The sequence below is a fragment of the Brachyhypopomus gauderio genome, chromosome 2, assembly GCF_052324685.1.
Source record: "Brachyhypopomus gauderio isolate BG-103 chromosome 2, BGAUD_0.2, whole genome shotgun sequence".
Classification (NCBI taxonomy): Eukaryota; Metazoa; Chordata; class Actinopteri; order Gymnotiformes; family Hypopomidae; genus Brachyhypopomus; species Brachyhypopomus gauderio.
The window spans coordinates 45335895-45407457 of NC_135212.1; the positions used below are offsets into that span (position 1 = coordinate 45335895).

Here is a 71563-nt window from a genome sequence, read left to right on the forward strand (position 1 = left end):
CACTGTTCACTGTTACAATGCATTATGTTAACACATTGTATTCTAAATTGAGAGAGATTCAGTAGTATTTAATGATAAAAAACCTTTTTATTGACATAAAACCTGCATGGGCATGTTCACATAATTTGTTGCATAAACATTTAAAAAATCTAACAACAATTTTTGTGTTTAAAACCTTTAAATGACATTAAATAAATGATATTTTTTACTCCTGATGGCAAGAAAAAAAATTATAACAAGCAACTAAGAAGACATACAACTTTCATGGACAAACAAATAAGTAAAACAATGAAAGCATCAAATGCATATTGTTTAAATGCAGTTGCTCCATCTTCTTGTACAAATGTCACAAATATATGATGTATGTAAACCTGCAATTAGATACAACATCAAAACTAACAAAGTTGAAACAGAACATAAGTTAAACTTTAAAGAATTACAATTACCTACATAAAATATTCAGCAAATAAATGGTAGAAATATTTGATACTTCCTAATAGAACATTAGACAGGCTTCAAACTCAAGAAATGGATCAAAATGAATACATAAACATAATTAAATATGCTAACAAAATATTTTTAAATGTTAAATAATTCGGATTATTTTGACAAGCAGAAAGAAAGAAAGACAGACAGAAAGAAACATAATTATTTGCAGAGATGATGTAGCTGTACATACTGATGATACTTGGATATTGTAGACTAATTCCTCTGGTACCTTAATTAAGTTAGGTGAAGGTCTGTATCCCTTAATGAAGCGAACGAAGTTTTCCGACGGTCAACTTCAAAACATTACTATCTACAATTTACTCTCCACAAAATGGAGAGGGATGGGGGGATGGGCTCTCCAATCAGAACAACGCCTCGCCTGAAACCCCGTGACGTAGTTAACACACCCCCGTGCGCACAGTTGTTCTCCCTTTCATTTAAACGCTGCTTTCCTATTGCCGTCCAACAAATATCATTAAAGCATACCTTAACTTTGAACAGAATGTTTCACAATGCAGGTTTTAAGAGCTCGTAGTTTTTCGGTGTAAACAGAAAGCTGGGGCAAATGTGTCAATAAAAATGAACTCGACATTATTTTTGAGGAGTTTGGGTCGTTGAGATTGCTTCCGATTTTAAATCGATTTGTCTTTGCTAACAATAAAATCAAGACTGCCATGCAAGTATGTAGACATCCACCGATAATCTGCCGTTTATCTAAACAAAATATCATTTACTCTTTGTGGTTTGTACATCGTATTACATAAGACACCAAATGAACGAATTGCACGTAACTGCTCCCACCAAGCGGACATTTTGGGGTAATGCAAGCTTTCGGTACGGAGTGGGGAGCATAAAAACTTCGTTAAGACTACAATACATTTCCAAACAAAGTTTCACACGATGCTGTCTCTTCCTCAAAATTATTATGTCTGTAGTTCAAAAGGAGCTCGTTTATAATCAAATGGCTAAAACACCAGGATAGTTTAGGGATCGGACGCCTGGTAAAGTTATGTTTCTTCTTCATTATAAACATATATTTTAAACTCTATTAAGCCACGTGTTTCTGTATCTTCTCGTTTTGAATTTCGTTTGTGTTTGCCGTTACTTCTTTTATGAATCGAAGACTATGTCAGAAACCACAAAAATTACTATATTTTGTTCTTCATCTCAACATTCGCATATTACACTGACAACAAAGGATTTGTTCAAACGTACTTCACATTATAATGTTTCCTTGATGAAGATAATGCTGTTGACATATTTACAGTGAGATGCTGGCAGTTATTTAGAGATAATTTTGTGTCTATTAAAACGGCAAGGAACCGCACGCGCCTTAAACTTTACATGATCTTTGCTTTGTTGCTGACGAAATTCCTGTCTTAAAGAGTTCATGGGTATGTTTCGAATGTTTCTTCCATCATTAATAATTGCATTAAGGTAGTTTCAAATGTAAATAAAAGGTGGGTGCGCGACACATAAAAGGTATTATTTTCGTTTGTTAAAATGCTTTGTATAAAAAGTTGGTGTTTCATGTTTAGAGGCTGATATAATGAAACATGCAACATTATTGTAATGATTCAATGAAACAAGTTACAATTTGAAGCAATAAGGCTTCAGGTGAAATTAATAAAAATTCAACAAGCCAGGTGAAATTAATAAAACAACCACAATGAAGAGGAATGTGTCTGTACACCAATTATACATTTATTCGTTTATATATCGAGGATAGAGAGTAACTAAACTGTTCAGAGAATGATTTCTTGACAAAAACAGTAGTGACTTAAAATACGTAAACACCTCTTAAGCAAAGCGAAAAATACACAAGTGAACCATCTAGAAATCTTTATCAGGTTATGAATAACTTTCTTCATATAAACTATATCTATACATCTGAACAGAACGGTTAGCGAGCAAAACTTTAACTGGTTTGCAAATCATTTTTGATCTGACGTTTTGTTGAAAAGTTGTTTATAATGTGTCGCATTAAAAATAGTTTCCTACCTCAAGATTAAAGTCTTAAACGAAATATCGTGGTGTCGTACTTTCTTTCCTTCTTTTTGGTTTCTGTAGACTATTCACGTGGATCGATCAGCAGTTAGTTTACTTGTCTTGTCTGTACAAGTAACCTAGGTTAAATTCCCATTGTAAGGTAGCGGTTGTGACGCCACAATTGTAATTTACGTCGAAGCTCCTCCTTTGGGAACAAAGGCTATAATGCAGATGACGTAACAGAAACGCAATTCTTAAGAACCCAGAGAATATTTGGCAAAATCATAAAGTATCTCTCAAGAGAACAAACAGATAATTCTTATTATATAATGGCTAAAAACGTTGGCTTCCCGATTTGATTTATTGTGGATGATCACCACCTCAAAGATTTGAACTAAAAAGTTCCAGTAGCCTATATGTTGATTTCTGGACAATGCTATGCAGTTTCTTACGACATCGCTACTTTTAATTCATTCAGCTATCCACGATTATTTAAAAATGAAATTAAACACATCTGAAGAAATGGAGTTGAATCAGAAATAGGCATTTCCTTAATTACAATCAGCTTCATGTTGTATAATTTAAGAAAGACCAAATTAAGGGATCCTCGTCGGATTTGCTGGATTTGAACGAGTAATGTTCTTATGTCTTATGAGAAGGGTCAGCGTTTGCACTATGTTTAGAAAGCGCAGCTAGTACCGGTAGTAGTAGTAGTATCTAGTAGTAGATATTCCACTCTGATCTCTGTAAGACGGATAGGTGGAGCGTCTACCTCTGGATAAGTAGCCTACCAAGTGAGGCTCGCTGTGCTGGGGTATCAGACCTCTTTGGATGTTAGTTGGTGGTGTCCAGCGCTAGTTCTTTATTTCTTTAAAAAATATTGGTGTAGAGTACGACCGGAAACGTACTGGAATGTGTTCTCAGTAGCATGCTCAGTAACTAGTTCAGTTACTCATAGTTAACTCGTAGTTCAGTTGAGGTCTTTACAAAGCACCTAATCCATGCTTTTAAGTATCAGATCTGAGGCAAAATTTGCATTTGAAGAGATAAAGGTTCTGCTAAAGGAATTGTAGTTAGTGCCACAGGACCCAAGTACTCTTCAAAAGGACAGTTTTAAATTTGTGCAACAGACACAATAGCATATGTACAATACCAAAACGCTATTGTCCAATGATGGTCTGAAAATACTCCATGTGTGTGCACACATTATTACACAAATTATTAATTCAACTCTGAAGAGGTTTTGTATGAAGCAAGACTTTTTTTGGTCAATATTAATAGATAGGTTCAATATACATATGCACTTTGTACCTTATGCAAGCATAATTGTCTCATGTTTGAAAGATGAATGTATCCTCTATCATCAATTATCATAGTTTGGTAGACAGTGTTAAAACGACAGACAGTGATTTTAGACTAGTTTTTTTTTTATTTAAAAAAGTAAAATGGTTGCTTGGTTGGTCATATAAATTGCTAACATTGCCTCTGCTTTTCATTTGTACATAAACAAAACCATACTATTAAAATACAAATACGTGTATAGGTTGTATTCAGAAAACCAGCAATTAATCCTGATGTCCCAGGTTATAATAAATCTTAATAAAAATCTTAATCATTCTTACTGTGAAATTGTTACCTTTCAGGGGTTTATGTCATAAATGCTATCTGTTCAGTTGAATAAGATACAAGTTTTATATAAATAGTAGTCATGCAAGTATAATTCACAATGGGTTTTAACAGTACTTTTAATACACCCAATTATAGCAATAACCTGCATCTAAATGTATTTCAGCACAAAATAAATTTGATACTCAATTCAATCTACACACAGTAAGTAAATGTTCTATGAAGGTTTAATAATCTGTGAGCAATTGAGGTTATACAATCAAAATATTTTAAAAGTTAAAGATGATTACTTCCGTAGTAGTTTCTATGGGCAGAATATAAAGTTATAAAACAAACACAAACTAATCAGAGGAGAGTGACCTATTCATATATACTACACAAATAATCTTTGCATAACTGTTTCAGTTGAAGCTGTGTCGTTGCAGCAATGACCTCCCAGGTACACGTTTCATGGTACTACGAATAATTAAAATACATCAAATTCAACCATAAGAAACAGCTGCAAAATAAGTCCTAGATATCTGAGCAAATGATTCAGTTTAGAACTACAAAAACATTGTTTGAAAAACATTTTATATTTCTATTTACATCTCAACTGATGCATGATAAAATGCAAATAATAGAATTCAATGTTTGAAAACTGAATAGCTATATTTATTTTAAAATGAGTTCCATTAACCCCGATTTTAATTTATTCTAAAATGTCAAAAAGAGATATTCCATAAACCCTTCTTTGAGTCAAGAAAAAGAACTGTTTAATTAGAATTTACATCATTGTATTTATATTTGCATTGGATGCATACAGTAATTTACAGATTTATTCTCATTTTGCAAACTGGGGGAAGGCATCATTACATCACACAGAGGGTCAAACACAAATAGACAGCTGTTTGTTGCAGGGAGCGTGTACAAGGATATAAAGTCTGTGCAGGAGCACAACAGCCTAGCCAAAGTGGATGCTGAAAAGACGACAAACTGCATCAGAGGTGCAGTGCATGCAAAACCACAGGATCTCGTTCTATGGTCCAGACTACAATGCATTAGAAAGGTCACGGCAAAAACGTCAGTACTACGTGTTTTTCTTGATGTATGCGACAACGATCTATGGGCAAGATCATACCTTTTAAGCGGACACAAGTCTGGCACTTCTCTGGTCTTCAAAAGATAGAACTCTTCACGCATCTTTGAGGTGCTACATCTTGAGGTGCTTTGCCAATTCCCTCACTATGATCTACTGTGGCCCAGTAACACCATTTCACCACGACTGAGGTCTAGCCGTGATGTGCAAGAGAATGCTGGGCTGGGGGGTGAACTTCTGTAATCATGACCCTGAAAGCCAGGGGCAGGTTTCTTTACAGCCTTTACAGCTGCATAGTGGACACAGACGCTGCACACTTGCAAGACAGGAGACCACCACTGACTCCGTACTATAAACAAGGACCAAACTGTACTACACTTTTCTCATTAAAACATACTTTAGGGCAAAGACACCAGAACAGAGAGTAATCAGAGTCATAAAAAGAGGCCAGCAAATTTTGCACTGCAAAGAAAAGAGAGCCCTTATATATTTCTTATCCAACCAACATATTTAATTGGGCTGAAACAACATAAACAATGTTTGACTATACAACTTCTCATAAGGGCTAGGTAGTCCAAATCAATTACTGATCACTTTACTGGCTGAGGATTTCAATCACACCAGATCCATTCAAAACCATTTAATGCACATTAAACATTAAAATAAAACTTTTCTATGCACAATATTTAAGTATGTACATTTATTTTTTGTTGCATCAGTGTCTCTTTTTCTTGAATCATGTAAAGCAATTCATTGTGAATTCAGGTTGAAATTATGACTCCATTCATAATATTCAAAATATTTTAATGATTCAATGAATGTGGTGATATAAATGTTGAGATAACTGTCAAGACATAAGTGAACCAGGAGTAAAGAGACTAGCAAACAGGTTTGCAGAAGACGTAAATGTGCACTAACTCTAAAACAGCCTGTTCTGGAATGAGGTGTCAGTAGCTCTCAACCTACCTCAGCTTGCTGACCACCAGGTGAAGTGAGAAGCAGTGAGCACTCAAACCGGTGCTCCAAAAGTGTGTGCTGTCCTGCCGAGAAGCATGCTTGTACACACTCCCACGCACACACACACTCTCGCACGCACACTCTCGCACACTTGCGCCCTCTAGTTCCATTCCCACTGCTATCAGGAGTTTTCTCCCTCAGACAAGGAAGGGGTAGGGGGTAAGAAAAGAAAGTAGTGGGTAGTGGAGGAGGGAGCGAAACAGCAAACAACAACCTAAAGAAACAGGAGCTAGACTAACCCCGGTGCTTCAGAACCAAACCCTAGAACTTTTTTTCAATGCTCTGTGCATTTTGCTTACTTTAAAGCGTCCAGAGCTACAGGAAAGAGAAATGCTTGTTCAGACTCTCACTGAGTCCACACAGGAGCTCTATGGCTGGGAGCTGCCCAGGCTGTCCGGATCTGTTCCGGACGAACTGGTGTCAGAATCAGAGTCCCCCTCGTTGTCTTCGGTCGGGCACTTCTCACGCAGCCGTCTGTGTGTAGCGGCAAGGCGGGTCAGGAGACCCTGGTAGTCAAAACGGCCCCTCTTCTCCCCAAAAGGATCCTGCAGAGAACCGAAAACAGTGCCTATGAATCTAATGTAAAAAAACTTACAAATTGTAGCACATTTACAGTGGTGAGCAGTGAGCCTTACTGAGCACAAGTTGCACAGTCTGTAATATGAGCCGTTACATTTTAAAAATTGGAATAAAGAAGCAATTCATTTTTATTTTTGTTACACTTAAAAAAAAAGTATTCAGGCTTCTTTAAGTTGTAAAGCTCTATTTAATAGCAGCTAATGGGATTTCCATTACTCATTTACAGATTGCTCTGCCCGAAAATATTGAAGACAAACTCAAAGTTATTACTCAACAGAAAGGCTAAAGCACTGCAGTAGTTGTATTAGCTGCATTACTCAAAGTAGTGTAGAATTGTGATAAATCTCTCATTGACTATTGAAGGCAAACAGTATTGTGTACTGAGGAACTGAATTCAGTGTCCTGAGTGGGAAGGATTCTACTTTATTGCGCAATACCCCAACAGGCTGAATATTCACTGCAGTTATCTTTATGTTTTCTTTTGTGTTGTTATTTACTAACACAAATGCAACCCCATTACGATTCCGAAGTAGTCAAGTTCATGCACGCACGCACGCGCACACACTCACACTCACCTGCATGTTTTGTCCTTGCAGATGCAGACGTTCCTTGCAAACTCCTTCATAAAAGTCATAATACTCCAGGAAGGATTTTTCCATCACACTCCTAGAGAAAAGCAGAAAGTGTCTCGTTGCTTCTGTGAAACCAGCAGCAACAACTTGTTTGCCATATGAGACAAACTGGCCGTCACAGGCATGCACGTGTAAACCACTGACAAACAGCATCATTACTTCTGCATATCACTAAAACACTTTAGAAAACCAACCACCCTCTCTATTATTTTGGACTTCAACAAGAGCCCACGACTGCAGTGAAGCTAACTGCCCAGTTCTGGAAACGAAGCCTCCAGCGCACAGGTGGATCACGCACCACAGTGCCTCTGGACACGCCACCTTCCCCTCCAGCATGTCACACACGGCCACACGCATGGTCTCATGGCGGATGCACTCATTGTAGTTCTTGCTGTCACCCGGGTGCCTTTCCTGATACACACAAGAACAGATTTCAATTTCAAAATTAAGAGTCATGAACATCGGGCTTCCTGCTCTTAAGTATAACCAGGAAAGTGTGACAGAGCAAAGAAAAACGTATCCACACCAATGGCAGGAACACTAACATTACACGAGAAAGACTAAAAGTAATAGATTAGTTACATGTTGTTCAAATTAAACTTAATTACTACAAATAACAAAAGCGAGGAAAAACACATCTTTCAGATTAAGAGTAAACCTTGCAAAAATCAGCAAGATGTGCTGGAGCAGGTTCATTACAGGCTTTGAACATCATAATCAAGGCTTTTGTACTCAAAGTGGAACATAACTGGAAATCAATGTCAATTCACCAGGATCAGATTTCCTTTCTCTGTTAAGGGCTTTATGATATTGTTCAGGTATGGCGACATTTTTAAACTTCCCGTGTACCTGAATAAGAGAAGTAGAGCAGGCAGCCTGCAGCTTGGATTAACATAAGCAGGGGTACTAATTACATTTACAGCCTTTGGCATGTGTTCTTACCCATAGCGACTTACATATTTGAATGTATTGAAACATATGTGCTGACAAGCACCCCCGCCCTCCCCATCCCCTTCCAAAGCATCAGGAACGTGACAATTGTGTTAACTGGGGGGGGGGGGGGGGGGGGGGGGGGGGGGTTTCTTGGTATTGCTGTTGCATTGATCTTGTAAACAGCACAGTCCATTACCACTGTGTGAGTGAGGCATGGATACCTGCTCAAAGCCCGGCTCGTTGTGGTAAGGGTTCTCCGTCATCAGGGACTGGATGGAGATGAGGACTGAAGAGATACTCTGAGCAGGGCTCCACGCTGGTCCGGTCCATGTGCTAAGGGTCAGACACAGCACAAGTTAGGTGTGCTGAAACCCTGTTTTCAGGAGTGGTGGTGTTTCTTAAAATAGTCAGTGTCATTCCTGAGTCACGGTATGTATGACACCTGTGTACCAGTGTTAATACATGTTAATACATTATTGTCAAATACCGAAGCTCTCGTGCATTAATTTGTCCTGCTTGAATGTCAGTGTCGAACTGTTAACTATTAACTAGTCTTACATGGCACCTCACGCAGTGACAAACCGCAGTCAAATTTTAACTAATAAATGAATAGATGGAAATGCACTGGACTGTTAAAAGTTTATACCATCTTCAATGTTGATATTTTCACAATAAATTAAACCACCTGCTGGATGCTCCGTCTATGACACTTCCAGCAGGCTAGTGCAAGAGATCATACAACACAGCAAGCCAAAAATGTCTCCCACAGAAATATAGCGCCTAGTCATTTTCAGTGCTGCTTTCTGACCACAACTCACACCACTTTCACATAATGGAGTAATCTCTGCCAACTCCCAGACCCATACTGAACGTCTCCATACTGTTCTAAAATGCGACTGGACTACTTTGCTATGTGGAACACCACTTACCCAAGAATGCTGAGGCACACTTTGCCGTTGCGGTAGAAGTTGGGGTTGAAGCGTACTGTGTTGTGGCCGGTGGTGATGAGTTTGACGCGTGGGGGGTGGATGGGGTAGTCAGGAGGACATCGAAACAGAAAGAGGAAAAAGCCCCCCTCGTAGGGTGTGTCGAAGGGGCCTGTGATGAGAGCGTGAATCTGTGTAGAAGGACACAGGAGGGTGAGCAGAGGGCCCATTACTGACCACATGAAGAAACTTCTCAAAATTCCACAACACACATCTTTTCCCCAGAAATATACTTAATGGATGGTGGCGAACAAAAGTATGAATTCGGCCATCTTGCATGTGTTAAATACTACTATGAAAATAAGAATATTTGGATTAAAATCATATCTGAGGTTTATTCTCAAGCGGATATGCAGCATGCATCTGAGTAATTATTATAGTGCACTGAGACCAAACTTCTGCTCAGTTGGCTAAAGTACACGGTTTTATAATTTGAATTTATAATCTCATAAGGCTAAAAATACGTTATCTCAAATACCTTATTTAAAGATAGGGGCCTTGCTATTGCCCGTTAGGCTGTGATGCCTACTCTGTACTTCAGGCATAACCCGATTTCTGCATGGTGCAACAGTATTTCTTACTTCCATCACAGACCACACCTCCAGAAATAATTTACACCTTTTTAAGATATAGAACTCATCCATGCAAAGCAAAATACTTAGGCTGTAGCAAATGTGTATTTTAATTTCTAAGTGCACCATAATAATAATTAATGATCATGCAAGCAACTTTTTCCAGTGCCCTCTTTTGTACTGCTGTAAAGTTCTTCTGAAAAGGTTTGCTGTTGCAGGGCCAATGGCTTTTCATACAGGCTTGCTTGTATTTCACTAGACAAACAAGCTATCACAAAACGAGTTATAAAGTCAAAATAACTCACAGCCAGTACTGTTGCCTAGATCACTCAAACAAGTTGCGGAAACACGGTTGGAGCTTCTTAAATACAATAACCTTTTATTCAAACCTTACCTTGGTCATATCGTGTGGATCAGGAACCACAAACATACCAGGGGGAGGTTCTTTATAGATGGACATAATGTCTCTGCACAGGAAGAACACCAGAAATGATTGAAATAAAGTAAACAAGAGGTAAATAATAATAATAAATATAAATATTGTATTGTAACTCCCTATGAGATCCATTCAAACTCTGTTCAGTGCTGCAATGTAAAGGCGTACGGATGTGCTGTGGTTTGTGCTGGCACTCTCTAAAGATGAGGCAGCCGGCTTTAAACGTGTGGGGGCATTTATTCATTCTCCCTTCCTCATTACAGATGCTGCAGGGAAGTCAATACACTGGGAGACGGTTACAGCTAAAAAGTTCATAAAAATGGCTCTGCCACACCAAACTGTTAGGAAATATTTCAAGTGATTCTTCACATTTTGTTTGTATACTGAACCAATAGACCTACACCTTGCTCCACCCCTCCCCTGAAACAGAGCAATGCATGAAATAGTTTTTGCGGTTACCACTCACATTTCTATGGTGTTGTGATGTCCTACCAAATTCTGAGGTGGTTTCCATGTGCAACCTTGTAATCAGTAAAGCACAAATGTGGCGTAATGTGATACGCTACAGTGTAAAACACTCTCCACCTGGTTCCTGCTAGTGCCAAACAAACCTGTAAATGCAACCTACCAACAGGCTGTAGAAAGGGTTATTTCCTCACTATATATTGGGCAAACAAGAGGCCAACAACAATCACTTATCATCATCTAGGCAAACAAACCACAGGAAGGCAGTTGGTTAGATCAGATGCAGCCAATTCTATCCAACAGTGACTCAAGTTAAAAACTACAATTTGATGGGGGGGGGGGGGGGGTGTAGCATCATAGCAGTGGAAACTTAAAAGCTTAACAAGCTGATCAGAAAGGCTGGGTAGGTCTTTGGCTGCCCGTCGGATGGTTTTGAGGTGGTGGTCGATAGGTGGTCACTTAATAAACTCACGGCTATCCTGGATAATATATCACACCCTCCTCAAGACCTTCTGGCCAGACAGAAGAGCACCTTCAGCAACAGACTCATACAGCTCGGGTGTAGCAAGGAAAGGTACACGAGATCGTTTGTACCAACGGAGTTCACACTGTACAACACCTCTTCACGGTGCCGGGACATTATCAGACATGATTAGACACAGAACATTTCAGGCTAACTGAGCACCAGCTGGACATTATGTACTTTCCATTATCATATCTCTGTACTGCCACTTTGTGAATACACAGCTGCACTGTTTATCCTGCAATAATATTTCTCTTGTATAAGTTTTCATTTTACACACAGTGGTGCTTATTGTTATCATTATCATCATTATAATTATTAGAGTACTTTTTTCTCTGTATTTAGGCACATTCTGTATTTTATTATTGTTCTTTATATCGTATTATGTTCTTTATATTTTATCATTGTTTCTACTGTACCTGGGTTGATGCAATACGTGAATTTCCCTCTGGGATTAATAAAATTATCTATCTAATTGAATACGTGCACATTTCACATATAAGACAGGTATAGTTACCTAGTAAAGTGGATGTAAATACACTGTTTTGTAAGATGCAACTTAAGATCACAAGTTACACACACGTTACTGTGAATGTGGAGTAGATGTCACCCAGTGCTGTTAGGACTGGAGCGGTATGCAGGTTGATCTACTGCACGCTAAAATCTGCCGAGAGTAACGAGCCCATATATCGCTTATTTGGACCCAGCGCGACATGAGATCATCTAGCTAGGCAGCAGTTCTGGTGGTGCAGGTCCACTAGGGTCCACTTACGGTATTTCTCGGGCGGGTTGTGAAATCTGGCCACAGCTCGCACATTACGCCACTGTGGTTCGCCGCTAAACTGGTAGCACGTAGTCGCCCCACATCTAATGTTCCTCAACAAACGTTACTAAACGTTAAATGTTAATAAACGTTGGTCGTTTTCCGGGGGTAAATATCGACTAGTTCGCTAAATAACTTCACAGTGACCCGCCTGCTAACGTTAGCTAGCCTGGCTACCAGAAACTTCACGTCGCTTCACTGTGGAAGCGGCAACAGTTTCACATAAACCCCCCCAAACACCGCGGAGTAACTCCACGTTCAGCCCGGACCCGGCACGCCCGCGGCGGCGGCGCCTCGCCTCTTTATCCGGAGGATGCACTGCTGCGACGCCTTCTCGTTGTCCCAGTCGGTGCTCAGCGTGGGGTCCCAGGACGTGGCGTGGATCTGGGACAGGAGGCCCGCTCCGGCCAGGCTCGGGGGAGCCCCGGTCACCCCCAGCCCGACGCTCGGGGCTACGGTGGCCGTCGCCGGGACGCTGGAGCTCAGCACGCCGACGCCGAGTCCGCCGCCCACGACCGCGGTGATGTTGTGGGCCATCATGGGGGCCACCACGGCCGTGGGAGGCGACGAGGCCGAGTGGCCCGGCAGGGAGTTACTCCCTAAACTCGGTAACAACTGCGCCGCGTCTCCTTGGTCGGTCCCGGCGGCTCCGTTGGCTCCCTCCCCAGCGCTGTCAGCCATCGTCGCCGTGTTCGTGGTGGGGGGCCCCGGACTGACTCGGTTCGAGGTGTCGGTTCAGATTCTTCAACTTTCCGCGTCTCTGCTCGGGAACCTGGTGTTCGTTACAGCGCGGAGGGACGAAGAGAAACTACGCCTACGGCATCGTCCCTGCTTTCTTTTTCACTCTGAAACATAACGTCTTGATTTTTATTTTTTTCCCCCTCGCCACCTGAATTACTAATGCGACCAAACAATCGATTTAACGTAAGGTGCCTCCACAATATAAAAGAGGAAAAATTACACCATTAAAAAAAAATCACCTACTCCAACGTCGTTCCCTTCTCAGCTTTGGTTAGTCGTTTCAATACCGTGTTATTTCTTTCAACTACTTCCTTCTAGGGTAAGAGGGGGGAAAAAATAGCGCCATCTACTGACACACTCCTGAAACGAAACTGAAACGGTAGGAAACCGATACTTTAGAAATAGAATAGTGTGAACAACAATAATAAAACATATACAAGTTGACTAATTTAAATAATAACTTGAAAAACTCAAAGCCTTGTACCGATCGTCAATTAGTTTTCTTTTTCTAATAATTAAAAAAAAAATACGAGAAATGACCCATTTACGTATTTTAAATTATAGAAATATTATTCAATTAAGGAAAACACGCAGTTTTCTACAACGGGATTAAACAAAAAAAGGAACATAAAATACAAACGAAAATATACATAAATCTAAAGACAGATTTTTTTTCCATTTCTGGGCCTTAAATTTGAGTGAGATCCGTTTTTAATGCCAAAACAATACATTTTGAAATAGATGATATAGTTCTGCTGGTAGTTTCCAAATGAGGGTATTTGACCCATTTCATGATTGTATTAAAACTATGGTGAAGAATGGAGCAACATGCTGATATCTCTATGCACAATGGGGCATGGATGTGCATACGTGGTGTTCTGAGGCCAAGAAAGGACGTTTTGTTCAGATTATGGCTCGAGAAGAAACTATACAAGAAACCAGCAGCAAATTAGAGCTTGCAATAGACCAATTAGTCAACCAACTTAATGAAAAATTATTGATCCATTTAGCCTATGCTTATAATACAAGTGCTTTCTTCTTTGACAAACCCCCAAAATAAAAGCCTTTAATAATCTGGTGATGTTTGCGTAGGGAATCATGACCAGAGTCGATCCTATAACATGTAATGACTTCAGTTCAGCTTGAAACTGCAGCAGACCGTTTATGTGACACCCATCAACTTCCTGATTGGTATGAAGGAATATATCAATATACTAAAATCTAAGCACATGTATTTGTAGTCCATATATTTGATATAATAAAAAATAAGAAAAATGAAATCTACATTATGTAGTGCTTTGATATCAACTCAAAATTGTACATAAAAACATGTGAAAGCAGTGAGGTCTAGTTTGCCACAGGGTGGTGCTGGCCTGACCAAAGCCAAGGCTACAATGTCCCAATACTTTTGCCCATACTCCCTTTTAAAACATTTGCATGTGAATAAGGAGAGATCATCATTATAAAGATGAAGTTGTGTCTGCAAATAAGAAACTACAATTACAGTTAACAGCACAGTAGTTACATTATATATATTAATTGTAGTGACTGCTGAACCTGAAAGGATTCAGGAAGAGTAGTCCAATAAAAACCTGTGCCCCTTTGACAACCTTACCTCCTGCACTCAATACATTTGAAAAGGCTATAGAGTTTAAAGTTTATGAAGTTATGTAAAATGAGGTTATTAGGTTAATGATTATAATACCATGTCATACTACCTCTTTAGCATGTGTAAGGCACAGTTATATAAACACCAACCATTATGCCAGTATAAAGAGAGTCAAAAATGTGGATAGTTCTCAACCATTTATTCAGACAGACTGTCCAAACTGTAGTGAGATTTTACATAAAACTTCAAGGGGGAATAAAGATACAGAGGAACATATAAAGACGTTTCTAGTCGTTTGCTGGAACGGTAATGCCACGGCCCGGTGAGCTGCGCGTCCGATCCCTGAACGCAGGGAGGTGACTGAGGAAGGGGGACGAGGAGGCCAGGCATACAGATTACATGGCAAACAGGATAAGGAACGCCACCATGAGACAGAAGAGCCCCATGGCTTCAGACAAGGCAAATCCCAAGATGGCATAAGAGAAAAGCTGTTGCTTCAGGGAAGGATTCCTGTGGGGGTGATGGCAAACAGACGCCAAGGAGACGGTCAACACGACTGTGTGGTTGAGATGAGACGGGTGCACAGCTGACTTTAAACACACATTAGTATAATTTGGACTCCGTCTCCGATACTGTAATATCAGTAGTATGCAACTTGATATTTCGGCTTATGCTTTTCTATGAACATAATTACATTATCTTGTAAAATACCACTCATTGCAAAACAAAGAAAGAATTTCTGGACAAATAAAGTTTAAGCAAGAATGGTGCAGATTTCCAGGTAAATAAGGTGCATTAGCTTGCTTCACGATTCTGCACCATGAGGAAACCCACCACCCACCCCCACACGTGGTTGTCCACGCTGGGAGAACATACCTGGCATATCCGATGATGAGGCTGCCAAACACGGTTCCGATCCCAGCTCCCGACCCGGCCACTCCTACCGTGGCAGCTCCGGCGCCGATGAACTTGGCGGCAGTGTCGATGTCTCTGGACACTGCGCTGGTCTGGAAGCTTCGGCTTACGTTCGCAATGTATCGCTGACCCAACGGCAACGGGACTGCCTAAGGGATGAAACACAGGGATTTAAAATAGCTGTCGGAGCAACTTGCACTAACCATGTTTGACCACCTTTGAGGCAGATCACGAAAGCAGACTTCAGATAGAATCCGTTTTCACCTCCCATTTACAGAAAGTCCAATTATGTGATTACCAGAAAAAGCAGGCACAGAGATCCAGCCTTTGCACTACAGTCTCTCACTCATTCACTTGGCTCTCTCCTTGAAGGCATACCTGCTCAGTTCTGGCTTCAGGTCTGTTGAAGACGGACACGGACATGGGCCGGGCCAGGACCTTTGAGCCTCCGCGCAGCTGGGAGGGGAGCACAATAGCAAGAGATGAGCACCAAAACAAAGTCAAAGCAAAAAATTATTTACTATTGTCTCAACTCCAGCATTTTACAGCACATGAACACTGATTGGAAGCAAGGCCATGACTAGCCTTCAATTTTAGAATTTAATTTCTGGACAAAATCCTAGAAATACCCTCACCCCAATTTCCACTGTTAAATTTAAATACTAGAACACTAAAAAACTTCCCCCATTGTACAAACTGATCACTCAGAGCAATACTCACCACAGAAGGTGAGGTGATGAACTTGGCACAGGCATACATGCTTGAAGCCTGCAGAGATGAGAAGAGTGGTTTAAAACAGTCAGACAAACCCCTATACAAAAATCCCTCTGCCACAACTCTTCAATTACTCAAAGTAAGCAGACCATTTAAAAAAAAATGGTAACGGTCACTTGATTGGGAGTTTGAAAGTCAGAGGGACTGCAGAGGCTATGCAGTGATAACTATATCAAAGCCTCAATGTTAAAGACTAAGAAAAAGTGGGGGCATAGAGGCACTTCTTGCAAGTTGTGCAGCTTCTGTATTTCTGGTACTGTATTTATGCCAACAAGTTTCCATCTTGAAGCATTTATTTTGAGCCCAAACTTTGTATCCCAATCCCAAGTGTTACATTCTTGAATAACTACTGTGCTTGCAGGTGATGTAGTTACAGTATAGCCACGTGTCCTAAACGCCAAAAGACAAAATTAACAGTCAGATAAAACGCAGACGGCGCCTTAGAAGTTGGTGGTCCGACTCAAGTAGTGGTCAGACTCCACGACATTCAAGCGGCCGAAGGAATCTTAAAAATCACCGTTAGCGACGAGTGAAGGTCACCAGTATCCAATTCGTTTTTCATTTGAGATCCAGACGCTGTCCACAATGTTTCACAAAACAACTAATAACCGAATCAACTTCCCAAATAATTAAAATAGTCGTGTGACCATCTTAAAACACTATTGTAGACAGCTGGCCACCTTCTAAAACGCCTAGGCTGTCTACATTACTAGGCCTCTAGAGCAGCTAGCCACTGTCAGACATTTTGCAGGCGTCAGATGAGACGTTAAGAGAGACGGCCAGGCTAGCGGGTCGAGACTAAAACACTTGTGTGTTTCTCCCGACATTTAGAGACACCTCGAATTAAACGACTGAACATCATTTAACTGGCGTTCGCGTCAATGACTTTAGCAGCAGCCCAGCTAGCTAGGTTAGCCATCCTGCTAATCTCTCTTCAATGAATGGCCGCCTTTGCCAAACAGCAGAATTTGTTGAGGACAGCCGTCAGACAAACACGCTGATAATGATTTAACTATTTAAAAAAAATGTCGCCCACACAAACCCCTCTGACTCACCTATTTGATATATAAAGTCCCGGGAAACTTGGGGACGAGCTTGAAGCGACCGTTCAATGTACACCGTGTAAAACTCACCTTGTCATTTATAAGCAGGGGAGCTACGTCCTCGAGAGCAATTGGGCAGCGGCACGGAGCGTCGTGCTGTGATTGGGGGATCGACGTGCCAAATTCCCACACGTAGCCAATGAGGTAGCTCACAAGAAAGACGTGCGTGAGTTGGTTGGGTTTTATCGTTTTAGGAGGCGGTCTTTTCGAACATCTTTATTTTAATTGGACAGTTTTGCCGGTTCGTTAAGAAACGTATCCGGTGTTACCGTAGTCTTTGGGCCCGGTGCCGGAAGTTCCGCCTTTAAGAAAAAAATAGCATGCAACACACCTTCCACTGCTGTAGATGGCGACATACACACAAGTCTAGAGGGGGACATTGTTCTACCAAAGACGTTTTGCAGGTGGAATGCAGAGAAATGATTATTCATCTTATTCCATGATTTTAAAATGACTTAAAAAAATAATATAGACACCATTATTGATTGATTAGCTAAAACAGTTTAACATTCATTAAAAAACAACCATTCTAACGATAAAAAACTGCTTTTGAATCAGCAACTAGCAACGGTAATGCTCGTTTACACAGCTGGGAGAATGTAGGCACGCAACTACGTGAGCAAATCTGGCCAACGTTTTAACTATATATATGTATCTAAACTAACTCAGCACAGACCTTTGAAATAGTCTAAGACTGACTATGCATCCATGTTTTAATTTTTACTCTTCGTTAACACAGTAACAAATTTCAGTGTAAGGAAAAAAATCAGTAAATGATGAATAATGAAAAGTGTTAATAACGAGTGGCTAATAAAATGATTACTTCACAGGATACAGATGAGACTATGCATCCAGAAGCAGCCTCAAGTGAAAGGAATGTGTAGGGGGATAGTGTTTCTCCTCCTCAACCATGTGTACATGGCTGATTGCCAGTTCACTCATACCTACAAAACTACAGCCTACATGAGGTAGATGCATATCTAGATCAGGATGTCTTTGTTAATAATATTATTGCTACATCTCCAGAGCCTTTCCATTAGTGTTATATGTGTGTGGGCGTGGGTGTGTGTGCATATGTCCGTGATATGGAGCACACCAACACTCTTTTCTTATGATACCTTATCATGATTCTTATGATGCTTTTCACACTTCTTCTCATAAATGACAGACAGTGATGCTAATCTGTTGTTGTCAGGATTTCCCTGTCTATATAATTTCATTATTGCTTAACATTATTATAAGAGCGTTGTTATAAGCAAGCCATACTGCTCACAGTGAGGACATCATCAGTTTATATAGCAGACTTAATGGGCTTTGGGGCTAAATGAGTTAGAACACATCACTGACATCACAGTTAGAATCTGAACTGTTATTCTAGGTTTGGGTTATGCTTTGAAGTCATTATACAGTTAAGACTTCAAATGCAGAAGACTTGATTTCACTAAGTGAACTTGAATAATTCAGTCTAGGCTCTTTAGTTATGGCTGTTTTTGATGTATTGTTATTTTTTAAAAGACCATATTAAATGTGCATATAATTATTGAAGACTAACATAAAACAAATTATGTTTGCCATCTTTCAAAAACGTTTTTAGCAGATTCTATATAAGCAGACATAACTTGTCTATATAATGATGTGTCACTGTGGAGAAAAACATGTACACTGAAATTTATAAAAGTATTTAATTAATTAGTACTACTGAGAAAAACAACTCAGGCAAAATCCACAAGAGCAGGCCTACATTTTAAGACTAGAATTTAAATATTTATTATTATGCTAAAATTATGCTCTTTAGAATTAGGCAGCGTACAGCTGTTCTCTCTCTCAGTGGGAGGTCGATTTGATAAGTTTTACAGATGACATGGGTAATAAATTATAGAGCTTTAAAGAGCTGTAACCAGCAAAATTCTCAGTCAGCTGGAGTAGGGGCCAGTAGGCTAATGCACCAAATTTTACATGTGCATACATAACCAGAAATGTGCAGAAAGAAAGGTTTTAATAAACAACTGTGGTAGGGAAGAAACCAGAAAGAAAATGATAGATGTCTCAGGTTCAATTGTAATGCAAATATTCCTTGAAAATACTTCACAACTAAAACACACAAAAAACTAAAGCTAAAAAAGTACACAATTATTTTGTGCAGTTATACTACAGTCAGGGGATACACAGTATTATGTGATATTACTAAAGGAATTAGCATTCTGTATTTTTCCAGAAAGTCAGCATTGAAAATTCTGAAAAAGATTTTTCAGGTTCCTCAGGATTCTTCACTGTAGTACGAGCTCTGGTTAACAGTTTGTTGTTCGAAATAGCTGTGTTTCCTTATAAAGAAGCATGGTAGCCTTAAACACAGCAATTACGGGTACCAAAGTCAGAGTAAATGACATATATCTGATTGTTTACTATTTCGTAAATTACATGGCATTTGATCCAAACAGTTGATGTTGTGATGGGCTTGTGGGAAACTTTACATGTGCATTAGATTTGGTCTCATTGTCCTCTCAATTTGAAATGTACAGTCAGCATTAGTTGTCAGTTACTGCAAGGACTTCAAGAATGTCACTATTCCAAACATTTCAGCCATGCCTGCAGTAAAATGAGAAAAAGGAAGTCGTTACATGCCATATAACTTGGACTCGGGTTATTGTTCTGACAACCTGCAAAAGTTACAATTGAATGTCTCCCATTGTAGGATAGGATAATTTGGAGACCTAAATGCTGCACACATAGATGTCTAAGGCAGGCCTGAAACAGTCACCCAGGAGGGATCCTAGATAGTAGCTACAGATGCTTCATCACTGAAGCACAAATGGAACATAAACTGTTTTGTGAAAATGACAGGAAGCCCAAATGTGTTAACTGTTGTTTCTAACACAATTTATAGATTTAACTAAGAAAGGCACCACTCGATAATTTTTCCCCATAATACACTCAAAATGAGAGGACTTTTATTTGTTGTTAAGGTTTGTCAAATAGTAGTTCAGTAGTAATTGTTCAGTTATCAGAATTATGTCAACAAGCTCTATCATCTATGTTCACATTCACATTCTCAAGTCCATGTTATTAGACAAACAAGAAATATATCTGTTCTGGAAATATTTGAAATTAAATATTAACTTATTATGGCATTGCTCAGATTTCCAGGTCGAACAGATAGTGGCAAAAGTAAGTCTAACTCTGCTCTTTGTAGATTGCCTTCAGTTGCTTATGTCAAATTTATTGGAAAAGTCACCAATAAATTGCATAGACCGAAAAGATTTGAAGTGTTGGTGGTGTGAGGGAGGGTGGGGGCAGGGAGCAGTTGTCACCTACAGAGTCACAGACTCGCCTTCAGACGACTGTATATTTTCCTTATATAAGAAGCTTTTTGGTGCAATTCTAAGGGCAAAAAATATACCCAAATCATCAAACATCAAATTAGAACATGAGCAACAAGATAATAGGACCACTGTATCTATGTTGTAATCACCTTTAAGAAATTTGTATTGTGGTGATCTAAGTAAACAATGGAGGTTTTAAGACAACACATGCAACATAACTGTGTAATGTCAGACAAGGGCTATATTATTATTTTTTGTTAAATATTTATGCATTTTGTGTGTTTGAAATTGAGAAAGACAACTAACTGACTGCCTCTACGTGTAGCTTGTATGCTAATATTTTATAACATCGTCCTTTCAAAATGTGAAAAGCATGAATCAAAATTGAAATAAAGAGTTACATACTTGCATCTAAATGCCATAAATAATAGATTCACCAGATATCTGTATATGACAGATAATTACAACAGAAAAGAAGGCATATACTCTTTAAGAAAGGACCAGGCCAGTATTCATTCCTTGTTACAGTTCCATGGGGTTCAGTCTGAAGAGCAGAGGTGTGAATATTTGACCTTACTTGTTATTCCCTGTTCTGAGGCTCATTCCTCTAGTAGAACCTGCAATCCCTTTTTTATTGCATCTCATTAACTGTCATTAATCAAGTGCAGGTGATTGAACGGCTCTAAACTTTTCGACGTTGTGTCAATGCAAATGTGCGCCTTGAAGCTTTATTGCTCATTACCGCTGGTGAATCCTCCCTGTGCTGTATGATGGGTCTAGGTTGCTAGGTTTAGAACACGAACAGGCCCACCAGCTGCTCACGTCGTGGTGCTGTAATAGGGACAGAGAGGGGGTGGGTGGGTGGGGCAGGCTTAGTTATAGCTCTCTATAAATCAGAGTCACTACTGAGCCATCTACTGATGGTGATGACACCCAAGGATGGCTCATTAGATGATTTTAGACCTATGGTCTTGGCCTAAAATCATAAATCAAATCGCTTTACGGGGGAATGTACTACTAGTAATTGTACTGTTAATGTTAGTATGCTATTAGTGAGAATCTCCACGCAGGCTTTTACTTAAGTAGGTAATATTTCAGACCAGATGGGTTTCTGCTCCAAGAGTGAAATTCTTTTTTTCCACAGAAATGTGAATCTTCTGAAGCACATACCTGACATGGTGGCACGTCCCTGGACCCCTCCAGACTCCACCAGATTTTCATCAGCTCTAAGAAGACCAATCAATGAATAATGTTACCCCCCCCCCCCCACCCTTTGCCACTAACCTCCCACAAATCCTCTCCAAACTCATCAGCCCACCCCACCTAAGCCCTGTGTCAGTTTTGTCAGTAAGTGTCAACTCGAGGACCCACTGCTATTTAATAGGCTGAAAAGGATGTGTGCAGTGCGAGCAGTAAGTCAGGCCCAGCGTTTTTCTGCTCCCGGGTTACACGCCGCCTGCCCGGCCCGTCGCCAGGGACGGCTGAGATGGATGACTTGCTGGAGAGGCAATTAATAATGTTTTTACAGCAGCAATGGAGGCACACAGAAGTGGTGGACGGATCAGGTATTGTATTGAAATGTGCAGGTGAATTGATCGGCCCATCGGATTTCCCGTAGAAATCATTTGGATTAATTGAAAGCACGGGCCAGAGAGAGGGGAGGAGGGGGATGGGGAGCACTGTGATTTATAGGCACTGCTCAGAGAGGAAGAGAAGATGGCCGCCATGCAGCTGGAGACGAGGAGGCAGCTTCGCCCTGAATGTGTCGCTCGCCCATACATATTGCCCCTAGAGTTACTATTGACAAGCGGACATTTTCATGTCCACTGGAAAAGAAATGGGGCATGAGGCGAAAATAATTTGCCCAAATAATGACTATTGTGCAAGTAACAATCTAAGCTCTGTGATCCAAATAATCCTTTGGGCTTCATTGTGTACAAACAATGAGTTAATTTGTGAAATTAAGTCAGTGAATTAGAAAATTAATCAGAGCCCAAGAAAATTGGTCCAGTGTTAGAAAAGTATCAAAACATTTCACACTTTCCACACAATGAACACAACTCTCTGGTCAAAACTAAGCACCGTAGAGCATTGCATTTTCTATAACAAATTTACAACGGTAAATAATAATAAATATGATAACTTTAGTCCTTAAATATATATAATAAATGTCATGCTGTCAGGGTCTTAAGGTCCGCTGAATATATGTGAAGAGATACTGTGAAATGATGGTAAATTACCTGTTTAATGAGCTCAGTTGATTAAAAGAAATATTTTATTAATTTATGACGATTATTTGCAGGTTCCGATGTTAAAACTTGAAGGAACGTCAAGATGCAGATGAAAAATTCCTCAACAATCTCCTCTGTTAGGATAAGCCTTCAAACGTAAGACTTACTCAATACTGCCTCCTATGGTTTCTATATAAAGAGGATCGGATGTTTTGCAGCTCTTGTTTACTAGTGCTTCTGGGTGAAATAGCGTCTCTCCATCACCTGACTTTAGATCAGATGTCAGGGCACATACGAGAAAAAAACAGTTGTGTCTCGTGTGACGTTTTTTGGGACGCGAAGAAAGAGTGGAGACCAGACAGTGAAAACAGCAGTGTTCGTCCATACCTTATTTCGGTAAAATAACTAAATTCTGAACAGAGCAAAAAAGAGCCCACTGTACTTATCCAATTGTGACTTGAATTTGAACAGCGGTTTGACCAGTGGGATTTCACGTTCCACTAAACTCTCCACTAAAAAGTGACTAAAAATTAGGTAACTCACTGTATGCAAATAAAAACTGTAGGCTAACCATAGCCTTGCGTTGAACATTGAATGGTAATGTTTAAATCTAACGATATGCACATTTGATACGGCGCGGTCTCGAATGTTTGTAATCAGAGAGGTGATGTAACAATAGACATTCTCGCTTTCAAGTTTGATTGTCTTTCCTCCCTCAAGAATTCTGAATCATCCATAGCAACGAGGATGTTGGAGGTAACACACTGGCGTCAGTCTCGGAATCTTAAGGTTAGGTCTTAAGGTTGTGGAGATGAAAATTATTGATTGCTCTTCAGGGTAAATTTTCGATGTGAACTTTGTAAAGGTTTAACGGCTGTAAAGATCACGCATTCTTAATTATAACTTGCTCCATTATATAGTCCTTTATATTAACTATTTATTATGTAACCTAAACTAAACTAAACTAGCTAGCCGTTGAACTAAACTAGCTAGCTAGGCAATATATCAGCTGACCACCTTTACTGCTCGCGGTGTTACCCATATCCTGTCTGTGGACTGTAACAATGAGGTAAGGAAACATGCAACTGTAGCACAACTTTCTGGATAAAGCTAAACACAAGAAACTAGTAATCAAGGTACTGCTGTGTGAAAAAATACTATAACGTAGTATTGCGTTTTATACTACGTCTACAGTCATTAGCTCAAATGCATGTGCAAGATGCTTAAATAAAGATTTATACGATGTAAAATAATTATTGCAATGTTGTTGTTATTTATATGTTTCTATAATGTATTTTCACCTACCTAATATGCACCTACCTACCTAGGATAATGAAGTAGCCTATTATCATTCCACTCCCCGTCCCCGGCCATGGCAGTCTGTAAAAGGTCTCGTTAGATTAACCTGTTAACATGTGTGTAAGACTTCAAATGCCTGTCCATTAATATGCTTTTCGTTAATTAGATTATATAGAAATCCTGAAACCATGTATAAATATGTCGGCCACATGTCATATACTTTATTCACTGCTCTTAAGTTCATTATGTCATGTATTGCAACTTGCTGTTTTGAAGAAAGAAAAGTGTAAAATTTCTGTTTGCGATGTTCAGAGGATTCACATTTTCCTGCACAATTAATTTGAATTAGCCTAAGCCCCATTTTCTTTCAGGCAAAATAAAATTTTGATTATTGACTATTATTGATTATTATTGATTAATATTATTTTTGATTATTGGTAACAGATTTTAAACAACGTTTTCAGATGTATGAGATGAGATGCATTTCGCCTGTGCTTCAGCTGAGCTGGCACAGTGATTTTATTTATTTATTTTTTGTCAAAGTGTTTTAGTTAAAGGATAAACCACAGTGGCACCAGTCCCGCCATAAAAGATGTCTGGCAGCTCCCCTGACGACTCTTTGATGTCACAGATAAGACCTTGTGAGGTCCTGTTGGTCTTGAGCTTTAATAATGTTAATTACATTGTCATCAGTGTATCACCAAGAAAAATAAATCGACTGCCTTCATGACTTCAGGACACCTTTCGGATTTCAGATTAATTTGCCAAGTTGACAGTTTTTTAAATGAAGTTCTTAAATACAGCCAAAATTATTAATAATTCTGCTGAAACAATGTTAAAAAGAAATGAACAAATAAACTGCCAAATCCTGGCACTGTATCCATATGTTGACTTCAAAAGCCTGTAACAAGCCACAGGCTGCTTATTTTCTTTGTGCTATATCCTACTTATCCTGTCGTGGGCAAAGCTAAACCCAGAGTTTTCAACCTACACCACTGCATTCCCTTTACCAGATACACTCTTAGTGGGTTTCCTGGGTTAGGCCAGGCTCATGTAAATTATGGTCTCTTTTGATTATCTGATGAATAATTATTGATGTACATTGTGGACTTTCCAGTATAGCACCCACCACTTATTTGAAGATTGTGTACATCAGTTTGGTACATTTTTAAATGTTTAGTTGCTATGAACAGCATTACATTAACACAGTGCAGGCGTTCAGGCAGGACAGGGAGCATTCAGAGCTTGGGCATGTTCTCATTCCCAGGTGATCATAACAACGCTCGAGAATTTCTTGGGAATTATATATATGATCCTAATTCTGAAAAAAACGCACAATAAACTGGAATCTCTGCTGACTTGTGCAAAAAGATGTACAGTATTTTATTAATCTTGTGAAGAAAAACATTTGTGTCCCCCCCCCCCCCCCCAATTCTTCAGAAAGAGTCGTCCAAAGGAAGATGCAGGTGAGCAGTGGCCCATATTAAAGGCGCCAGACCCTGGACGTACAGCAGAGGGAGCGGAAGAGTGTGCACGGCACAGTACCCGGCCCACCACCCCAGCGGAGACCAGGAAAACCAGGAAGAAGAAGACAAGCAGGTACTAGCAGCGCCTTTAATGGCTATCATTTCATTTTCAGTAGTGTTGTTGTTCCTGTTGTAATTTGTAGGTAGTATTCGGTAAGAAAATTCTGACTGACATATATTGCTATTACACAAATATTATGCAACTTCTGCATTACTACATTACTGCAGCTATGATGCAATAAGTATTGGGGCTACTCTGTGTGTGTGTGTGTGTGTGTGTGTGTGTGTGTGTGTGTGTGATCTTGGCATCCCTGAATCACCAAGTCTGGAGGGCTGGAGTTCGAGGGAGGTCGTGAGTGGCGGGTGGTGGGGTCTTAAGTGCAGAGTCAGACGTGCCTTATGGGCAGCTGTGTGTCTGTAAAGACAGTGGGCGATGATGTGGCCGGCAGTGCCGTGCCTCTCCGGTTACAGTACCTGTCTATAAAACCCACCCCTGCGTGAGCCCAGCCCCCACAACCAGGTCCCCAGAACCGTGTGAGTGTGGAAAAGCTACATCTGGGCTTGCAGTCCCACAGACCTGCCTTATTTATTAGCTGGCTTTTGATGTCTGCTCCCAGATAAGACTGGACGAACACAGGGTGGCAAACAGGGTTTTGTGCTGGAAGGCGTCTTACTTACATATGCTGCCATACCTTTGATAAACATGTCTGTTGAATGTCTGCCTCCATGTATTAAGAGTGAGACGGCAGGTCACCCGGGAGCTGTGGAACACTGCTTGTGTTCACAGCACACAGGGAATTCATCTTCAGCAGAACCAGATGATTAGCAGTTCATCTGACTAAAGCGATATAATAGTTGGAGCTTTTTACTCAGTAACAACTGTCCTGTACGGGTTAAGAACGTCTCTTTGCACCCGCCGAATTTCAGCCTTCCTATTAAAATATCTGATGTTCCCCTTGACATTCAGGGACCACTGAAGAACTTGGAGGAACCAGAGTTGAAACCAAGGCTCTTCTGTAGCTCCAGTGAAGACTGTTTATTGTGGATTTCTTTATTGCGCAGTGTGGTGTGTTCTCCCTCTTTTTCCCTCCTGTTCTTTTACTGTGTGGAGACAAGGCTTAACAGTTGGGGAAGGAGGAAAAAGTGACACGTGAACGCGGCAGGTCTGTCTGAAGGAGCTGCAGGTCTGTCTGAAGGAGGTCCTCTGGGGCTGTTTACAAGAGCTGGGCCTTTTTAACGGTCTGTTATCCAAACACGGAAAGTCAGATTGACCTCTGCTTAATTATTGTCAGGGTGTGTGATTTTTACATGTCTGATCAAAATGTGATGCATTCAACAATTTCACGTTGGCTTTTAATGTTTGTTCATTAGTGTGTGTGGCATATGTGAATTATAAAGGAATTTGTTTGTATAGCTTATTCCCGTGGTGGGAATTCATTCATTCAGCTTTTCCCTAAATGCCTACTTTCATGTCTTCCAAACAAGAAGTGAAGTCTTTACACATTCACCCATTCAGTTCAGTCTTTGTTTTATTTATTGTCGTGAATGTTCTTCTGACATTATGAATTGGTGGTTTTCGTTAAAACTGTAGTAAAAACGCAGGTCTGGGTGTTTAATGAAGCCCTTATCAGCTGACCTACAAAAATATACAGTTTGAAACTGTTTTCTGATCCTCAACCAAATTTTGTTTTGTGCTGTGATTGCCAGGTGTGTAGATGTGTGCAGCAATGGCCAGTAGGTGGCGTGAGAGACAGTGTGAATAAGCAGTAGACACACTCAGCAGAGGAGAAGCAGAAATTTACCCTGCTCTAGGTTACATATGGCAGCTGATCATGAACCTTTGATAAGCAGCTGAATTGTTTAGATCATGTTTTTGGAGTTTCTGTGGTTGAAATATTTCCTACTTGCATTGCTAAAAGTGGTGGATTATTATTATTATCCCTTTACAATCTCATACGAGTAGAAACGATTGTAATTGCAGCATGAGTCTGTTCATAGTCTAAGTCTGTCCATTTCATCATCAGCACATCTCTGTTGTGGTTTATAATTTTTTCCTTCGTTTCGTTTTGTACTGGACAAAATGTCGTGTTTTATAGATTTTGGGGACGTATGTCTGTCCATGTTTTGTCTGCCTTTCAGATGACTGTTGATCAATCTCACCAACTGCAAATATGAGAGTGGTGAGTACACTGTAAGCTGACCATGCCTATGATACTTCATGTGATGTTTATGAATGAATATTGCAGCAGTTGTAAATACAGAGGTCAGAATCAACATGTGTTTATCTGCCATTGAAACATACAACTATATGTATAATATGTGCAAAATGTGCTGCCAACTGTTGGAAAAATAATTTCTACTGTGACTTATGCAGAGCAAAAGCAGGTTCACCTGATGTGTTACGGTGTGCTGTTTTGTACAGCCGCACCATAAAGGAATGACATTCGGCAGAGTGAATGCAGGTGACAATTCGGCCATGGGTGAAAAAACGGCAAACGAAAACTCCTCGGAACGCTAGCATACGTCGGATGTTATAGATGTGAAATTGGAATTGGAATATAGATGTGAAATTGGGTTTTCCCAAGATGCTTTGCAACCTCCTGAAATGGTGACCCTTCTAACTGAATGACTTTTAAAATGAGGAAAAAACGGGTCCTGGACAGCTGAACACCTGTGAGAGGTCTTGAGAAGCTCTAGATGCCCGATTAGGCTTTTCTGTTCGAACTAAGTGTATTCATATTTTGGTTTGAAGAGTAAGGAAATTACTGTGAGCTCATTAAGCACATAGCTGTCTGGAATAAATGTGAGCGTATGTATTTATAATAAAAGCAAAGTGTGTGGGTTTAATTATGGGATCATGTAACAGTAGGACATGTGGCAAGCTGGAATACTAGATTTGCTTGCATCATCACACCTGCAAGGCTTTCTTACGGTCAACATGCTAATAGATTTTATTACATTTAAGTATGTTATATTTATGATAGACATTTAAAGTAAAGATAACTTCGAAACAGGCTGCTTTGTAATTTCCTGATGAGGTGATGTTGTCCATAGCAACAGAAAAAAGCATTCAGCCTGAAGTTATATTTTTTCACATTCTTACACAGTTCCATCAGAGCAGAAAGCATGAGGATAGGGTGAATAAGTGGTCTTTAGGACCTGGGGCAGACCTTGTGTCTGGGAAAGGCCAATAAAAGTGTGGCATGTGTCACTAGCTGCTCTGTATTCAGGGCCAGTAGTGTGTGTAACTTACTGAACCCCCTACAAACTACAACCCCCCCCAAAATAACAAAGTACCCTCAGACGTCACCATCTGAAGCTGCAATATGTAGAGCGGAATAATAATTTTACAAAGTGGTAAACATTGAAATGAAGTAGTTATTCAATAGACATGAAGTAGACACCCAAGTGAACACCCAAGTTACATTTGCATTGAAAACACGAGCCTTATGTCCACACATGCACATAAGGAAAGTGGGTAAGGGTTACAATGATCATATAACTAAACAGCACTGGGAGATTAATACATGTCTTGATGACCGCAAGGCAAAGTGATAAAAAAGATAAAACACACCAACATTCATTTGCAATTAGACTGCCATATTGAACCCCTGTTTCTGGTTGAAACCACCAGACCTAATTATATAGAGACGTGAACATAGAAATATAAAGAAAATCATTGAGAAGCCATTTTGTTCACAAAGCCTTGACTAAATATTTGGATATTTAGTGAAATGTGTTGGCTCACCACCTGCTGTCTGTAAATCATTATTAAAATGTTTTAGAAGCACCTAATACAGTGTAGCCCTGCAACATTACAGCTGGAGGGATTTGTAGTTTCAACACTGAATACCAGTGTGAAGAGGATCTAGTTGCAGACCTTTGGTTAGAACATGTGTCAGGCTGATATTTTTGTCCATACCTTTTGGGGCTTTCTTTCTGGATCAGTTCGTCGTGCAGCACGCAGGTATGGACTGAGAGAAACGTCAGATGGGGAGGAATGGACTCTGTACTGGACAGACCTCTCCGTGACTCTGGACCGCGTTATGGACATGAAGTGGTACCAGGTGTGTTGTTCTTATATTCATGTCCAAAACTCATTTATCTTCAGTCCCAGAAGCCACACGGGAATCACACAGAGACAGGCAGGTGTATATTCATGGAATGGTGCACCAAACAATTGTATGACCAATTGTTTGTAATAGTTTAATTTTGGCATAAAGTTCCAGATGAGTCATTAAAGGCAATCACCCACTACACCAGAGGTATTCAGACACAGGTGTCAAGGAGCCGGTCTCACAGATTTGACCACTTCTTGTTATTTAGCAGTCAGGTGCACAACACAGTCCACTCCTCTACAACTGGAACTCTTCACCACCCAAAGAGATATGAGATATGATGGTATTTTCAGTGATAATTTCTTTTCAACAGAAGATCAACCACTTTCCTGGCATGAGTGAGATTTGCAGGAAAGACATGCTGGCACGTAATCTGAACCGAATGTTGAAATGTTTCCCCAAAGATTACAACATCTTTCCAAAGACCTGGTGCTTACCAGCAGAGTGAGTATGTGACCTGGCAGGCCTTCACCATAGCATTAAAAATAATTTTAATATGGTCTCATGTTTTGCTGTGATAATAGATATACTCCTCAGCCATTTTGCTGCTATGGAGAGCTTCAATTTGCAGTTATTGATTTTGTGTTATAATTTCCTCTGCTGCAGTTACAGTGACTTGCAGGCCTACGGCAGGAGGAGAAAGCACAAGACCTACATCTGCAAGCCCGAGCAAGGGTGCCAGGGTCGCGGGATCTTCCTCTCCAAGCGCAGCCGAGACGTCACCTCGGGGCAGCGCATGGTCTGCCAGCTCTACATTTGCAGGGTAAGATGGCAGAGACGTTGCTTTCTGAGCGCTTTTATTTTTAATGCCAGAACTGCTAGAGCACCTGCAGAAGCATCTGTCCATGTCATTATATGTGATTGAGCAAAGCATTCAGAGAGCACTCAAAGGGAACACTTGGTCAGTTTACTGCGAGTGGGACAGGGATACACATCACACTGGGTCAGTATACTGCGAGTGGGACTAGGACACATACTGAGTGATCAGAGTACTCGTAGTGCACGATAAAAAGTAAAAAGACACAATTTGTTATGGGGCTTACTGCAGTCTTGTGTAATATAAATGTTACAAAGGCCAAAATTGCAGTAACGATGAACAAATGACATATTGCACAATCCTTGATCGCGGAAGAAAAATATTTTTACCACTGGTTGAATAACTTGACATTGATTGGCTGCTTTTCCACAGGGCTTAAGTAAGAGAAAATGTTCACTGTGTTTTAATATACATTTTAAAATCGGATTATATATGATTCTCGTATAATGGTAATTCAATCCACATTAAAATAGTAAAATAAATAAACAAGTAAATACAATGTTCCCTGTAAATATAACCAGTAACATCTTGAGAACATCAAAACACCCTGAAATCCCATGACCTAGATTTTGCCAATGAAACACCAAGCCTTCCCGTCTCAAGAGCTTCGATTCTTTAGAAATCTTTCTTCATCTTCCAAGATTCTTCCGTGTGGTCTTAGCGAGCTTTCCAACTGTTGCCCGCAGCCGTTTCTCATTGACGGCCTGAAGTTTGACCTGCGTATCTACGTGCTGGTGACGTCCTGCGACCCGCTGCGTGCGTTTCTCTATGAGGAAGGCCTGGTCCGCTTCTGCACCACCCAGTACAGCTACCCCACCCGCACCAACCTGGTGAGCAACGGGCAGGCTTACGATAAGTACAGGACTAGAAAGCGAGGTTTCAAATATTTAATTAGAACTATATTTCTCATTAAAGTTTTTCTGTTTCAAAATGAGGATGATCAAAAAACCCCATTTCTGTTATTTGCAAAGTGAAATGGGGAAAGATTTCAAAGATGGCTGTTTTGAAAGAGCATGCTGGTGATTTAAAGAAGGACGATATGATTTGATGGTTGTTCCTTCTCAAAGTGGTGCACTTGCTCTTTATTTGGTTCTGTGCTTTCTTTTCCCGCCCTTAGTGTATGTTATGACATTTCACTCTTCTTTTGATCACGCCTTGCCAGGTCAGTAAAAGGTTATAACTCTATGTGCTTCTGATTTATGGCTTAGCTTACATGAGGTACTAAAACAGTAAGAGAGTTCAATTGTAGGGTGGGTTTGTTGCTTAGATGTTATTTAAACAGAAAATATGTCTGGAAATGAAAAGCTAAAAATGTGTACACATCCAAAACATTACAACCAGTACTGTGGCTCATCTAAAATTTTAGATAATAATTGATTGACACGCACAGATGAGTTAATGTTTCACTAAGTACATTTAAATGTGCATGGTTATTGTGCATTGATTATTGTCCTCAGTATCACTGAAGTAGATTAAAGACACCAAGGGCTGTGTTTTAGTTTGAAGACAAACAGTGGTAGTGCATCTTGGGTAACTTCTGGAAAGGGCCAAGGCCCAATTTTCCAAGTAGACAAAGAATGACTATGACTAAGCAGCCCGAAAGAATGTCAGTATTCACATTTTACTCTCTTTGTTTGAGCAGTTCAAAAAGGCAGCTGTGAGACGCTCCCAATGTAGCACACTGTCACGGCATATCTGTGCTTTACAGTTTTTAAATAGCCACAGTTTATCCAGGCCGGAGTTGTAGATTTTATTGTCTTCATAAAGCATCTTACTCACAACAGTAAGCATTCATCTCTCTCTCTCTCTCTCTCTCTCTGTCATCTCAGGATGATGTCTGTATGCACTTGACTAACTATGCAATCAACAAACACAGTGAGAACTTTGTGCAGGATGACATTACAGGTAGCAAAAGGTGAGGTCCGTTCGTGACTTTTCCCTACGATTTTAATCTAGAGGGATCTGCTGATGAAATGGGAATCATACTGCCTTTAGATTTTGAGGTCATCCTTGTATAATCCTGTGATTCAACTATAATGCAAATCCATAGCCTGTAAAAAATAAAACAAGGAAGACAATGTGGTAGCCATTCATTGGTTTGGTTATATCAACTGTGATTGAGTGGAATAATAAACATTCATCTTGAACTGGTTGTTCCTCAAGTTCATCCAAAGGAGAGCTTCGTGATTGCCTCTTCCATGTCCATGTCATCGTTAGTTACATATTCTCATCATGACACAAGTGTTTTTTGACAGAGACTCCCATGGCTCTTATTAACAGCTGATGGTTTCCAGTCATCAGCAGTTGGTGACTTCTCCCAGCGTCTGTTCCACAGGAAGCTGTCCACACTGAGGTGCCTGCTGGAGGAGAGGAACTGTGACACCGCGAAGCTGTGGGCGGATATCGAGGACGTGGTGATCAAAGCGCTGATCTCAGTACAGTCGGTACTCTGCCACAACTACCACACCTGCTTCCCACGCCACGCGGTTAACCCAGCAGGAGCCTGCTTCGAGCTGCTTGGCTTTGATGTCATGCTCGATCGTCACCTCAAGCCCTGGCTTCTGGAGGTGGGTGTCCCTGGACATCGGCCCATGCTGTTGATTGCACAGCTCCAGTTTCAACGCCATGTTTAGTTGTAGCTACATTCCAAAAATAGTTTGTTGGCAAGTGAAAACATCTCGAATGTAGACAACATGCCTCATATTTCTCTTTCCCCAAAATGTATAATTATACGTTTCATATACGCTTAAGATGTCACATTCCCTTTGTAATGTTCCCATAACTGCGAGTGTGTGTTTAGGTGAACCACTCACCAAGCTTCACCACTCAGTCACGGCTGGACCAGGAGGTAAAGGATGAGCTGCTGTATGACACTCTGGTTCTCGTCAATCTGGCTGCATGTGACTGGCGGCAGGTTCACGTGGAGGAGAAGCAACGCTTGCAGAACCAGCCCGTCTCCAAGGAGGACAGGTGCAGGCTTATCACGCTTACATAGTGAGATTAAAGTGGAGCATGAACTGGCTGCATGACATGACCGCAAACCTTTTCACATAGACTGGCCTTTCACATAGACTGGCCTTTCACGTAGACTGGCTTTTGCATAACTGATGCTGCAGAAAGCTGCAATATGAGAAGTACAATTACAGCCCTCAAACATTGTCAAACAAATGTTGGTAATTTTAGTCATATTGCAGGTTAATCACATCAAATGTTCACCAATATTCTAACTTTTTGCAATATACCTCATATCTTGAAGACAATATCTACCTATGTCACACAATAATATGTTCATATTGTACAGTCCGATGCTAGATGTACCCTTTCCATTACTAGGATAATTTATTTGCCGATATGTAATGTGGTTGTTTATTTTTTTACAAATACAAAAATCACAATATTGCAAAAGTATCACAATGCTACTTTTGTCTGGTATTGTTCATCCCTAGCGTACAAGCTGTATCTGAGTGTGGTGTAATCTGGTTCCTCAGGAGCAGAGAGCAGCAGGAACTACAGGCATGCAAAAGGGAACAAGCCCTCAGGTACGAAGATGAGCACCTGGGTGGCTTCCGTAGGATTCTTCCCTGCCAGAACGGCCCAGACTATGACAAGTACCTCAAACACAGTAGGACGTTATTCAAGGAGACGGCTGCCTCTCGGGCTCGAGTGAGGTGCACAAGGTGGGGTTCAAACGTGTGAACGGGCGTCCAAAAAACAGCTCGGGATGTACTGTCATCCTCACGCAGTCATGTAGTTGAATGTTTGGTGCATTCATAGTGTACTCATGTATGTCGTGTGTGTGTGTGTGTGTGTGTGTGTGTGTGTGTGTGTGTGTGTGTGTGTGTGTACAGACAGCTGTTGCAGGACCTGCAGGAGAAGCACAGACAGGGAGAGGGATGTAATCTGGGTTTGCAGGGAGAATCTGCTGGGGAAAAAGAAAAAGCCCATCAAGCTCTTCAAAAACACCACTGTGCAAAACACCACTCTGTGAGTCTTATATTCATATGCCAATAAATAACAAAGCTCTGTCTTTTACATACTCATGCCCAGTCACATGAACTCTCCTGAATTGTAATGTACCTATACATATTCTCTTAACAAGGAAAAGGAGAAAAACACATTATATTAACTTGTATAGCAAAAGTCTATCACCATTTCCACATTCTGCTACCTCTGAAAACCACCATCTACCCATTATGCTCCTTGAGAGTTTATATGCATAACAGCAGCAGGCTGGAGCCTTGTGTGCCTCTATAAGAAGTTAATTTGGTTTTCTGCATTGACCACATAAATTTTAAAATGACCTTATGCTACTAGATCAGCTGCCAGGAACCAGCAGGCCCAGTAATCTTATCACATCCATTACACAGATGGTTTAACTCCTGTCTTCTACAATGTTTGGATCTGATATTCTCTAGAACACCTTTAAGTGCGTCCTCCATCTGTGTGATTCTCTATAATGTTCCGTGTGGTTCTTCATAAGGATGTTATGTCCTCAATCTGACTTTGTCCACCTCCATCACTAGACCACTAGTTTGTGGTGTCCCTTTACACCAGGGGTGTCAAACTCATTTTCACCGCGGGCCACATCAGTATAATCGTTACCCATGGAGGGCCATATGTAACTTATAAATGTACCTACTCCTTAATGTTAAATACCTCTGAATTTATTACTTATTCAAGTTACAAATATTAGATATATTTGAGTAAATGTAAAAAAAATGTTAGCTTGTTGCTGTTATTATAACATAAATCCTGTAAAGTTTGTTAGGTTATGAAACCCATATTACTTCATAAATCAACGATCAAACTATGCAAGTGAATAAAGAAAAATTGATCAAATATATCACATTTACTTTGTTCAAAACTTGAAATATCAAATAACTGAAAATAGCGATTGTGCATCAAAAACGCTCCCTCTGAAAAAGACTGAAGCGCGGCGATTTCTTTAGCCACAACAAAGCAGCTTTTACTGCCGTTTCGTTTGTGGTTGTGAACACATTCTGTTGCGATTGCAGTTTGCTTTTTAATTATTTGACAATTCGTCGTTTTTCTTGATGGCTAATTTTGGCATACTTAGCTCCGTGTTTGGTCGCAAAATACCGACATATATTGTACTCTTTGACAACTGCCACCGCTTCATACCCGTTTTTCTCCTTGAAGCGCAAACATCGCTTTCCCATCTTTCTTGAAACACTATCTGCATGGATGTTTCTCTTCCTGGACATGTTGGGATCATTATTTGTATTTCCCAATTACGCTTATTGGGAAAATCGCATCGATATGGAAACACTGCAGTGTCGAAATGCCGTCACTTCGCGGGTAACATAATTGTGGGAAATGTAGTTTTTGCTCACTTTTACTTTTTTTTTTTTTTTTTTTTTTTACAATTTGGCTTTTTAAGCTCTCGCCTGCCACATAAAATGACGCGGCGGGCCACATTTGTCCCGCGGGCCTTGAGTTTGACACCTGTGCTTTACACTATGTTACATCCACAAACGCAACTTGTATTCATGAGATAATTATGAGGAGGCTCCCATCACATCTTAAAGACTCCCTGTCGGCTCCGCTCCGAGCTCCCACATCGTGAACCATTTTCTTGCATCCAACTTGGTTCCTTAGTTTTAAAAAACTGCCCTGGTCACTTGGGCAGTTAGTTCTCAAATAACCCTCTCTTGACTCTTCTGCTCTTAGTAAAAACAGGCCTCTCTAATCAGAGTTGTATAATCCAGGTTCAGAAAGTAAAAGTCCTCACCAGAATTTTGCTCAGGCTTCCTGGATTGTGTTGATTCCACTCATTTTACCTGGATTGCACTAATTAGAAATCTAGCAAGCTTGAGCAAAATCCTGGTGAGGACTTTTACTTTCTGAACCTGGATTATACAACTCTGTCTCTAATCTTCTTTTCTTTCAAAAGACGACAGTGGCCGTTTAACCCCAGTCTAACATTATGTTGTACAAACTTTTCTCGTGAGGTTTTTTTTACTCACCAAGTGGCCAATGGCCTCCTGTATCCTGCTGAGGACTGGGTCTATTAATATTTTACTCCTTCAGTATATTGGTGTTACTTTAGTTGTCATTAATCACAATATCTTGCTTTCACATCACCGTCTCTAGGGATCTGTGACACTTGATTCATCTTGATTTAGGTCCTTTATCACTGACGGGCAGCATTTTGCCTTCATTGGCACATATAGGTCTCACACTGCTGTGGTCTGCCAGGACCCGGTTGTCCACGGCCCTCTGTCCCCCTCTGTCTTCGGCCCCCTTCCGTTTGCTGTTCACATGCTCTCTCAGCTCATTTGCCAGGAAAGTTTAGTTTTATTTTCACGCTGTTGACACTCTATCTGTTGATCTATCTTTAGGCCAAGGGCTCTGTATCTCTTTTTTCTCCTTTCCTGGCAAACATCTCTTTAACATCAAATACTGGATGGCATTACATTTTCCTCTGTTGAAATCCCGATTAAACGGACTGTGTTTTTGACTCTGTCTGTGTCTCAGCACGTTTCCCCAGGCGGGCCGTTGCAAACAATCAAACGCCTAGCGACACTGAGGGAGGAGAAGGATCTTGAGGACGAGGAGGAGAGGCAGCAGGGGCCACAGCTTGGGGCCACTCTGCTCCACAACATGGCTGTAGAGGAGCAGGTCTGTCAGCTCCTTAAGGGGCCCCAGGCCTCAAGAAAAGCAAAGGACCAGGTGGAGGAAGAGGAACAACTGGCCAAGCATATGCTGGGGAAGGTCAGGGCATGGCACAGCATTGCTTAGATGAAGGTGCAATATGAGATGGAAGTAGTGTCAGTAGTAGTAGTAGTCAGTAGTAGTAGTAGACAGTAGTAGTAGTCAGTAGTAGTAGTAGACAGTAGTAGTCGTCAATAGTAGTAGTAGTCAGTAGTAGTAGTAGTCAGTAGTAGTAGTAGACAGTAGTAGTAGTCAGTAGTAGTAGTAGTCAGTAGTAGTAGTCAGTAGTAGTAGTAGACAGTAGTAGTAGTCAGTAGTAGTAGTAGTCAGTAGTAGTAGTAGTCAGTAGTAGTAGTCAGTAGTAGTAGTCAGTAGTAGTAGTAGACAGTAGTAGTAGTCAGTAGTAGTAGTAGACAGTAGTAGTAGTCAGTAGTAGTAGTCAGGACTTGTTTCAGCCTCCTGTACCCCAGTGACATTTTTTACATCTTGTATTTCTCGTGATCTCTTTTTTCACTTTTTCATGCAGTGATTCCAATTTGGATTATGCAAATATAGAAAATGGCTTAAGTACAGTAGAATTTACAGAATGCATTATAGTTATTGTCATTCTGTGCAATAACTGCTAGCGTTGAATTTATCTGTGATCATTTCCTTGAAAGTCCAGAAAGCTAATGGCAGACAATTCCAGTAGAACCAGTGTCAACCCATAATGTAACCTGGTGTCTGTGCAGCTGGAGTCACTGGGAGGCCGCTGTGTGAACGGTGGGAGGATCGTTACAGCAGTGACTGCACCGCCAGACACCACAGTCCAACTGGGACCAGCGCTGCGTCCAGCGACGTATCGGGAGGAGACCTGGCAGAACGCCTGTGCTCTGTCTCAGCCGGGTGCCCAGCACGGTGGGACGCAGGATATAAATCCTGCTTTACTGCTTTGTATCAATTAGTGCAGAATTTATAGAGGTTTACCAAAATAACGAGGGAATCCTTTTCAGGGAACTAGATTGCAGTTCATAGGGCCCCTGGCAGGTGCCCTGAATGTACTACTGTGCGCCAATTGGCAGTATTTCCTCTTTTATCTCTGCACAATCCACCCATCTTACCATTTGTCTTTTCCAGTTTGTGTCTCTTTAGGGCAGCTGGGTTTTCGTGGTAAACATGTCTGTCGTGCCTTGGCAGATACACGAGCGTGCGGCCTTCTGCCTAGCTCCCAGCAGCCTCTGCTCCCTGACACGTGCGAGGAGCGTCTGACTCCTTCGGGGCTACAGGTCATCTCAGCTCCTGTTCCCCTAGTACGGAGGAGGCCAGCCTTCCCCCTTGGGCCTCTGAAGTCCAGCGGGTCTCGGTGCATCACCAGAAAGGAGTTCAGGTGAGTCAGTGTTGTGCTTTGTGCATGTGGAGTGTGAGCAATGTGAGCAGTATGTCTGAAAGGGATGAACCAGCATAGAGCTCTCACTGACTCAGCTTCACCACGTGAGCAGCTAGGGAGGTGTAACAACATGCAAACAAAACATATATATGGACTTCTGTATCAGTTAATGTCCAATCTGATAATGTTAATACATTTGTATTTTTTATGTGTTGAGTGATGCTTTCTGTTTTCTTAAGATATTTGTTATAACTTGTTTTGGCCATCATATGTACATGCTGATTCATCTGGACTGTTTGTAGTGAGTTACAACCAGACTCAAACAACTTGTCTGTACATTTACAAACACTTAAGGGGAGTACCTCTGTGTGTGTGTGTGTGTGTGTGTGTGTGTGTGTGTGTGTGTGTGTGTGTGTGTGTGTGTGTGTGTGTGTGTGTGTCTGTGTTTGTGTGTGTGTGTGTGTCTATGTGTGTGTGTGTGTGTGTCTGTGTGTGTGTGTGTGTGTGTGTGTGTGTGTGTGTGTGTGTGTGTGTGTGTGTGTGTGTGTGTGTGTGTGTGTGTGTCTGTGTGTGTGTCTCTTTCTCATTCTCTCTCTCTGTTTCTCTCTCTCACTCTTTCTCACATGCCACATCACACCACGTCACGTCACACATTATTATGTAAACTTTGCTAGTTTGCTAGATCTAGTTATGCCATTTTAGAAATTACAGAAAGAATCAATCTATTATTACCTTAGCGGTCACTAAAATGCAGTTATTTCACTGTTCTTGCTTTGAAGATTGATGACAGAATCTTCTGTGATGATTATTATGCTTCTTGACCATTTCCAAAGCTTAAACCAGAATCTGAAGAGATTTATGGGAATGGGGAGGAGTTTAAATTCAAAATATGAAAATAAAATCTTGTTGCATCAATATGGTATTTGGTTTCATACTGAAGGATTTGTGATGTTTTCTTTGTGCCATTTCAGCAGCGGGACATGCAGACTTTCTAGCCACTTCTATCCAGACATTGCACAACAGAGTGAAATGACATCAGCATCATCTCATACTAATAAACTATGTCGTGGATTGACATAATATACCTGTAGTTTAATAATAATTAGAGTGGCTCGTGATTCGTCATGATTGACAGGCCTTGTAACATATTATTGATTCATGTGAATAGCTTTTGTCCTGTTACGTGATGTGATATAGTTTTGAAATTAGCTTGATGTGTTTTTTTCCCATGATGTGTTGATTTCAAAACATATTTTCTAAACATTGGCCTCAGGCATATGAGATGCTCCCAAGCATTCTCAGTATGCAAAAATGAACAGAGCTGTACAGTGCAGATAATCACCAATATGACTGTGACGCGTTTATCAGGAAGAATATGCAACCTTATAAAATACCCTGCAAACATGTACAGGTCTGTTCTGAGAATCTGTTACAAAACATGATTTGTGATCAATTTTGTTTAGCTTTGTAAATGCTTGCTGCAGCCTTCTGACGACCGTTACAGTGATCCACACACTGCCATCACCACTGCACTACCTGTGCTCTGTCTGTAGCGCTGATGCAAACGTCTTCCCCTTCCGCTCGGCTCTGAATGCTCTTTGAGAGTGAGGGGCATCTGCCAGCCAGAACGACGACCTGCAGAATCTCTAACTGTGATCTGTCTGATGCAGATGACGTGTCTACATGCCACACCAATAAAGAGTAAACCTTTCGCAGTGCATGCATTCAAGATTTGTTGTGTGACTTTGCATTGGATGTAGTTTAGGAATGGACTTCCTCGAGGTCGTGGTGTTGACATAGAACTGGCCGTCATGCCCCCGTCATGCCCAGCTCTGGACTCCCCCATGGCCGAGCCTCCATTAGCAGCAGGATGTTGTAAATATCACACCGTGGTGCTCACTAGACAAAAGAAAGCTTTTACTGTTTGCTCACTCAGCTTTCTCACTATCTTTTTTTTACAGTCGCTCCCAATTAGCCTCAATTCACACCACTTGCATGAAGAAGATCATGCCTTTTACTATCAGCTCCCCACCTACTGTCTGGTTTATTACAGACGTCACCTGTTGAGTTATTGTCTGGCTCAGACCTGGGTGGTGCCATTGAGGCCTGTTTTCATCTTTCATCTATTGCTCCAGGTGATCAGAGGTAGCGCAGCTCTCCGTGGGAGAGAAGAAATCGGGCAGCGTGTCTGTCACAGTTTGTCCTTCTAGTGCTTCTTGTTTCCTGGCTGATATTCTTGGATTAATTCTAATTCGAATACAATTAAACGGTATTAGAGTGTTGAAATCTTCTGCAACAATGCCGATACAAAGCAGATGACAAGCAGGTTTATTTTCAGTGCATGATAACACTTGATAATGAACATTGTAGTAACATGCACCTTGATTACCCCTACACTTACTTGGAGTAATCCTATAAATGCCAAGTTGTATATTTTACTGATTTACATTTGGAGACATGACCTCAGCAGTATCTCATTGGCTTGACTTCCTTTCGATACATAGTAGAAAGGAAGATATGAAAAGGAGCTAATTTATGAGCCCTTTAACGTAATATAACTCAAATCGACTCAGCCCGTAATAATATAAGATATGAAAGCCTCTGAATTGGGTGCCTCATAAAGACCATGATATGAATACTAACAATAGTGCTGAACTAAACAGCAGCTTGGCGTAGCTTAACTATAAATTAAGTAGTGCCTCTGTACTATAAATCACCTGCCACAGGTGTGGCTCAAGAAAGCCAACACACCTGGCCTACAGCAGGTGTCCTAATCCATGATGCGACCCAGATATATATATATATATATATATCCTAGATACAGGGCAACAATGCTATGAAATCCACTTTAAAATAAAACATTTTCCCCCATCTATCCCAATAGTTTTTAATATGGCCAATGAGTGTGTGTCTCAGAACAGAAGACTTCCTGCTCATAAAGCTTTGCCATCAGCACGAGAGGGTTTATTTAGGCTCACTATTAGCTAAATGCACCGGACCTGTTGATTAGAGGTCTTCAACATCCCTGTTCACCTCTTCTTTTTCGTCTGCTTGGTTCTAAGGCATGTTGGACCATGCTGCAGAGGGCTATATGGGTTATGTCTCATGTGGGCTATAATGACAGGATTAAGGAGTATTATCTGTAATTTTGATGTCTGTTGGTTTAGCCACTGTCTGGGTTGATGGGCTAGAATGCAGAACAGCTTAACAGGTGCACATTTTATATCACAGTACAGAATATCAATAGAAAAATGAAAGAAATGCTTGTTTCTATGTTATTTTTATACCATACTTATTTAATGTATTTGTAGAAAGTATGCAACCTCTTCAGTTCAAAAATCAAATACTTTAACTAGAATATTTTCATAAATATTTTAATAACTTGCCATAGAACTTTTTAAGAAGTAAATATATACAAAGGTTATTTTAACAGTATTTGAGAGCAGCATTGTATGATAGTCATAAAAATACCTCCTTAAAATGTTTTCCACAGGTAGGAAACTACAGCATAACAACTGTACATCATTGGTAAGCCAATTCTCTTCAGTATTTCCCTTCTGGTTCTGATTGTGTAGCAATATTGTTATATCAAAGACACGTGGTTCCCAACCTTCCCTGTGAAGAGCTGCCTAGCAGAGTTCAAATCCAACACACCTTACATTCAGTGTCCTCAGAAGACCTTGATCAACCGTGTCAGTAGTATTAAAGATGTGTTCCTATTAAACTCCATACTAACACAGGGTGAGGGGTCAGTGACCACTGATAGAGCAAAAAAAAAAATGAATCCCTGATGTTATCTGAGGCTTTGCCTTCACTGTGGCAATTGGACTTCTTCTCTGTATTCTAACAGGGCAGTTGAGGGTTTTGGGGTGCTACCCAGAGTTGACCCAAGACTGGGCACCCTCCTGGCTTTGAACAGCTGGTCTGGTCCCCAGTGGAGACAGTAGGAGCAGGGGCAGGCTGCAGGGTGCTGCACAGCGTGCACCGGTGGGTACAGCGCAGGGGACGGGAGCCCTCCCAGTCTGGGGTAATGTGAGTGCGGAAGGCGTGCGGTGTCCAGTGGTCTCAGGGCAGCAGCGCTATAGGGGCTGGGCAGCGTGGTGGGGAGGGAGGACAGGCCTCCCATGCCCAGGTGTGAGTACATCTGGAGGGGCAGGGGAGGCAGCACTGGGTACGGCAGCCCTGCAGTTGCCTGGTTCACCATGAAGGTGTACAGGTTTGGGTCCAGCGGGTGTGGCCAGCTCAGACTGTGGCGCTGCCTCTTGTCCTTCATCCGTCTGTTCTGGAACCAGACCTGCAATTACACGGAAGAAATGGGGTTGCAGTCAAGACGACTGGAATATGCCTGAACCCAGTAGGCTAGTAATGAAACACTCACTGCTGTGCCCTCTCTGTAACTAGCACTGCTAATAGCCTACTAGAAATGTAAATAATTACATCGAGACGGGTCAAAGTTATCTAATTAGTTTACAAATTTAAACTTATCCAATGGTCCATTTAACTAATGTTCACTTATTTGAGCTAAATAATTGCATATATTTTGGCTAATGTGAGTATTTTGAGCGTCACGTGTAAAAGTATACCTTTATTGTGGTCTCGGGTAGGTTGAGCGCCGCCGCCAGTTCACACCGTCTGGCTCGAGACACGTAACTCTCTTTGCAGTACTCGTGCTCGAGGCGCGACAGCTGCTCGCGCGTGAACGCGGTTCTGTGCCGCCGACTTTGGTCTATCCCGGTTATCAGCGCCATGCGCGGGCACGATTCCTCCTCCCCATTGTCACTGTCGACGTGACTAACGGAGGAAACCGGAGACTCCGTTCCTTCTGCCACTGAAAAGTAACAAGACGAATTCAATAATATTTTATTCCCGAGTTGTAAATTGGAAATAATGGAAATAACTAGAGCTAGATAACTAGAGTAACATGCTTTAAGTTTTCATTCAGATTTATTAGGCCAACAAACGTATTGCATGGTAAACGGGGATATAAATGGCACAATGTGAACAAATTTCGTTAAACGTATACAGGAACTGAGCACAAATCCTTATCCCAGAGTCCCAACGTGCGCCGTGTCCACTATATTAACGGTAAGCAAAAATGATGCCACGCATAGTGGTAACGGGTCGTTCGAGGATATGCTGGAAAAGTTTTAACAAAGATTGATTGCATCCACATTAACTGTGTTAGCCTCCGTCGTAAAGCTGCACTCTCGACTATGCATATAATTCTCGAACAGATGAGTGTTAAAGAGTGATGTAATTTACTTACACATTTTCCTTGGATAATTCCCTAGTGAACTTTGACCTTTGAAGAAACGTCTGGGATATTAATCCGGATATCTCCTACGTTTTTCCTCGAGTCGACTGTTACAGCATCGCAATCCCCAAGACGTGTTGCTTCCCTCGCCGCCGAGGGGACCTTTGTAGACCCGAGCCAAGTTCGTTTATAGGACGAACGATGAGTTGTTTTTGTAACCTCTGCCCACCCCTCCTTGTGTGTGATCTGTCTCGGGTCGTCCCGTCTTCGACTAATGAGAGACGCGTTCAATCCGTCGCGGCGCCGCCTGGGCGCTCGGGGAGAAGGAGGTGTTACATTTTCTTTGGTCTCCGACCTGCCTTTGTACTTTTGTTATGGAGAATTAAGATAGACCTCCCTTTGCTTACTGTCACTCTGACACCCCTGGAGAGACGGACCGTCCCTCAGTGTTCCGCAGCGTTTGATGTTAGTATTTTTGGAAGTCAATCATTAGAATCCTAATGTCCGTAAATTGTAGTCGCAGACACACGAACTGTCTGGACAAACACACAGTGTTGCGCCACAGCGCAGTTATATAATGTGACTGCGTGCATTTCTACAAATACATTTATTTAGACTGCAAGAAACTGTCGGAGAAATAAGGAAAGAGGAAGCGCGCGTGCTGGTCACGACGGGTTCCAGAACGTTATGATTGAATTAATCTAGAGCGCTTTTGAAAGCAAGAGCACTTTACATATATTGAGACATTAAGACAATTTCTCCAGCATCAACAAAAAAGATGCCGATGATTCTAGTCCGCATCACTGAGTTCTGTGTATAAATACGTGTGCATAAATCTGCATACAGTAAAATAACTGCCTGTTTATTATATATTCTATAAATGCAAAATACTCTATGGATTTTATTTTGGGGCAATTCTAGCAGGGCGTTGTGATATTTGATAAACAGGAACACTGATTAGCAAATCCATAAATTATTTGTCTTTCATGCAGTCTTTTGACTAATTATCTCTTTAAACATTGAGAAGTGGAATGTTAATATATAATCGTGGAAATCAATTATCAAAACGTAATCGCCCTTCCTGCATTACCCTGCACTAGGCTACTCATAATTTATGTGAAATGTCATTTTATTTTGTTCTGTGCGCATTTCTGGGTTGTTACGACACCTTCTCAGATAAACCAATTATGATATTAATATAGCCCACAATTGTATGACAATAAATATAACCGATGATCCATTTTTGATGGTTTGCTAGTTCCATGATCAGCATATTTCTGTCAACTTTCATTACCAACAAATGAGCTGTTCATCCAGCTCAAAGGCTGATGCACGATCCAATAATAATGTCCTTGTCCTGAATGTCATTTGACAGAATCCTTTTTTCTCTCTCCTTGCGAAATGATATACGATCACGTATCAGACAGTGTTCGTATTGTTATGCATTTCCGCTTTGGTAACTTCAGCGAACTACAGGCTCCGCGGAGACGGGCGGTTGGTGTCGCGCTCTGGTGACACAATGACACTTGTAACAATGGACCTGCGTCCATTCGGATTCATTTGATCAGTCAGGCCAGGTGCGTGTGTGTGTTGGTTTATACGTATTATGATTAAAGTGGAACTAGCTTGGCTTTGGCACCTAACGTGTCACACTGATGACATGAAATCAGTGTAACCGATCATTTTAAGTTGATTAATTTAAGCACAATTCATTAGGTTATGACGATGTCGAATGTAAGTTGAATATAATTACCTTAGCGGTCACTAAAATGCAGTTATTTCACGGTTCTTGCTTTGAAGATTGATAAGCGAAATTATCTTAGCCCATCTTAGATGCCTACTGTCAGTGGGCGTGGAGGTCATTTTATTGGGCACGATAACGTTGCAGCACTTTGAAGATATTCCACTTTTGGTCTAAATAATTATCTAAACTAAATAAGTACTAAATCATTTTTACATTATTTTCTCAGAGATTAATGTTGCTATAGCCTTCTGGGAATTGTTGGGTTTTGTAATGAGATGTTAAATCATATCCTGGTAGATGAAAGCACAGTCCCATGTTGACATGGGTAATCAGATGTAGGCTAATGGTCTCCACTCATCCTACTGGTGTCTCAGTGAGAAACCTCTAACATTTACTTAACATTTTTTGACCTATTTTTTGTGTTTAGTCTGTAAGTGCAACAAAATGTACCATATCAACAGGCCTACCCAGGAGGCCTGCTCAATTACCTCACCTAACTCATCAAACTGCAATTTGCTCTCATTCCTTTTGCTGGTATGGAAGTCACCCGTGTCTCTTCACTGAAACTGAATTTTCTTCATTTATTGACATTTGGCTACTATCCATTGGTATGCTGGTGAAACTTAACCAGATGTGTTCTATCACCCTTAACTGCTTATTCTTGTGGTGGCTTAGCTATTTTAGACACGCAAAGAGGTGTGGCAAGGCGAAATAACTTTCTGGCAATATTTATACCAATATTTATACCAGATTTATATTTAGGATAATATCTTACATCTGCCTGCTTAGGCATTGGTATAAACAATGCACAGCGGTGCTAAGAAATAAGTCACTGGTGGGCATACACTGACATCTTAAGATATGATTTATGCGGAATCAAGATTATGACCCTTAACACCTGTACTGTAGGTAATAATATTGTTATGTTATATTATAATAACGGTATATCTAGACTACGGTTAATGTATTGCAAGCTTCAATTACAACTGGGAGTTGCTTTGGTATAGTTTAACCAAATGCAATATGCATTCGTCACAGTTTAAACGACGTGGAATCTTTGTTGTTCGATTATTAGGTCACTAAATTATTAAATTCGTCAACGAGCCAACAGAAATATGTTCTAAATTCACCCGATTAATTCACAATGCCGGCTTTACTCTAACTATAAAATTGTTAAATTAATTAATTCTCAGATATGTAATTAATAATAAATTGAATGTTTATTATTTTCCCGAGTAATTACGTTAGTTGAATGAGAATTTTCTATAATATTTTGCACACCTAACATTTAACGGGCGTATAGGTTCGTCAATAGTTGACATGCAATTTCCTAATATTTTTGCGCTTTGATGAGCTAATTTTAATGAACTTTACATACGTTAACAAAATGAATGTTTGATACAAACCTTGCAGTCTGTGTCCCATGTTGTGATCGGACAAAATCAAGTACTCACCTAATAATTAACTCTAGTTTAGGCGAGCCCTGTCACAAACCAATCCTGATAGCTGGTAAAGACGTACTGTATGATCAACTTGTACTGTACTGTCAAGTATCATAATTATACTCTATGGCGTGATAATAACATTCAGATTGCAGGTGTTTATAGACGGGAAGGTTTATAGATGGAACAGCTATTTTTCTATTCATTTATCAAATGATCAAATCAAATATAGATCAAAAGATCAAATATAGAGAAAGATCAAATATATATAGATCTCTATATTTGAAAAAGATCAAATATAGAGATCCAATCAGTGTTTAATAACATGGTATGGGGCTAATGTACTTTCTTGCGCGTTGTCATTGTGCATTACGCCCAGGCGAGTAACTTTTGGTACCACAAGAAGCCCATAGGAGCATCGCGTGCGTCCTGTAAATTCCCACAATCACTACTGTAAATTCCCACCATTATGTGGCCGAATAAAGACTATGGTCGCTTCTCGAAGAATAATTAAAAATCGCACTTTGTTCTTTTCTTTGTTTATTGCTTGCAGAACAAATATTGAAACTGGGAAAGGTTTTTAGTAATGGACAAGACATTTTATACCCACTTTCTTAAGTGCTTTAACGTGCCGCTGTATTTAGCAAATGATGGTCTAATTCAGTGGAGCATACATTTCATTTATTCCGAAAAACATGTCCAGTAATTTCCAGTTTGTTCCGTGATTTTGTAAGTTTATAATGCCCAGTAATTAAAACGAATACAGATCGTTATAATTCATCCACCGCTTTTACAGAGCCAGCTCAAAACTAGTAAAATGGCTCTTTATCAATGACAACTGGACATATCTCTCATATTACATGACGTTAAAGACCATTACCAGAGTAGTCCCAAACTTTGTACAAACTCTGTTGACACTTTAGATGAAATATGAATATGTATATCCTAGATCTTATCATACGTGGTACGCATATGTACGCATCAGGTCAGACGGTATCAATTATTGAGGCAACGTCGTCTATTATTGGCTAGAAGATTCTAGAAATATTTTGCTCCAATCCAGGAAGGTAGTAGCATTGTCAATATGAAAAGTCACTTTATTCACAACTACATCGTAAATGTAGATTAGTCTTAATATTACCACATCAGATGACTCTAATAGTTTATTTTTGACATTGTCTTTCGTATTAACGTATTCTTATTATATTATTCTTGTTCTTAACACACCAATCATAACCTGATGCACGTCATCTATGCCAACCTGTTTTCACTAATCGCCGAATAACTAGTAGGCCTATTTAATAACCGAATAACTAGTGGGCCTATTTAATAACCGAATAACTAGCAGGCCTATTTAATAACAGAATAACTAGCAGGCCTATCTAATAACCGAATAACTAGTAGGCATATTTAATAACCGCATAACTAACAGGCCATAACTAGTAGGCCTATTTAAATTGCTTTAAATCGCTTACTTAACTCGTGCGGTACATCGGAAAGTTATTTGATGGCATGTGAATATACGATTATGAGCAATGCGAACACAGCACTGGGGTGATGGATTTCGTTTTGGCCGTTATTTAATGTATAAGGCAAGATTTGGAAAGCTGCCCTCACAGGCTGTGAAAGCTGTTGGGACTTTATCTAAATTGCAGATATAGTACCAGCACATCTTACTGAAGGTTTCGCCATTTTTATTATTATTATATAGAATTTAAGTTTAATTCTTACATTTTAATACATTAATTATGTCATTTAATATTTTATACATTACCTTTGGTCTCACTTTTCTGACTTTGCTTTATATACTATTCAGTTCTACAGCATTCTTTTAACACTGAGGAATAATCCTTTTATTAATGTCATGAAAATCTGTTTTAATTTCTGTTTATGGCTTGCATTTATGAGTGACCTTCTCTCAGCATATTCAGCACACTAAACTGGTCCAAATGCATTTAATTAACATTGGTTTAATTAAATGAGTGTGAGTGTGTGAGTGTGAAAATGAAAGAAGCAGGCATGTAAAAGGAGATAGGGAAGGTGAACATTTAATATAAAGAAGTTTTATTGGCTTTTCAATCTGGAAAATCAATATATGTTAGTAGTTAAAAGAATTTAAGAGTAAAGGCATAGCTGCTTGTAAGAGTGCCATCAGTGGAACTGCATGCACAATTTGTAAAAATGCATCTGCAATATGAAAACATACATGTGCAATATATAAAAAAACATGTAATATATGTAACATGCATGAAATATATGTAACATGCCTGTACCTTGTGTTGTATGCACAACAGAAAAATACAAACAAAGAGAAATTGCAGCACAGATACATGTGTCTTTTAACACTGGCTGTGGATTCTTTGAAGATGACACACTCCATGATGTGTTTTATTATGTTAGAGTATCTGTTGGATGACCTTTCAAGGTTAGAAATGATCCAAGAGGTTGCAATTCCACACATCCATGTACATAGTACATAGACAATATGCAATGTGTATTAGGGAACCTTTAATAAAATTCAAATGTTGGCACTTGGATGGATGCAATTGTATTTGCTCTTCCCCTGCAATGGCATCTGTAATGTATCCAAGACAGATATCCATTTATATCCATTTATGTCTGTATATCTTCGTCTTCTCTTTTACTACCCCATCAATGTTTCATGTTGTCCCCTAAAATAGTCCACATTTTTGTATCATTGTCATATTTTTTATTTTTTGCTTTCTGTATCCTCTCAGCAAGCAAGATTCACTTGTGTTTTAGAGTTTGGTGAACTGCATGTACAGTAACTCTTGTTATATTCACATGACCTCTTCATCAGTACTGCAAGTTGGAACACTGGAATGAAAAAAAAAAATAGTTTGTCTGGTTTACTGATTTAGGTCATTTAAATCACTGATTTATTAGTTCTTTTTAAAGCAATAATACACTGTACCTGATTATAGATGAGGAAAAAATTCTTGGGCTGATTATAATACTTTTAAAAATGACACTTGTCTACACTAGCTGCAGTGCACACACACTTTGCCTCTTCTTTTTCTTCCACTCTCTTCCACTCTGAGTTCATTAGGTTTCAGATACAAACCACAAGAAGGTAGAATGACTGGCTTTATATATATCGTCCTATATACCTTTAATATCTGAGGTATATGTTGTTTGTCATCTGTAAAACATTGTAATCCAAGGAAGATGGACACATTTGTCTCAGTTGTCTACTCTTTTAATGAACAGGGGTGAGTTTCCCGAAACGTTCTTAGCGCTAAGTACTTCTTAACCTCGTACGTTTCATACAAGGTTACAAAGTACTTAGCGCTACGAACGTTTCGGGAAACTCCCCCCAGTAGATTTTTCATGTACTCAGTTTTAGGGTGTTGAACAGTACTGCAAATTTCAAACTGTGCTATGCTCAATTTTTAGTTATGGTTCCATAGTGAGTTTCCTAAAAAGCATCTAAGTTGAAAAGTTATCACATTACTGAGTAGTGACTCACTTTTAACATTATTCCCAATATTTACATAATAATTCGTATACACTACTTTAATATTACTTACTTTACGTAATATGCCTTAAGTCCAACAGAAAAGAAGTACTTTTAAAAAGTTTAGTTTTTTAAAACATTTAATCAGAGTTTCATAATGCAGCTAGCATAAACGTACTGGACTCCAAGGAGTTTTCAGAAGTGCGTTTGTCCCTCTGCGTTAGCTGTCCCACATTCCCTCTCTCTATTGCCTTCCTGGTTTCCTGGCATTGCCAAATACACCCATAAAAATGGCACATAGCACATGTGTTGTCCATCTTGTCCTCAGGGAACCCCAGCCACACCAGTCTGTCTTGTTGCACTTTATCATGAGTCTGATTCAAATAATCAAGGGCTGCATGTAAAAACCTCCTAGCTTGGAGTAATTACAGACACTCTCCGTGGGGATGGATTTGAAAACCTCTGTCAAATGTCCGCGCATGTGTAACATAATCAAACAGGAAGTCTGAGGAACAGGGAAAATATCATCACCGATTCAAAGTGTGAAAGCAGACAGGTGCCATCCTCCTCTTCATCCAAGCCTTCGTCATGTTTCATGCCCATTGTTTCCAATGCTGTCACCATCTAAATATTGTTGATCTAATGCCAAATTGAACTGATGTGTTAACAAATAGAAGCCTTATGAGAGTGAAGATATTTAGTAGACCAGAGAAGAGTTCCGTCAGCAGCTTTAACACTGACCCGTGTTCAACATTCAGTATTGTTCTTATTTGGACATGTAACACAGTAGACAGTGCAGTTTTGGCTTTAAAACTTTTCATTTTGAGTTTCCATCCATCTCGGAACAGGTTTGAAATATTGTTTGATGCAAGAAATGCTCAACATGACAATCTAGAATATACCATTACTTTATCCACAGATTGTTTTTGTGCTAATGTTATTGTATGATTTGAAGTTATAATACGCCAACAGAACTGTGTCAGTATTTAGGGAAAGGACAAACAGTATCTGATAAGTTGCATTAACTGATGCCTAGAATTAGCCTAAACCAGTCCTATATACATTTAATTAGTTCATCATTCCTAATTTTTCCACTCTATTTTGTGGTTAAGTCAATTGAATCATCAGTCAGCTCTGTTGTGAACTTGAATAGAGTCTTAAAATTTGTAATTGAATTCTAGATGAACGAATATGAATATGTTGATGAACAAATTTATTTATCTAAACTGTTGAATACAGTGCATAGAATGACATAATCATGGTTTCATGGCAGATAAAAATGTTAAAATATTTCATAAATGTTGAATAAATCTTATATAGTTATTCCACACTATTATATCATTACTGATATGTAGAGTTCACTTGCATTGCCTTTTTCATGCACAGTAATGCAGGTTCTTGTTGTCAAATTATGAAATAAAACGTTGAATCGAAAATTTATGTAATGTGAAAAAGTTATGTGAACGTTAAAGTTATGTGAACAGCTCCTGTACTTTTACAATATGCAACTGCGTGAAATCCACATGCCATAGTGTATTGTCTAGTAATTTTTATTCAGATATTTTAATACGCCATACGCAAAGCTTTTTCCTGAAAACATTTGATCACAATTAAGAACGTCTCGTGAATGTTACTCGAGAATGTTCTCGAGAATGTTACCGCTCAGCTTTAACTGTCAATCAATCACTATATTTGTAAATATAAAGAAATCCACGTTCCTCGTGTTTTTGCGAATTGGTGGTCAGTGCAGTTAACATTATGAATCGGAAGGGAAAAAATTGCTTATAAGAATGTTAAAATCTCAATTTGTCCATTTACCCATCTGTGCAGTTAGAACACACACAAACACAAACACACACACACACACACACACACACACACACACACACACACACACACACACACACACACACACACACAAACACACACACACACACACACACACACACACTAGTGATTACTAGGGGGCTGTGGTGCCCATGTGCCCAGAGTGGTGGGCAGGCCAAGCCCGGCACTCAGGGAGCAGTTGGGGTTAGGGGCCTTGCTCAAGGACACCTCAGTCATGGCTTCAGGCCTGGCATCTTCATGCTTAATGTCTTAGCCATTTAAATGTCGTCTGATAGTTCCACGATTCTGTTTAAGTGTTAAATGGCAATATTAAGAAACTAAATATTGTAATTAAAGCTACTGTAAATATACTTTTACATGTATTTTTAAATGAACACAATTATATCACTCTTGCGATTACTAAAAACAGATGCAAATTCACTCTTAAATAGTGTATCTTGCATATTTAATCATCAGCCCACCGAGAATAGCATTTATAGCTGCAGAAGTTTTGTAGCGTATAGCAATGTAGCCTATAGCTATACGTCAGTCAGGATCACCTTGTGCATAACATTACAATAACATTCAGTATTAGTCATGTAGTCAAAAACAGGTAAAGGATTTGTGATGCAAATGTTGCACGTTTGTGTTTGCTTCTCCAATTTAAGTGTAAAAAGAGTACGTGCTAATTCTGCACAAAGGTTTACGTCGTAGCGTAATCATTTGGCTGCGCACCAAAGCTGTCCACGCCACTTACATAAACTTTACATAACGAGAAACGACTGCCTGAAACGACTACCTTAATAATAGATATCAAACTTACCTCGTTTTTTTCCTGACGAATGCTTAGTTTCAAAGTTGTTGGGTGCTTTATTTCAGTATAGAAAGTCTTGAAACACCAGTGATATATAACCTACTTAGCTTAAAATGGACTCAGTATGAAGCTTTACGAGTGGGCAGGACGTTTAGCAATAAGATCATTATAAGGCATTTCCTGGTACAGTAGCCGCCTTGCGCGAGCAACGCGTGCCTCGAGGCAGCTTAGTGTCCAGAACAGAAACATTCTTGTCCTTTCGCGATTGAATTGAAGTTAAACAATGAGATGTGCAATTACACAATTTTCGATTAAAACGTTATTATGTTTATCATCTGCCAACTGAATTCGGTGGTCTAGTTTTCGCTGGTGTAGATCGTTTAAGGTGGTGGGAGTGGAGTGTGTTGGGGTGGGGTGTTTCTGTGACCATCAGGTTTCTGCCTTCACTTTGTATGCCTGTGGCATGCCAGGCACAGACCTGCGGCCTTGAACTTGGACAGTTTGCTTAAGGAGGGACTACTGTCTATGGCTGCTTTCTGAACAAGGCCTTCAGTCACTTTAAACTTGGCCTTGACCTTGAAGGCCCCGCCTCACCTGTAAACAACGACCGTCTGGGTGTCTGGCAGTGCGCGCGAAGAGAGGGTTCCTGCTTAAGCCTTTGAGAATATTCCAGACTCACAAAAAAAAAAAAAAAAAAAAAAAAACAGGACTGTTTAAAAAGTTAGTTCAATTTAGATCAACATTTTGTCGTCAGTCAAACATGGCTGATCTAAAAATGCGTAGATTAATAAGCTCATTCGATTCAAAAGTCTATAGCCCACCGGTAATGATCATTAATGCCGCCGATCCTGTATCTTACACAAAATACCATCTAACACAAAAGGGCCATGCATGTATGCGTGTACAATAGGCCTGTGCATTTTCTTTGTTGTAGCCTACATATTAATGTGTAAAAGATCAGTAAAGATATAATGCCATTTCACACTTAAACAGAATCGTGGAACTATCAGACGACATTTTAATGGCTAAGACATTAATTACCTCAAGACCACAATTGGCTGACACCTGCATGTGTTATTGTAGAAACAATTTAGATATATTGGCCACATAAGTCTGAAACCGCCGCTTACAATTTGCAGTAGGCATTCTATGCAGACTAGCCTGTTCTACAAGCGCTATTCCTTAACCTTAATAAAGTCCACTCACAGACATGCAAGATTTTTCACTTGGCATATGAAATGCAGTTAGCTTTTAGTTATCATTTAAAAACGTGCATTAAGCTATTTGTACCTTAGAGACCGTCGGAAAATAATTTTGGAGGGACGGAATAGTGAACTCGCATAAAGCTTCACATTGAACCTTTATTTGAAATGTTTCTTTTAATGGCGTATTTGGATTCTAATAAATACGTCATTAATTAAACCCGTTTGTGAAGGTCTACTTTGTGTTTATATGGCGATAATAAAAAAGTTATACATTTGAAACTGCCAATTCATGGTGTCATACGTTGGTAGCGATATATGAAGTATTCATAAATACTACTGGTCAGTTATTGACAAAATCTAAGAACAATTTTGGTGTTTATTTTGTGGGTAAATCATTTCTAGGGGATGATCAAATAGTATGGAATATTATGCAAATATAATCAACTCTTGCTTTCAAAATTGAGCATCCACCGATTCGCCTTTGTTTTTCTCTGGGTCCATGCTGGAATTATATTTAATGGCCACGTTATTAATGCATTTCAAAATATTACAATATGCTTATTCACGATAATAATTCCATCCTAATCAGAACTTGGGTAAAACAAAAAACTACGACTGCTCTACTAACGAGACATTTGCTCTTGGACGCTGCTCCAATAAAACACTGATTTAGGCAATGAAAACAGTAGAGTGGACAGAGAAAAAAACGGACAGATGCTTGTTAATATATAAAAAACAGATAACTGTACAAACTGAGATGCTGCAGGTCCGCCTCAGTTTTTCTGGGATAGACCAGCAAGACCAAAAACAATAACAAAAATGAACTAAGCTTCCCCTGCCGGGGTTAATTTTGTGTATCACGTGATGTGTCTGTCATCCAATGAATACTCGACCAGTCCAGACTTTACTCCATTGCGTCAATGCAGTTGTGTCAATGTAAGCGTGTGTCCTGCTCCGTACTCAAGTCTTTGCGCGATAATTCTCCGTCTGAATGGTAAGCGTGCTATGACCTCCTCCTTGGTGCTGAATCCTCGTTGGGCGGATACTGTAATGTTTGTATACGAAAACAACTTGGATGAGATAAATAAGAACATGGAAGGTCTGGTTGGGAGCGGCACTTTCGCGGCCAATCAGTGCAGGAATCTGATGACACATTCGGCTCTGAGTGGCCATCCTTCCAGCCTTGTGCACGGTTCCAGCTACCCCACCGTGGACGTTTCGGCTACCAGTGCAGCAGAAGCGAGCAAGCAATGCACGCCATGTCCGACGGTTCCCCAGGCTTCGTCCACCGGTCCTATACCTTATGGCTACTTTGGCAATAGCTATTATCCATGCAGAATGGGGCGGGGTTCGCTCAAGTCCTGCACCCAACCGAGCGCACTTAGCTACTCTGCAGAGAAATATATGGACACCCCGGTGACGTCTGAAGAATATCCCAGCAGGCCCAAAGAGTTCGCCTTATACCATGGCTATCACAGTCCTTATCAGTCTATGGCCAGCTACTTGGACGTGTCGGTGGTACAGACGCTAGGAACCGGAGAACCGCGGCACGACAGTCTTCTTCCAATGGATGGTTACCAACCCTGGGCTTTGACTAATGGATGGGGCGGTCAAATGTACTGCTCCAAAGATCAGAGCCAAGCAGGGCATCTGTGGAAATCCGCATTAGCCGGTATATATAACTTATTTTACACAACATGCAATTACATTTCATATCAAATTTAAACAGCCCAATAAATAGTCACATTTTTATAAGAGAATACAGGGACGTGTTTAGTCGCTTTAATCTCAATATACTACGTGGTCGAACTTGTCTTGCTGTGTATTTGCGTACGATCAAAACGTTAATTCGATCATTCTTGCCTTTGTTTTATAGTTTCAAGAATTCGTTTGCGTCTTACTCTTTCACAACAAAAATAGAATTCGTCGAATGTGAATCGTGTTAATGTAAACTGTGAGGATGAGTCCCGTGTTTTGTAATTAATAGACAAGCACCTAGTCCATCAGTAATATCGCTGTTATTCGTTCCAGATGTTGTGTCCCACCAACATGACGGGGGCTCTTTCCGCCGCGGGAGGAAGAAGAGGATACCGTACACCAAAGTACAGCTAAAAGAACTGGAAAAAGAGTACGCAGCCAGCAAATTTATCACGAAAGACAAGAGGAGAAAGATTTCCGCGGTAACCAACTTGTCCGAAAGGCAGATCACGATCTGGTTTCAAAACAGGAGGGTAAAGGAAAAGAAATTTGTTGCCAAAGTTAAGAGCACTACGCCATAGTGCGGATCTGAGCAACCAGGCATTTTCTCCGAGACTTCAGATGGAAGACACATATCGACTTGATTTTTTAAAGATCCTGGGTTCTTTGTGCTCCGTGGATCTCGAGCGAATCGATGGATGGAATAAAATAAGATAGGATGAAGGATTTTAAACGAGAACTATACGCCTGTAAATTTCCGTGCCTGCCTGTAACGTTGTATTCGATCGAAGTTGTGTTTTACATGGATTTTATAGGCTAAATCTTGAACATGTTGGCATTGTTCATGCAGTAGTATTATTTACACTATGCCAATCAATATTCCCTATAACTATTATGTCGCTTGTAAGACAGAATGAAATATATGAAATATAGAAATGCTTAAAACTAAACTCTCATTTATGGGCTTTAGGAATTGCTTGAGTAGATTTATCTTACTTTTTTACTTCAGGATTGCAAGTATGGTTAATATAAATACGTTACAATATGAATTATAACTGTCCCATCCACAGACCTCTCAGTCATATTAACCTAATACAGAGATAAATAAATAAATTATGTTTTACATTTATGAGATTATGTTGAATACATTAAAATCATAGCAAACTTGTTTATCTTACAGTTCAGTTATCAAATATGATTTACTGTACTGACTAAAAACAATAAGTGTTGTCCTGTAAATGTAATATTTGCTTGCATGTTAATTGCAATCTAATTAGAATGCTATTAGTGCTTGAACCATCTTCATGATAAGTGGAATGAATTGGCCTCCCACGTCATTGCATTTTTAATATTTTGTAACTAAATTCTGACAATATTTGAAAAGGCACAGTTTTACTGTGTTTTACTGTGGCGCAGTTTTACTGTGTTTTTTCCACAGTTTTATCTTGCAATGTCTTCAACATATTTGGATGACATTTCAGTTATCAAAATGTTAATTGTGTATATGTATCCTGGCTGTTTTTTCAGAGCCATAAATAAAGATTTGAGCTCTAATATGCAAAACGCATGATCCGAAATGTTCCTCTACCCGGCTGGAGCGCGGGGGCTGAGCTCGGGGTGTTTTGGTGTGGGCTGGGGGGAAGAAGCTCACGACTTGTAGACAGACATACTAAATCAGCACATGACCTTGACCTTGAAAGTCAATTGCTCTTCAGATAAGAGGTGAGACGTCATTTTTACGAAACTACGAATATAAACTATTGCATTGCTCAAATATGGCAACGTAGTTTCCTCATGAGTGCATGACTTTTACAGACCTTTTTTTCGCCAGCGGGGAGCATGTTGGGATGTGATTACTCTTCATTTTCCTTTCACGAAATGAAATGCTGATTATGTATTCTCGGCTTCTTACCTTGACGAACACTTTATAGTGTTTTAAACATTGAGTTGAAAGACATAAATATCTTCCTTTTGTGTATCTCATTCAAGTTAACAGATTTATGACCGATGATCTACTTTATAATTGCCCGCAGGCGTAAATTACGTTCCTGTCCGAGTCCAAAGCATTTAATTGGGTCATAGCAGTGACACGACGTGCCGCCATGCACGGGTCTGGATTAGAGCACGTCCAGTATTACTCACTATCTTCATATCATCACCGTAGCATCATCCTGCTTCAACTGGTCTGCTTACACTGAGAGCAGGTTCTCATGTTCCTGATAAATGTTCTTCACCTAAACCCGTGCAATTATGGACTTTGATAACATTAATTTGAACCCAAAGACAAATTCGGAAATTATGTGTAATAATCCATGACGGTATTTTTCAAAAGTATCATGTTTCTAATGACTGTAAATATGTGTTGACATAAACAAATACAACCACGTAAACAATCATGTGCTGGAGTGCCATTGGTCTCTAAGATTCTCATAAATTACACAACATATTTATGGTGAGACTTAACTAGTCACCATAAACGTGGATAGTTTGTAGACATTTTAACTGACACTTCTCGCCTCCTTATTTAATATTTTATCCAACCACACTTACACACAGACTTTTAAAACAACATAAAATGTTTGAAATCACACAAAGCCTCTAAATCAAATGTCTGACTTTTTGTTAAGATAAATGTCCGTTTCACAGGGCCAGAAACACTATGTGAAAACATGAACCATTATCACAGCAATAATAAAATTGAATACTGAAATCGTGCGTGAATAGCCTACCTCATGAACATCAAAGTTTTTTTTTATATCCTTTATTTGCATTACACATACTTGTAACCTATCCCTAGCAACTCGTGGGGTATTGACCGCACAAAGGCACGAATGTAGACGTGAATTCACCCGTAGTCTGCCGACAGAATGGGCAATAAATTACTCAGACCCTTCCTTCCACTTCTAGTTAACACTGAACTTGACAAAGGCATTCTAACGGCGTGTCTGCTTTGTGTTTGCACTGTAATTTAATATTGGTTCCATTGCTTCTTTAGCAAATTCACGATTCTCAGACAAGCTACACAAGTCGATCATTATTTGCCACGAAAGCAAGACTAGTTTCTGCTACGCTACATTTTACAGACCCGTTGCTGCTTCTTACGTGCCAACACGTAGGAGTCTGGACTGATGAACTGATTTAGCCTACAGGAACGACTATAACAAATCTACTGTTGACGCTAGACGTCCTCTTTAGCTAATGATTGACCTGCTTTGTTTATGCCACATAGTGACTGCGGTGGCAACATACGTCTAACTAATGTTATTATTAGCCTACTGCTAAAGAAGATTCTAGATAGGATTATCAGTGTAGTGTTGGTGTAAACATATGATATAATAGCAATTTGTTTAGATAGACTAAGTAAGAATTATTCAGTTGGATAATACAATAACTCATTGTGCAGCAACAAATTCAAAACTTCATACACACAACCCAGTCTGGTTCGGACAGATGGATAGTTGATCACGTACATTCCCTACTAGTTTTCAATAACAGTAAATAAGCATTCTGGCGTTTGGTCAGTGCTATTAAATTATAAGCCTACAGTCCTGAAATAGTCTGCGTAGGGTACATATGCTAACTTTTAAAATGAAGAAAAGTACTATATTTGATTACAAATATTCAGAAATGTGAGGCAGTCATGGTATTCACAGAAGTTGGCAGCCGAGAATGAGCCACTGCCCGCTTTAAGAAGGTCGGACACGTCTGTTTCAAGTTCACGTTCAGATCCCCTCCCCCAATACAAGCACCTCTACCCCACAGATTACCCACCCCGCAGTCTCGAGTGTGTGGGACAGGCTTTTGTTACGCAGCGGACTTTGCAGTTGAACTTGAGACATCCTGTAAACAATAAGCAGTCTGGCCCCTGTCTGGATAGAGGTGGTCAGTGGGTCCGCCAAGAAAAAACGGAAGAAGAGAAGAAATGACACTGGACGAAAGGCCCGATACGACGCGTGGAGAAATGTTTGCCAAAACTGACCCTGGCGGAAAATACTGCGCTGTCTGAATAGTAACGTGTTGGGGACTATGTGGTGTTGAAACTAGCCTAGTCCTGACATTACCTATGAGTTCTTAAGATTCTTAAAACATTTTCAGCCTTTGTAAGCCGCGTGTGCTCTTCATTGCATTTAGATGGAATAGGCATATAAAAATAAGGTCGGTTTTTAAAGGCGATGATTATCGTCGTGCCACTCTGAAAGTACTGAAAAAGTGGGTCAGAATTTCTTAAAACATTCTCATGCCCTATAAGTATGCACTTACTTGTAGCTTAAGCCTTAAGTTAAGGCCATACAAAATATACGCTAGATCTACGTTTTCCTGTTTCATAAGACGTGAAGTATAAATATTTCTGAACTTGATGCCATTCCGAAAGGACAAAGTTCTCTTTTCAAGTGAAGGCACGTAGTTACTGCAATTGAATGGTTCGGAAGAAAATGCGAAAATTGTAATGGAGATAATATTTATTGTCTACTCTACCCTTTTAATCCCATATTAAAATGAACAATATCATCATTTATATTTTATCACAGTTCAAGCATGCCCCTTGTGCTTACACGAATGACTTAATAGTTAGCATTTACTTTCTGTGTATGTGTTTTAGAATAATGAAGACGATGTTAAAATAATGTTATGAATATATTAACATGTTAAAAAATATGCAAAAATATGGTATTAGCCTATAGAAAGCTGTATTGCCACAACGCATGGAGTCTGGAAAGGACATTCCAGGTGAGTGACTGAGTACTTTAATAAGATACGAGATCTTAAACATCGCAGTGAAGTTCACAACGTTTTTAGAGAAGCAGGACGTTTCGGGCAGATGTGCATCGGTTGAGCAAGAAAAGTGCTTCACACTTTGTGAACTTCACCAATATTTTTAATCACACATATCCAAATACACTGAGGATATTGTGGGATTGTACGCTCAAATTGTATTGAATTAGATATTCTTAAGTCTGGTAATTATTAACTTATTCACACACGTCATTACAAAATGTTCTGTGTTGAATCTGTGGCGATGTAACCGCTAACTTGTCCATTAAGGGAATGTATCTAATTTTTCCCGTCTTGAAGTGATGTCAACAAAGAGCTATTTACAAGCCTCACTTTATATTCTTTCTGCATTCATGTAACATGATGTACATTCAGTCAAATAAGGTTAAGAGCATCTTAAACATATTGCCTTAGAGCAGCTCCCTTTCAATTTAATTAAACGGCATCTTTCCAATTAGGATAATTTTGGGTATTTGTGCTAAGTGCATTTGGATTATTGCTAAACTGCTGATTTTCCCAATATTTTGTAACAAAGCCAAAAAAGTGAATAGGTATAAAATATGGACTTGTTTTTTTTGTCGTTGTTTTTCCAGTTATTCATATTCGGGTGACACGAGCTAATTGTAAGTGATTTAGAATGTATGCAAATTAAAATATGCTGTATGTCTTCAGTTCTTCTAATTCCATAATACTTCTGAAGAATTAGACTCCCCAATTCTGAATTTAATTCGAAAAAGCAAACATTTGCAAATATTTTAATAAAGGGTACGTTGTAAAATATATGGCAAATATGCACTAAAATCGTAACGAAATTAAAGCGATATGTATTACATTTCCCTCCAGACGTTTGTTTCTCTCAATGACTGTCGGTCAGTGCATTGTGAATTTACCAACCATATTATGGACCGCAAACTATTAGTTCTCAACTTTAGGCATCTGAATTGCTTAGACTCGTTTATGATCCCTGTAACATGGCGAGTATCAAAAGCTGAACGTTAGTGTCAACACTTGTTTCATTCTCTTGTTAGAGTATGCAGTATATACACTAATGAATCAAACGTATTCAACACATTTAATGCCTTGGGTGCACAGAGGAACAACTTCAGGGTATCTAATAATGAGCGTTGTAGTTCGCCCGTGGGTGATGACATCACGCGCTGACCCATCTCGTCGCAGACTAAATACAAGCCTGCTTCAGACAAGATGAGATCAACATCTTTGAGGCAACAAGTCGAGGGCAATGCAATAAAAACGACTGGCATGTGGGACACAAATTTTACAGGGCGCTACAATTATGCTGAACCTATTAAGTGAAGTTGTTTTTGGAATGAACTGGGGATCTGTCTCTTGTCTTGATTCTCTATTTCCAGTGGGACTGAAATAACTTACCCGCTGAAATCAGTAGGGCCAACAACTGCTGGATGCGTGGTGTGGATGTGTTGTTTCACTGATATACATTTACTGTGGTAGGAGCGTGGCGATTTGAACCCCACAAGATGCTAATACTCGCTTGTTTTTCTATGTGAACTAAACTAATGATTGGGCTGTTCACTGCAGCTGAATACAGTAACCAATGAAAGTTTTTTTTACTTTATAAGTGACCGTATGATACATCATATCATATCATATCATATCAGAAAAGATCGAAAAGGGCGCTGCAAAGGTTTAATCGCAGCTGCTCTAACCCACTAGCGTGTAGAGGACGTGGTCCAGATGTGCACAATACCCACGTGATAGCACCTCGTGGCATATCGGGTTACGGAGATACATTCTCTCTCTCTCTCTCTCTCTCTCTCTCTCTCTCTCTCTCTCTCTCTCTCTCTCACTCTCACTCACTCACTCACACACACACACGCACACACTTTACACATCTCAAAATCATACACACAATACGCAATATGTATTATGAATAACATTTTCACTCATGTTTAGAATTTGTTCAAAAGACATACAATCTGATAAAAATGTCAACTCTTAACTCTTTTTATACTTCTAATACTGCTTCTACTGCTATTTCTTTTACTAACTGTTACCATTACTGCTACTAATACTACTACTCTTACTGCTAACACTCCTACAATTGCCTAATACTATAGTTCCTAGCACTGCAACCATTGATGTTATTGCCGTTAGTTTTACATCTATTACTACTCCAGCTACTACTGGTGTCACTCCCACTACTGCTACGGATACTGTGGTTACTACAACTGCTGACATTACTCCAAATTCTAATGCTAATTCTGCTATTAATGCTGAAACTAGTACCGTTATTGCCAATTTCCACTACAATTACTGTGACTACTAGTTCTATATTGGCTACTTGTACTACTTTGCTACTGCTGCTTCTAATACTATTGTTAGTACTACCAGGGTTTTTATGGTTTTCCTATAGCACAACTTCTGTTTCTCAGAATTTTATCATAGGGCTTGACTGCCAGCTAAAACAGAGGTGGTGCAAAATTGCAGGGAACGGAATATTCCAGGGTAAAAAAAATCCACTGCTAGCTGAGTGGCTATCACCAGATCAAGTTTGAAATGCTCCTACTGTAACACTTTTTTCATAAACCCAAATTGAGCTTTAATGGGGTTGAAATGCTTATTTCACACAGAGAAAGTATACAAACTGCCCTGCAACCAGCAGGCTCAGGACAGCTAAGGATCCCAGTGCTTTGGAAGACATCTTGCATAGTCCCAGTATCAAAAACCAGGCACCTCAAAGAACTGAATGATTTCAGAACGGTAGTACTAACACCGCACTGCAAAAATAATTGGAGTGAATGAATGTTTCAATTTATAGCGCCTTGTCTAGATACCCAAGGTGCTTTACAATTGTTAACACAGCTACGTTACAGACAACCAATCACACACCGGCGAGAAGCGGCAGCCAATTGCGCACAGCGTACTCTCTACCGGGATCCACAGCCCCCTGGGGGACTGAATGGGGTGCAGGAAGGGGAGAGAGGACAGACCCTAGTGGCAGAGCACCATCCACCACTGGGCACACAAGCACACACACATTCATGCACACACACTCAGACAACAACTGAGTGGGTGGTTACCTCAGAGTTACCCGGGTTACCTCAGGACACACGTGGACATTAGATTAGATCCCCAACAGTTTGACTGGGGGGAGAGGGGATGCCACGATCTACCTGCTCATCCTATTCACACCAGCGTGAGAGTCATGTTCTTTAACTTCTCTCATGATATCAGCACCACCACCCTGTCTGTTGAGGAACAGTTGTGTGCAGCAAACTGCCCTGTTATCCTAGTCATACGTGTGGTAAAGAACTCCGTGCCAGAGTGGCCCACAGCAGCACAGACACCTTCACCTTCAACACCTGTGATTTTACATATGACCCTGAGACATGTCACCTACAGAATGTCTCCGATGACACTTATGGTTGGGTGTACAAGGGAAGAGAGAGAGGAGACGCACAGGAGTCTGGTGAGCATATTTTTGGACTAGCGTCAGCACAACCATTGCTAACTAAACACTAGGAAGAGAGAAGAGCTCAGGGTGAAAGGTCTGGAAAATTAGGTGTCTACCATCCAGGGTGAGAACAATGAGATGGTGAACATACAGCTGGATGTCTGTCTGTGTAATAAGCTTGGATGGGAAAGGAAAGCGGACAAACTGTACAAATAGGACCTGAGAAGGCTGAGGTCCTCTGGTGTGAGAGGCCAACTGCTGAGACTATGAGCCTTGGGTATGTTGAAAGGCGCTTTATCAAGATCATTATTGAAATGGTACAATAGAATCAGTCCATATATGCACTGGGAACATGAAGTGGCCAAACACTCCTAACATAGTACAGAAGAGTCTTCACTGTTCACTCTAATGATAGTCAAGCTATAGGTCATAGCTAACCTTGATCTTGTTGAATTGTTTTGGAATTATTGGAAAATTCAGAGAAAGTCAATCATACTGTTTGTATGCCCCTAGGATTAATACTTGGACTAATTACATTAACTCATTAGCGCTTTAAATAACAATGCTCCTGTATGGGTGTTATTACAGTATTCCTCACCACAAACTAACCCAACCAAAGTAAAAAAGTCTCATATTTTTTAAGTACTTGGTGTAAACACACACTTATACTATATGTATAAGTAAAAATATAGATTATTTCATTGAACTGTTTAACTTGCACCATTAGGCCTAAATTAATCACAACTATATGTAATAGCTTGATAGGCCAGAATGGTTTTCTTCTGCATTTAGTGCCAGCTAATTCATGGCCTGCTCTTTAGATGTAGCTGCAGATGTTCAGGACAGGGGTGCTCCAGGGCCCCAAAATAACACTTGCACCATTGTACATTAGGAGAGATTCTACTGTTCACAAGTTGCCACTTTTTTGTCAATTGTGATTTTCACCCCAATCAAAATTTGTCCTCTGTATTTACCCATCTGTGCAGTTAGAACACACACACACACACACACACACACACACACACACACACACACACACACTAGTGATTACTAGGGGGTTGTGGTGCACACATGCCCAGAGCGGTGGGCAGCCCAAGCCCGGCACTCAGGGAGCATTTGGGGTTAGGTGCCTTGCTCAAGGGGACCTCAGTCATGGCCTCAGGCCTGGGACTCAAACCCACAACCCTCCAGTCACAAGTCCAGTTCCCTAACCACCAGACCATGACTGCCCCTGAACTACTTTTAGGCAACTATGTGCTGATTTTGGTTATGTATTTCTTATCATTTTTACCATAATGTCAAAATAATTCCACTGCCGTTCAGGAATGATAGCCTTTAGCTATCACCAGGGCAGGTTTGTGCATATTTTACACATTATAATTCTAATATAATTAACTGTGAATCGCTAAAGCACAGACAACTCGTACAACATCATAATTCTCTCCTGGAATTATGATGTTCTAAATTTTTCACACTTTATTTGAAGTAGTAGGAAAATTGTGGAAATGTACCAATGTACCTTCAAGACATTTTTAAAACTTTAACAAAAATGTTGGCAAACGTTAACAAAAAAGAGTGCAAAAAATGGGCTTATTTCTGGAGTTTTATGAGAGAAATATTTGGTAGGATTTTACATTCATTTCCTTTGTAGACATAGACTGCACATATTAGACTGAAGAAAAAAGTGGTTTACTGTGAGCCTCTGTAATGAATCTCAGGTAGCTGTATTTGAGAATAGGAATGCAATACTCAAAAAGAAGTCTTCGGCACGCTGATTGGATGTTTTAATTGAACGGATCAAGGTCTTTTAAGATATCCTAAGTTGTCAGGTCTTATGGGTTTGAAATTGGTTCGTATTTTCTTATGACTTGCTTCATCTTTTAAGGCGCCATGGACAATATGTCCTTTTACAGTTGTTGTCTTTTTCCTGTGATATTTGCCATTGATCAGCAAATAAAATGCAGTCCAGATTTAATGCTTGGTGAGCTGGTACGTTTGTGCTTCAATCTTTTGTGGACGGGGGAGATTAAAGTCTAATAAACACCGCTGACTCATGTACTGTGAATCACACTGCATGCTTTACATATGCTTCCCTGCATCACACAAACCTCAGCCTGTGTGATCCAGGCCTGTGAGTAGTACATGCTATTATGACATTTAACACTCCTATGTTGTTATTTTTGACATTTAATGCTGCTTGTTCGCTATCCAGTATGTAGCAAACAGTGTGGCATTATATGATATACTTTAAATAAGGACCTCATACTGAAATTTTGTGTGAGCTTGTTTCACTGTACCTTCACTGTGAGTTTTTGTATGATTACGGGAATAATGGGAAAACATTTTCAATTATACAGTCTAATGTGTGAATGTTGACAGTAAACATGAATTCAATCTGAATAAGTCTCAAAGTGGTCTGTAAGCATATCAACCTTTGCAAAAGCAGTACACCACTGACTCTGTGGCATAACTATTTTAATAAAGACACACATGTAATAATGCAGCAGACTTCTCCTTTGAACTAATATTCTTTCTTTAAGCTTAGTGTGGTGTTTGTTCTTTAACATTAGCTCAATGAAACAATTTGTGCTTTCCTCAAAACCCATAATTTACTTTCAAATCACATTATTGTCATGTCACATTAACACAGGTGTGAAAGGTAAGTGAAACACATAGCTTGATAGTCCCAACACAACAGCTATACTCGATGCTATCTTGATTCACTTATATGTAATCCGTTTTGAAAGACCCTTGTCCATGGCCGGAGTGGGCCACTTTTTCAGCCCGGGAGTTTCATGCACAAATCCGGCCCAAATTATTTTTCCATCCCAATCGGCCCAAACTAGAGACTGACATGAGCCGGCCCATCGGGAATCCTCCCGAATCTCCCGATTAGCCACTCCGGCTCTGCCCTTGTCCTAGTTTGTATAACAAAGGCATTTGGGATGAAGAAGTGAATGCCACCCAAAACATGGTGACTAACCTTAGTACAGATTTAAAGTCCTTGAAGGACACATATGAGCTACATAACAGGCTAGAGGCTGGAACTAGAAGGATGCATCAAATATTTCACATGATGCTGTGCTTTCCATTAGGAAATTCAAGTATCCTTAGAGTCATGTGACATGCTTATTAATTACTATCCTGTTTTCCAGTTTCCAAAGAATCATGGGTCAATAATTTGTTGCTAAACAAATTAGCTATAAATAATTCATAGCTTAGCCTATTACATAGCTTATTTGTTACACACACACACACACAAGGAAACTGAGGTTGGAAACGTTTTTAAAAGTTTATGTGCAATACACGTTAAACACTGCAGTTAGATACTTTGTATCAGTGTTTCCCAATATATGTTACACATCACATACATTGAAAGGTTGTCACCAGATTTGAATATATTGTATGTATTGTATCCGTAAATGTTGCTGTTGTTATTAATAATAATGATAACAATAATAATAATAATAATACATTGATTTTATAGCCAATAACAATGACCTAAAGACATTTAACAGTAATTATGTAACAACTCAAGCTTAACAGTAATGTACTGTAAAAAAGGAAAACTATGTGAGCACATACTCAACTATTTATTTAAAGTGCCGATTATAAAAGCAGCATAAAATACTTGCCTTACTTTTACAGGATTTCAGAAATCAAACTCAGCTTTTTTCTTTCATAAATAAGTAAGAGGTATTGAATAGTCCCACTCTTTTAGACAACAGACAATAGATCTTGAAAGCCAACAAGAACTTAGTCTAGACTAGACTAGTCTTTCTTCTTCCACAAAGTAAGCGCTTTCTTGACTGAACCTCGCCGAACAGGCACTGCTACACTCACTGATGGGAAACATCCAACGCCTCCTCAGTGACACGAGTGACCTCTGTCTCCCTCACCTGGGAGGAGAAATACACACAACAGTCAATCGCCTTTCAGTTACTTATGATTCTCCAAGATGAAACGGTTTACAATTGCATAATCTAAAAACTTCTTTGGTTGATGAATCTAGATAATGGACAAGTCTGGTCTCATTTTTTAATATTTTAGTTAAATGCAATAACATTCATATTTATCAAAATCATCTTATCTTTGAAACATATTGATATGCTCTGTTAGCCTAAAAAGAAAGTGATTAGAAGTCCAAATATATTACTAATAGTAACCTCCCTGAAGTAATGTGAGTGGTGGCTTTCATTTGAACTGTCTATGAAGATCAAGATAATATACTAGTACTAAGTATAATAAATCCCACACCTTCTACACTTACTGATATTATTCTTAAAAATAGGAATATACTTCAAGTACTATTTCAGCACCAGATGTTAGTGATTACTGCCCTGTGGTCTGTATTAGATGTACATAGATCAGGCTTTTCGTTTTTAATTGAACAGGCTTACTTGTGTGTTTTAAGTCACATAGGGGGTGTTTAAGTTTATTCCTGATCCTCAGTCTGCACCGATGGACAATGCGGGACTAGATCATTTCTGATGACTAAGTCATGCATGGTGTTTAAAACTGCATGAGTGTTTTCTTTCACTTGGTCAAATCAATGAAATAAGACCACAAGGCCCAGTGCAGCACAAGACTGTGGAAGCAGCCCTGCAGGTGCAGACATTGATCTCTGTGTCAGCATATATTAACATTTGTTAACACAGGCACTAAACTTCACATAGACGACATCCAGGCAGCTTCGTAATGAACAAAAGAAACTAATATGTCCTCAGTTCTACCAGTGCACACACTTCTCACTGAGCTCTGGGGCTGTAGGAGAAAGCCCACACAATCAGAAATATATTTGCAAATATAAAATTTACAGCAAGCTTTCACCACAAATAACCACACACACACACACACACACACACACACACACACACACGCACACACACATGCACACACACGCACACATGCACACACACGCACATACACACAAGTGCGTGCGCAAACACACACACACACACACACACACACACACACGCGCACACACACAAAGAATAAAGAATACACATATGCTGGAAACTATAGCCTTGCTGTGCATTAACTGTTTTCAATAAGAATAGCCAATATAATCAGAGAATGATGACATACAGGCAGATTCATTATACTATATATATACTGGTATATACTATATATATACTGGTACTTGGTATCCAATCAGAGGTTGTCTGTCCTTCAGTTATTTAGATCAGCACTGGTTTTCTGTTGACATTCAGAATTCTGCTGAATTATAAATGTTACTGTAAAATCTTTGAAGCAAAGGAGTCATGTTTAGTTCAGAATTATTTTATTTCCATATATTTTTCTTCTGTGAGAAAGCTACTAATAGCTGTGATGCTAATGAAACAGAAGAGCTTAGTGAGAATGTCAGCCATGACGAGTCCAGTACTGAATCTACAGCTATCAGAAGCTGTCCGTACATGACCTTTGAGGAGGAGGAGGAGGAAGAGGAGGAGGAGGAGGCAGGTCTACTGCCAATGAGCCTATTGTGATGATGAAGAACCACCAAGGTTCTGACCCCAGATACTTCAGAGTGCAGGAGTGACTGCCAGGCTGCCTTTACGTCAACATCTGGATAAAATAATAATATTGAAAATACAATAATGATGAAAATAATAATGAAATACTGTTGTTGACATTATAAAATGATATTTTGAACATCACAGTATTATGGTATTAGCTATGTTTTGGCTTTGTGCATAGTCTGTCCATACACATTTTACATCAAATGTGTATGTGTGTGTGGAAGGTGTGGGCTCACAAGATCTTGACATAATCCATCCCTGAGATTGAAGTGTAGACACAGCATTTTGCTGCTCATATTTTACTATTTTAGTATATCTCTAGCTACTGATAAAGGAGTGTCCCCAACTCCTTAAAAAAGACATTGTTACTCTGTTCAACGTTAATATCACAAATGTTTTAATTACAGGCCAGTTTTTTGTCTTTTACTTAAATATTAACAGGTGAGATAAATAATTAGTTGTGATGTGATTTGTGCATTTCAGTTTCATTTTAAATAATCTGGTTATATATATGCTACAGATCTCATGATAAATACCATTATGTACATGAAAGGCTTATCAAAAGGCATTGATACAGAAGCTAAACCTTTGCTTTGCTGGGTGTTATTTATTAGTGCTTGGTGGTGGGCACATGTGCATTCAGTTCTGATATCCGAGACTTTTATAACACAGTGCATAATCCATAGTGTTCTATTACTGGGAACATAATTCAGCCCTCACTGGTACACAGAAGTGGGCTGGTTACTGGCGACCATTAGAACACTGAGTGAATTTTCATTACAAACTTTCTTGCTGAAGCTGCCACTTACAGTAAAAAAATGATAAAAAGAATATAAACAAGTCTGAGTGGGCTGCTCCCATATAAGTAAAACTTCATTAAACCCTTTCATGCAGTTGGGTGTGAAAACTGTGCAAGATCTACATGAGGGAAAACACTGGAATTCGTCTACTACCTACAGCTGATATAGCAGGTACAAAACCAATACAGCAGATATAAAACTGATAGAGAAGATATAAAACTGGGATTATGGGAGTAGGATCTGGTCATCTGCCATCATCTGCTGTTTAAACACTGCTTTTCTTTCTGCCCTGGGCCTCATTTTTGTTTCGTTACCAAAATTCCAAAGACAATATTTACTTTATGAGGGATGTGATAATTATCAGATCAAACAAAGGACAAAAGGAATATCTCTAAACTGTAGAGAGTTATGGCTCAGAAGGAAAGGACCTCAGCGGATGTAGACATGTGGGCTATTCCTATGAAAGGATATCTATACAGTCAATTGCTGAATATGAATTAAAACGAGTATATCACATATGTCCTGTTTATTAATAAGGTAAACAACGACTTGCCTTCAACTGAAACAAGTTATTAAATCAACACAACAGGCTACTGCATTGAATATATTTATTTTCTGCCACCTTCTGACCAAACGGTGTCATTACAAGACTTCCGCAGAAGTCTCGATGGATTTTAGTTTTTTTTATTGAAGTGATCTTGTACTCTATTGAATTGAATGGTGCGCAGCGGTAAGAACGTAAGGTGTCAAAGCGACATTTATTTTGTTATCGTCCTTCACACAAAAGCATGATCACATTGGATTTCAATGTAAGCCTCTAATTTGAACACGACTAGGAATTTTACGATTCGGAAAAACAACGTTTACACTCGTTCAGTGACGACACCGACTGGAGGTTTTACAGGACGTCTCTTTATTTAATTACTCTCGC

The 71563-nt window shown here is 39.8% G+C and overlaps 5 protein-coding genes and 1 long non-coding RNA gene across 12 annotated transcripts; 2 read left to right on the forward strand and 4 right to left on the reverse strand.

Annotated features, from left to right (window-relative positions):
* Positions 1 to 4858: 4858 nt before the first annotated feature.
* Positions 4859 to 13227, reverse strand: ube2z (ubiquitin-conjugating enzyme E2Z). 2 transcript variants are annotated; one of them, XM_076996885.1, is made up of 8 exons: positions 13133 to 13227; positions 12447 to 12993; positions 10296 to 10368; positions 9273 to 9460; positions 8565 to 8676; positions 7709 to 7821; positions 7354 to 7444; positions 4859 to 6744 (listed from the first exon to the last, which is right to left on the reverse strand). In XM_076996885.1, the coding sequence occupies exons 2-8, from the start codon at positions 12827 to 12829 to the stop codon at positions 6568 to 6570; spliced, it is 1137 nt and encodes a 378-aa protein (XP_076853000.1). In that variant the 5' UTR covers positions 12830 to 12993; positions 13133 to 13227; the 3' UTR covers positions 4859 to 6567. The 2 variants fall into 2 exon arrangements, with proteins under 2 accessions (XP_076853000.1, XP_076852999.1); XM_076996884.1 differs by having other exon boundaries at positions 12447 to 13185.
* A 1455-nt stretch (positions 13228 to 14682) lies between these two features.
* On the reverse strand, positions 14683 to 17354 carry atp5mc1 (ATP synthase membrane subunit c locus 1). The gene is made up of 5 exons (XM_076996886.1): positions 17243 to 17354; positions 16134 to 16181; positions 15792 to 15869; positions 15375 to 15562; positions 14683 to 15008 (listed from the first exon to the last, which is right to left on the reverse strand). The coding sequence occupies exons 2-5, from the start codon at positions 16170 to 16172 to the stop codon at positions 14894 to 14896; spliced, it is 420 nt and encodes a 139-aa protein (XP_076853001.1). The 5' UTR covers positions 16173 to 16181; positions 17243 to 17354; the 3' UTR covers positions 14683 to 14893.
* A 1987-nt stretch (positions 17355 to 19341) lies between these two features.
* Positions 19342 to 24240, reverse strand: LOC143508922 (uncharacterized). Of its 2 annotated transcripts, XR_013129538.1 has the most exons (5): positions 24166 to 24234; positions 21781 to 21836; positions 21353 to 21441; positions 20603 to 20668; positions 19342 to 19876 (listed from the first exon to the last, which is right to left on the reverse strand). It is a non-coding gene; the product is annotated as an uncharacterized LOC143508922 (long non-coding RNA). The 2 variants fall into 2 exon arrangements; XR_013129539.1 differs by lacking the exon at positions 20603 to 20668 and having other exon boundaries at positions 24166 to 24240.
* A 1919-nt stretch (positions 24241 to 26159) lies between these two features.
* LOC143508414 (tubulin polyglutamylase ttll6-like) lies at positions 26160 to 42170 on the forward strand. 5 transcript variants are annotated; one of them, XM_076996891.1, is made up of 14 exons: positions 26160 to 27846; positions 29615 to 29733; positions 30098 to 30228; positions 30391 to 30547; positions 31288 to 31431; positions 32431 to 32516; positions 32937 to 33168; positions 33402 to 33571; positions 34090 to 34278; positions 34450 to 34585; positions 37100 to 37336; positions 38008 to 38173; positions 38393 to 38642; positions 39614 to 40326. In XM_076996891.1, the coding sequence occupies exons 2-14, from the start codon at positions 29713 to 29715 to the stop codon at positions 39720 to 39722; spliced, it is 2028 nt and encodes a 675-aa protein (XP_076853006.1). In that variant the 5' UTR covers positions 26160 to 27846; positions 29615 to 29712; the 3' UTR covers positions 39723 to 40326. The 5 variants fall into 5 exon arrangements, with proteins under 5 accessions (XP_076853006.1, XP_076853005.1, XP_076853003.1 ...); XM_076996890.1 differs by lacking the exon at positions 26160 to 27846 and adding an exon at positions 42136 to 42170 and having other exon boundaries at positions 28701 to 29733; positions 40196 to 40343; XM_076996888.1 differs by lacking the exon at positions 26160 to 27846 and having other exon boundaries at positions 28701 to 29733; positions 30101 to 30228.
* On the reverse strand, positions 42042 to 44571 carry eve1 (even-skipped-like1). The gene is made up of 3 exons (XM_076996892.1): positions 43909 to 44571; positions 43226 to 43470; positions 42042 to 42936 (listed from the first exon to the last, which is right to left on the reverse strand). The coding sequence occupies exons 1-3, from the start codon at positions 43910 to 43912 to the stop codon at positions 42454 to 42456; spliced, it is 732 nt and encodes a 243-aa protein (XP_076853007.1). The 5' UTR covers positions 43913 to 44571; the 3' UTR covers positions 42042 to 42453.
* Positions 44572 to 55318: 10747 nt separating this feature from the next.
* On the forward strand, positions 55319 to 57667 carry hoxb13a (homeobox B13a). Its single transcript, XM_076996893.1, has 2 exons — positions 55319 to 56078; positions 56438 to 57667. Exons 1-2 carry the CDS (start codon positions 55412 to 55414, stop codon positions 56683 to 56685), a joined length of 915 nt encoding a protein of 304 aa, XP_076853008.1. The 5' UTR covers positions 55319 to 55411; the 3' UTR covers positions 56686 to 57667.
* The last annotated feature ends 13896 nt before the right edge of the window (positions 57668 to 71563 follow it).

Excerpts from the sequence above, each read along its gene's own strand:
- ube2z (XM_076996885.1), bottom strand. The coding sequence starts at position 12,829 with ATGGCTGACAGCGCTGGGGAGGGAGCCAACGGAGCCGCCGGGACCGAC. Across the intron at positions 7,445-7,708 it reads GCGTGTCCAGAGGCACTGTG|GAGTGTGATGGAAAAATCCT; the intron begins GTGCGTGATCCA and ends GCTTTTCTCTAG. Across the intron at positions 6,745-7,353 it reads TGCAAGGACAAAACATGCAG|GATCCTTTTGGGGAGAAGAG; the intron begins GTGAGTGTGAGT and ends GGTTCTCTGCAG.
- atp5mc1 (XM_076996886.1), bottom strand. The coding sequence starts at position 16,172 with ATGTATGCCTGTGCCAAGTTCATCACCTCACCTTCTGTG. Across the intron at positions 15,870-16,133 it reads TCATCACCTCACCTTCTGTG|CTGCGCGGAGGCTCAAAGGT; the intron begins GTGAGTATTGCT and ends CTCCCCTCCCAG. Across the intron at positions 15,563-15,791 it reads CTGAAGCCAGAACTGAGCAG|GCAGTCCCGTTGCCGTTGGG; the intron begins GTATGCCTTCAA and ends TTCATCCCTTAG.
- LOC143508414 (XM_076996887.1), top strand. The coding sequence starts at position 29,560 with ATGTGTCAGGCTGATATTTTTGTCCATACCTTTTGGGGCTTTCTTTCT. Across the intron at positions 33,169-33,401 it reads TCAAGCCCTGGCTTCTGGAG|GTGAACCACTCACCAAGCTT; the intron begins GTGGGTGTCCCT and ends GTGTGTGTTTAG. Across the intron at positions 38,643-39,613 it reads ATCACCAGAAAGGAGTTCAG|CAGCGGGACATGCAGACTTT; the intron begins GTGAGTCAGTGT and ends GTGCCATTTCAG.
- eve1 (XM_076996892.1), bottom strand. Across the intron at positions 42,937-43,225 it reads TACCCGAGACCACAATAAAG|GTCTGGTTCCAGAACAGACG; the intron begins GTATACTTTTAC and ends GTGTAATTGCAG.
- hoxb13a (XM_076996893.1), top strand. The coding sequence starts at position 55,412 with ATGACCTCCTCCTTGGTGCTGAATCCTCGTTGGGCGGATACTGTAATG. Across the intron at positions 56,079-56,437 it reads GTGGAAATCCGCATTAGCCG|ATGTTGTGTCCCACCAACAT; the intron begins GTATATATAACT and ends TATTCGTTCCAG.